Below are 53,930 nucleotides of genomic sequence, written 5' to 3'. Positions count from 1 at the left end.
TCAGCAACTTTGCGAGAGCCTAAGAAACTTAGTGAGACCCTGACTCAAAATAAAAAATAAAAAGGGCTGGGGATGTAGCTCAGTGGTTAAGTGCTCCTGAGTTCAAACCTGATATCAAACAACAACAATGAAAACAAAACATAATTATTATTTGGAGCTAAATGCAATTGAGAATGAGCAGGTGCAGAAATAATTCCTTGCTCTCCCCTGTCTAAATGTGGGGCATGAATTTCCATTGGAGGAAGCCTTCCACCACTCATACCAAACATTCCTTACAAAAATAACCCTGTCTTCCATTACTTCCCCCATGTACTTCCAGTCACATCCCCACAACTTATCCCTTGAAGCTGAAACCCTATTTTTTTCTGTTGAAGGGGCACCTAAACCTGAGTCTATCTGCTTCTTTGAGTTTCTTTGCCTTTTCATCCTCTCAATAGAGTCTTTTAATGAAAATAAAAATGAGTTTCACTTCTCTTTTGTGAACTCCCTTGCACATAAATATTAATAAAAACTGTGTGACTTTTCTCCTGCTAATAGGAGAAAAAGAATTGTAAGTTTAATTCACAGCCCCCAGGTACAGACCCTATCAGGATAAAGAAAAAGTTTTTCCTCTTTGACATCTTGTGGGAGCACGATAATTAAGATGGTACAAGGTCTGGAAAGCATATTTTATAAAGGCTGGTTGAGGGGGATGTGACGTTAAGTCTATGGAAGAAAACACTACTGGTTTGGAGGATAAATGAGAGGGCTGTTAAAGAAAGGAAGAATAAAGGAAGGCAATTAGCATTTACTAAGCATACACTGAGCTCCTGACTCTGTGCTAGGAGTCAGAATAGTCAATCTTCAAGGAAACTGAAGCTCAGAAAAATTAAGCAGATTACCCAAATCACATAGTTAGAAAGTGATGAAATTTGGCTTCAAAAAGGTCTTCTGGTCATTTCCTTCCTAGCTACACATACCCAAAAGAATTGAACACTGGTACTCAATCAAACTTATACATGCATATTCATAGCATTATTCACATTAGCCAAAATTTGGAAATCACCCTAATGTTCATCAATGGATGAATGTTTGAAGAAATTGTGTTGTGCAAATATAGTGGAATGTTATAAAGCTTTAAAAATAGAATGAAATACTGGGGCTGGGGCTGGGCTCAGCAGTAGTACATTTGCCTGGCATGTGTGAGGCACTGGGTTCGATTCCCAGCACCACATATAAATAAAGGTCTATCAACAACTAAAAAATTAAAAAAAAAACTAACAAACTTAAAAAAAATGAATGAAAAACTGACATTTGTTACAATTTGGATGAACTGTAAAAACACTAAGCTAATTGAAAAACGACAGAAAAAAGGTCACGTGCTGTATAATACCATTTATATGAAACTTTCAGAATAGATAAATCCAATAGAGACAGAAAACAGACTGGTGGTTGTCAAGGATTATGGAGAGAGAAGAATGGGGAGCGATTGTTTAATGGGTCTGGGGTTTGAAAACAGTAGATGATGATAACGGTTGTGCAATATTGTCAATGTACTAAATATCGTTGAATTGTTCACATTAAAATGGTTAGTTTTGCTGGATGGTGTGCCTCCTACTGCAATTTCAGCAACTCAGAAGGCTAAGGCAGGAGTATTGCAAGTTGGAGGTCAGCCTGGGCAACTTAGTAAGACCCTGTCTCAAAATAAAAAAATAAATAAATAAAAAGGGCTGGGGATGTAGTTCAATGGTAAAGTAACCTTGGGTCCAATCTCCAGTATCACAATAGGAAAAAAGAGCTAATTTTCTATCATCCGAATTTTTTGAAAAATAAGTTGTTCTTGCTCCGAGTATACTGTTTTCTTCATTAAGACCAGGTGCTTCCCTGGGGCAGTAGAAGGAGGAAGGTAAAATTTGGTTTAGTAAAAAAAAGAACTTTCATATTGTTATACAGTAGTGTAATAAGCTGACTTGTGTTGTATACTAACACTAGAAGTATTCCAGTACAGCGTAGACAACTGTTTATAATATTGTAGAATGAGCCTCTAAGTTTCCTTTTAATGATTAGATTCCACAATTCTATCCTCTTTTATAGTTTATGACTTAGAGCAGAATTCAAGCATAACACAAGAAAATATGTAATGTCAAATACTGGTCTTTGTGATAGAGCCTACAAATAATACAGGGCAATTTATAAGAGAAATGACAAACTTTGGTAAATGTGCATTTTAAAAATATTATAGCTTTATAGAATATTAAAAACAAACTATGAAAGAAACCAAACTGCAGATGCATTAAAGTGTGGCATGTGTTTATAACGTTGCTTTTGCAAATGCTGTTTTATTTACTTATTGTAGAACTTTTAAAATAAGTCATTTAAAAACAAAGCTCCTTTTAACAAAGTTTACACAAGTGGTCATGGGATTAGCTGGTGGTGGCAGTAACTGAGGAGGCTTAAAGTAGTCTTGCAGCAAGCTAAGGTAGTGATTTGCCCAGAGGGAGGGCCATAATTCTATAGGGCTTAGTCTACTGGATGTGATGGATAAGCTCAGGCCATAGCTGCACACAAGTCAGAATATAGTCCTTCCAGGTAAGGAGGACTCTAAGGTACAACCCTCCTTGTTTGGCTGAAAGGTAGTGCTCTGAGGAGATGTAAATGAAAGGGAATACACATTTTGAAATGTGTGCATGTTTCTTCTCTCCTTCAGTACTGGGGATTGATCCAGGAGAGTGCTCTACCACTAAGCTACATCTTCAGCCCTTTTTATTTTTTTTCAGACAGGGTCTTGCTAAGGTTGCCAAGGCTGGCTTTAGAACTTGAGATCCTCCTGCCTCAGCCTCCCAAATCACTGGGATTACAGGTGTGTGCCGCCATGATGGCTATTTTAGCTCTTATTTTAATTAAATTTCCAAATTTAACAAAGCCTGGATTCTGAAGTTGGTTCTGAGTTCAAATTTTAGTTCTACCACTTACCAAATTAACAAATCATTTTTTTGGCTTCATTTTTTTCATCTGTCAGGGAAAATAATGGTACCTATCTTATACGGTGGTTGTGCACATAAAAAGATCTTAGCATCACCTCTGGTACATGTAGGCACTCACACACAGTATTAGCTAATATTATAATGTGCTGCTTGAAGAAATTTTTAGATGGAAAAAATTTTTTAAGAATGTGAATTAAAATGAAAAAAAAATCCTCTTGGAACAAAGGAATTCCAGACATTTGCTTATTCACAAATAATCTTTTAGGTCCAGCTGCCTTGAAGCAACCCAAGTCTACCTAAACATAAACCACAATATATTATATAGTTGTTGCCTACTCTCGCGTGATTGGGAAATCCACGTGAGAGGCTCAAAAACAGGTGTGGCCTGTGGGCTAACGGACTCCCCCAGAGGGCTTTGCGGTTATACTTTTCCAGAGGCCTTAGGGACAGAAGTCTGAAGCTGTCATAGGCCTTCATTTTCTGGCAGATCTTGAGGTGCGGATTAACTGGGACTCCCCCATTAGCATTTCTCCTCTTCGGATTCTTTTCCTTTAACTGTCTGTGGCCCCTCTTCAGTGTCCAAGTTGGTTTTAAGTTTCTGTTTAAACCTTGAGCTTCAAGTACAGGGCCTGTGAATAATTTTTCAGTCACTAATGTCTGAAGTTCAGTGGGCACAGAGATTTGTGGCCCTGATCTTTATTTTCTTTCCCAGCCCTGGCACCTCACTGAATTCCGCCCCTCTCCTGTTCCTCAATTTTCCCATTTTTGTTTTAAATCTTTTGCCATGCCTCTTTACATTCCCACCTTTTTTCGTACTTTGATCAAGCAGGATGCCCCCTCTCGCGCCCCCCCATCATTTCTCACGCCCAGTCCCTGTCGTGTGCCCCTCCCCTGTTCTTCAACCTCCTTGTAACAGCAGGGTGGGTAACGCTGTCACAGGGTGATGCTTCTGCTCCGCTGGCATGCACGTCAACTTCAGAAGCCACCGAATTCTCACGCCCTAGCTCCCTTCCCCTATATTTCCTGAAAGTCTCGCTGTCCCCTCTGGCCCTTTGTTCTCGCATCCTTCCCGACTACTGCCGCCTCTTGATCCCTACTTGCTTCCGCCTCTTATTTCGCGCCTTCTTTTTTAGGCTTGGAGGGGGCGGAGTTGGAATGGCTGCGCCACCGTTGCCGAGGCAACGCCTTGGTTACTTCCGTCGGTGTCAATGCTTCCGGGTTGGCGTTGCAGTGGCGTTTCCGACTGTGGGAGCCTCGGCTTCCCAGTCGTCTGATGAGCCGGAGCAGGTGAGGGGGAGCTCCTGGACTTCCAGGCTGGGGAGCGGGGCTGGGCCGCGCCAGGCCGCGCGGGGCCGGGCTGGCCTGGTTCCCGGCCTGGGAGGGGCTTAACGGTCCTTTGGTCTCTCTCTCCCCTCAGCCGAGTCCCTTCCCTGTCTTTCACTCTTCTGGCATCGGTGGTTTTACTTCTTCGATTGAACCCTGCTTCCTCGACCCCCCTGGGAGGCCGCCTCCTTCAGGCGCCTCCCTTCTCTCCACGAACTCGCTCTGACAGCTGAGGAACTGGCAAGATCCTGCTACCCAGAGGGTGAATGGGTATCTTTCCTGGAATAATCCTAATTTTTCTAAGGGTGAAGTTTGCAACGGCGGCCGTGATTGTAAGCGGAGTAAGCAAACACCTCCATTGTATTAGTGTGAGGGATGCTGTTGAAAGATGGTCCCCTTCAGTTTCTACCTCCTGCCACTCCTGAGGTCAAGGCATTGAAGGCATCTATTAAAATGCAGTTCAGTTACTTGATTGGGATGACAACTTGTCAACATGAATTAATATCTTAGACTCGGTAACATCAGGGAAATTTATAGTTTTCTGTTGGTGATTCTTTGACTCCCCCCCCCCTTCCACTCCTCAGGCTAGAGTGGTAGTGAACTCTTCCTTCATCTTCATTCCGTACACCATTAAGTACCTTTTGTCCCCATTTCAGAACTTTATCTCTAAGCTCACTGCCTGTAAGCATCTTTCTCTTCTTTACTTCACACCATCCTAAGACAGTGTCCCTGCTTCTGCTGTTTGTAATCCACTGTGCTTGCTGCAGCCCTAGTAGGTTTACTAAAAATATGGGTTTTTCTCAAGTCGCTTTCCTGTTAAAAAAACTTAATTGTCCTCTCCACACCTTGGTTTTTAAGCCTTTAAATACAACCTGCTCCTTCCACTTGTTTCAGCCAACAAGTGAATTCTTTAATTCCAGATGGAACTTTCATTTCCTTCTCAGAACAAACCATATTGATGTCTACCTCCACATGCTATGTTTTTTTCCCCACATGTGTGTCTCTGTTCATCTTGTCCCCTCTCCCACCCTTTCCATTTTCTGCCCCATCCGGATTCAACCTGCACTCTGTCAAGGCCCAACTTAAGTTCTGTCACCTCCATAAGCTTTTTCAAATTATTTAAACCTTGTGGATTGTCTCCTTTTCCATGTTCCTCTTGCTTTTATAAGATTGTATTACATAGTGTAGCACTTAATTTTTCTCTAATCAAGTTTTTTTTCCTACCAGATTCTAAGCTCTTAAAAGGCAAGTACTCTATTTAATACAACTTTTATCCCTGCCCCATCTCCTTGATTATTCAAGAAAGATACATTAAGTGGTAAATATTGCCTTGGTGTTAGAACAAATTTCTGTTTTATTAAAAAAATGTGATGATTATACATTTAGTATGACTTCAAAAAATATATGTTGGCTCCCCATTGTTACCTTCTCAGTCTTAGATTCTCCATTATCTTCTTTTTCTTAAAGGAGAAAGCAGGAAAGTCACCCAGAGTTTCCTGATCAGATCTTTGGAGTATCGTAGGGCTATGTAACTTGTATTCTGGGACATGTTTATTGGTACTTGTTAGGTTATCAGATTTTCCTTAGATCTTTATAATACATATATGCAGATTTAAACACAATTTTCATTGGCTTCTTTATATAATAAAATATTTAGAATATTATGTTTCTATTTTAATTAAGATATGACTTCTGTCTTTTTACACATATCTGGGGTTAGCCTCATCTGTCAAAATAATTTAAGAGGATTGGGGGTATATTTTACACAAGTAATTCTCTACAAGAAAAGAAAGGGAAGAAGATTTTTCGGTAGAAAATATCCGGTGATTAGGGCAGCATCATGTACAGGGTGTGTAGCATTGGCCAGGTGCAGAAGTTACCTCTCTGTTTTCCCCTGTAATTTTTTTTTTTTGTAGCAAGGATTCAACCCAGGGATGCTTACCCACTGAGCCTCACCCCCCCCTATTTTTAGACGAGATTTTTTTTGATGGACCAAATATCTTTATGTTTGTTTATTTATTTTTTTATGTGGTGCTGAGGATCAAACCCAGGGCCTCACACATGTGAAGCAAGCTCCCTACCACTGAGCTACAACCTCAGCCCTCCCCAGCCCTTTTTTATTTTTTATTTTGAGACAGGGTCTTAATGAGTTGCTAAGGGCCTCTCTCAGTCACTGAGGCCAACTTTGAATTTGTGATCCTCCTGCCTCAGTCTCCCAAGCCTTTGGGATTATAGACATGTGCCATTGTGCCTGGCTGTAATCTTTTATATATAGGCTGCATATATAGCTAAATGATGTCACACTGAGAAAACAACTATTTAATGTGTTTATATGAAATTCTGCACAAGCTCTTCTGAGAGTTATAAAAAGTACCATGAGGTATGGTATCTGCCTTCGTGATCTTACCTAATTAAGAGAAGAAATAACATGGGGCAACTAGAAGATAAACCCAATGCTACTCATTATTTTTATGTCTGGATTTAAGATGTAAATGAAGTTTCAACAAGTATTTGTAGGATAGGTGTGACATAACATGTGTCCATATATACAGCCTTATGTGAAAAGACTCAGAGATATCAGCTGACAGTTTAATGATTTCCATAGTGTGATAGGGCTCCCTAAAAAACACCTTAAATTTTCAACTATCGTAATTAAAGTATAATATACAGAATTAAGAAAATGATCAGGAATATTTAGCTTGAGAAAGATAAGATACAGGAGAACATGATTGTTATCTTTAAATATTTGAAGGATTCCCCCAGGAAAAAAGAATACATTTGTTCAATATTGCCTCCAAAGACTCAGTGAAAATGATTTGAGAAAGAAAAACTTTTGTCCTACTATGAGGAAGTACTGTCTAAAATCAGATCTAATCAAAGATGTTACTGTATTTCTTCATAAGATAGCATGGGAGTCAAAGAGATTTTACTGTCATATATGGATGGGGAGGTGCTGGTAGAGGCAGTGTAGGAACTGGCCACACTTGGATTTCATGAACCAATAAAATTTAAATCTAAGCATGGGGAGAGGCCATAAATACAGGGCAGTCAAGCTTATTTTACCACATAAAGACACTAAACAATATCAACTACCAATTAATATTTTGTACAAGAAAGGTGATATTTTAATGTTCCAGGAGTAAGAAGAATTTGATCTGTTTAATAGTAGTCTTTGAGGTTAAATAAATTTGGCAGGAAAAAACCCCTAGATACCCTTATTTGTGAAAACTAGGGAACTCCTGGGCTAACTGGCTTAAGATTTGGTTCATTCTATGGCTCTGCTCCTACCTTATTGAAAGGATGGGTAGCAGGTAGTAAAGTTCTGAGAGAGGTTTTTTCTGTAATAAGAAGAGTTAAAAGAAATTGTGAAGATGGTTTTGGGAAGAAGCATAGCAGCTGTCTGAAACATTTAAGACTATTCTTAGGACTCTCTAAATTGGTCAATAGTGAATTTTTTCCCCACAAACTGAGACCATATATGTCATGTTTTACTATCAATTCTAATCTTAAAATGCAGGCATAGATAAAAATGTTGATATGGTAGTGCTTAGTATTTTAGATTTATTTCAAACTGCAGCTGATATTTCAAATATCTAACCCTACTTTGCTCATTAGAATTCCTTTCAATAACTTTCCTCTAATAGGGTTATCTACTCTAGAATCTGTGGTATCCTTGAAGTTTCCATAATTTTTGTGGACTGTAACTAAAACATTCATCTGTATGTTTGCTATCTTACCTGGAAAATTATTCTTTGCTTAGTTACAAAGAATTTCTTATGTGGAAAGAAAGCAAAACCTTATCTCCTCTAAAAAGGGACGGTGACTCAAAGGTGCTAACCCTAGATTGGCATTGGATGGGGGTGGCCAGCAATTATTAAATGTTAAAATGTAGAATTGGATACATATATAATAATGATAATAATTAGCTAATAGTTATTGAGATATGTGCCAGGTACTTTTCTAGGTTTTTAACATATATGATTTTTACAACAACCCTATGATATAGTTTTTGTTATTCACATTTTATAGTTTAGAAGATGGAGGCACAGAAAGGTTGAATAATCTCCTCAAAGTCACAGAAATAGGGGAGTCAGGATTTTAGGTAACCTGATTTTAGAGTCTTTCTTCCTGACTGTAAACCACTTGAAGCTGCTTTTGAAATTCAGAAGTATACACACTATATAGCTCCGAAAAACGAGTATTTAAAGGAAATCTGAGAGTCACAGCTAAGAAAGATATTACTGTGAGCTAAACCAGAACTTTGCAGGTGATATCCAGAGCAGTACTTCTTAGGTGTAGAAACGTTAGCATTATTTGGGAGCTTGCAAATTCTCATGGCCAGACCCAGACCACCAAACAGAAACTGTCGGGGAGAGGCCCAGCGGTCCATGTTTTAATACACTTTCTAGATGATTCTGGTACATGCTAAAATTTGAACACTACTGGTCTAGATGCCAGAGCTGGGGAAAAAATCAAATCCAAGAGAGAGGAGCTAAGAATGGCACAAATAGAGAAGAAAGCTGAAAAGATTGAAGATGACAGGTCTGACAGGTGGGATGGAGAAAGAGGGGGGCTGGAAAAAGAACATATTATTAAAGAACTAGAGTATAAAAGAACAGAGTTTGTACGAATGTTTTAAAAGGCCAGGAGGAGGGAAAGAATAGGCCCACTAGAAGGATATATGTTCAATGTCAGAAGAGAGAGAGAGCTGTATTGCTGTCATTCCTCTGGGAGCCAGAAGGAAGATGAAGAGGCTTAGCTCAGCCTGGTCCTAGTCAGGGAAGCTAGTTGTATGTAGCTAGAAGTATCTCTTGGACAAACTCAGACCCTAAAGTTTAGTGGAGAGATGAAAGGACTGAGAACATGAGAGGGTAGTGAGCCCGTGCTTTGTACCTGAATCAAGCTAACTAAATACCATGAACTGCTTTTATGAGATGCCTCAGCCTATATAATTTGAATTCTAGTTTCCTTCACTTGTTAATTGTTTAGTTGAATGTTTAAGTTGGGTATGCTGGATGGACTAAAGTCTCTCTTTGGGTGGGGATGAATAATTACACTAAAGAAAGTAGAGAGAATGAGGACATAGGTTGATCTTTGAGTGAATTACACACCTATCCCAATAAAGAACAAATTCATGATTATCCTGCACATAAAATAAGATCTGCCATTTAGCGTCATTTACTTGGTGGGGTTTTCCCTTTACAATAGTTTTATCTGAGTTTTGTTGATCTAATACACATGATCAAATGCTAACAAGTACTCCTCACGTTTGTGCCTTGTTCTGATTTGTCTTTATTTTTAGCACCAGAAAAGTGCCACTGTAAGCCATGAGATGTCTGGTCTGAATTGGAAACCCTTTGTATATGGCGGCCTTGCCTCTATTGTTGCTGAGTTTGGTAAGAATGTGAAAAAATGACAAGTTTGCATTTTATGCTATAGATAGTGGTATACGGTGACAGTTATTTATTTTTCTGGTAAAAACTAGAGAAAAATAAAAAGCTTTCCCTCTTTGTTTTAAAAATTGTTGTCTCAAAGCCCTCAATAAATATTTCTGAGGAAGTACTACTAATGGTATGGCAAATGAAGTTAAGAAAACTCAAACTTTGGGAAGCTTTTTTGATAGTTTAATGTTTTGCTAATTTTCTAGGCTTAAACAATATATATGAACATATAGAAGGAGTTGGATATGATAGGTGTTTCTGCAAGTACCCTAGCTTTTCTTTCAAACTGGTATTCTAATTGAGAAGAAAATGAACAAGATTGAAAAATATTCTTCTCTGTTTAATTTTAGTTTTGAAATATTTTTAGATTTTAATTTTTCTTTTTTTCTTTCTGTCTTTCTTTTGGATTGAACCCAGGGACACTTGACTACTAAGCTGCATCCCCAGTCTTTTTTAGGGTCTCGACAAGTTTCCATGGCTGGCCTTGAACTTGTGATTCTCATGCTTCAGCCTCCAGAGTAGCTGGGATTAAAAGGATGTGCCACCATGCCCAGTCTAGACTGTGATTTTTAATCTTCCATATTTCCCCTTTCCTCTACCATTCATAAGTGACTATGGTCCACCAGTCCTTGCTGGCTTTCTTAGTAGATGCTGTGATGTCCAAGTCAAAAGTGAACAGAATTATATAATCACCTTGTTAGATTTAGATCTTTAAATATTCCTTGAAAATGTATTTTGTCAATATAATGTGACATTAAAAAAAGGTTTGGTTGAAGAAATTTCTCCCCTAAGCCCTCTGCTGGTATTAGTTCAGAATTACCTAAGAAACCAGGATGAGTAGAACATAATAGGACTTTACCATTATCTTTTATAATATTGAGGAGCTGTTTATTTCTTATAACCATATAAAAGAAAAAACTAACAAAAATTTGTAGTTGTTTATAAGAGCACCTGAAGTAGTAAGACCATGCTTTCCTGTGTTTGTAAAAATTTGAGATAATATGAGGGAAAGCTAGAGAGACTTGAAGTGGGAGGGGGTGGGAAAAAGAGACTGATAAGTGGCATATCCATGGTACAGATGAAATTAAAGCAACAGTTATTTTTTACAGTGTCAAATGTACTACGTGTCAAATTGTGTTGCATAGATATAATATAGTACATTTCACTTTACCACATATAACTCTTGTCCTCTGGCAATGGCATTCTAGTAGAGATCTTTTGTATGTTGTTGTTGCTATTACTATTATTTTGCAGTGCTGGGGATGGAACTAAGAGCATTGTGCATGCTAAGCAAGTGCTGTACCACTGAGTTATACACCCAGCCCTTGTATGTATTACAAAAAAACTCTGTCTTATGTTTCAGATATTGTCATTGCCTTATATTTAGCCAAAACTTAACTGTGACTTGTTGGAGACACTTATAAGTGAGTGTGTTCCTTTGTAGGAACTTTCCCTGTGGACCTTACCAAAACACGACTTCAAGTCCAAGGCCAAAGCATCGATGTCCGTTTCAAAGAGATAAAATATAGAGGGATGTTTCATGCCCTGTTCCGAATCTATAAAGAAGAAGGTGTATTGGCTCTGTATTCAGGGTAAGGTTGGATTCCTTCCTTACATCATGAGCAGAAATGCTTTTTAAAGAGGCCAAGGCTGGATGTGGTAGCACATGTCTCTAATCCCAGTGGCTTGGGAGGCTAAAGCAGGAGCATCACACATTCAAAGCCAGTCTCAGCAACTTAGCAAGACCCTGTCTCAAAATTAAAAAAAAAAAATTAAAAAGGGCTGGGATATGGCTCAGTGGTCAAGCCCCTCTGGGCACAATTCCTGGTGCCATAAGCAAAGAAACAAATAAATAAATAGGCCAAGTATTTCAACTCTATAGAAGTTTGTGCCCTTTGTATTCACCATTCAACTTGTAATTCTGTGTTGATGGGCCTGTTTATATCTCATCTGCTTTCAAGATGTGAGCTTTGGATTTTGTGTTTTTCCAGCTGTAAGTAATATATGTTAAAATGGACATATAATTGCAGATAGGCTTTCTCCTGGTTTCTTGAGACTCATCCATAGCTGTTATTAATAGCAGCACCAATTAACCACATATATTCTTGTGATACTTTTCCTGAGTTGGCAAATGCTGACTTTCTTTAAAATTTTCCTTTTTAAGAAAATATTATTCTGGTAGCTTAAACAAAAATGCAAAATGAGAGAGGGAGACTTATCTCTTTTGGTCACCTTTTGATTAGCCATCAGTTTGAGATTTTTTTTTGGCTAGTTTGTAGCTTATCTGCTAAACAGTATCCTAGGCCATTCTAAATTTAGGCTATCAGTTTATTGCTCAGAATGGAAATTAGTTTTATTATTAACCTATGTTAGCTTTATCTTAAAAATAATTTTCTTGGAGAAAAAAATCAAGTCATTCTTCTGAAGCAGGTGATTCATGGATCATCTGTTTTAACTTGTTCTTTCTCAGCATGGATAATCACAAGATTTTTTCTGATAACAAGCAATAAAACCAGAAATATTCATATTTAGTCATAATTTTTTATTCCTAACCATTTAAGCTGTTGCTATTTATACCTCCTAAAGTGCAGTTCTACAATTTGGAGAATCTCAAAGGAGGTATGAGTGAAAATGTCTCCAGTTTATGAGCAGAACTTAAATAGGCTGAGATTTTGGTTTTAGTACCTCCTTGTTGATAAGATTAAAGATGTATCTGCAAGTATTAGGAAGTATAGGTGGATTTAAAAAAATCTTTATAGTGGATAATAGTATATAATTCTTTTTATACATTTCTGGATTGTTTTCTTAAAGATTTTTGCATCTGAGTTCATGAGAGATATTGGTCTGTAGTTTTTATTTTCTGTACATTTTTGACTGGTTTTGGTATTAGGGTAATACTAACCAAAAGGAGTTGACCAGCATTCCCTTTTCTATTTTCTGGAAGAGATTGTGTAAGATTGGTGTTAATTCTTTAAATGTTTGGTAGAATTCCCTGGTAAAATTATCTGGTCCTGGAGATTTCTTCTTTTGGGAACTTTTAAGTTATGGATTCAAATTCTTTAATGTGGTCTTAGTTTGGCCTGTTATAACAAGGTACCATAGATTATAAACAACAGAAAATTTTTTCCATAGTTCTTGAGGTTGAGTTCTGGTGAATTCTCTCTTCTAGGCTGCCAACTTCTTGTATCTTTATTTGGCAGAAAGAGCTAGTGCTCTCTGGGGTCCTTTTTATAAGGGCAATAATCCCATTGCTTCACTCTTGTGACCTAATTACTTCCCAAAGGTCCTGTTTCCTCATACTACCATGTTGAGTTTAGGATTTTAACATGTGGCTTTTGTTGGAGGGATGATACAAACATTTAGTCCATTGAAATGGTTATAATACTTACTCAGATTTCAATTTTATATTAAATAAGCTTTGGCAATTTGTGGTTTTCAAAGAATTAATCCATTTCTTTTAAGTTGTTGAATTTATGAGCGTGAAGTTATCCTTGGAATGGTTGCAGGATTTATAGAACTATTAATTTTATTCCTGATATTGGGGATTTGTATCTTCTATATCTTTCTGCTACAAATTTATTAATTTTATGTATTTTTTCAAAGAGCCAACGTTTTATTTCATTGATTTTTCTGTTTTCATTCTTCTCTCTGTCTCTCTTTCTTTCTCTCTCTCTCCTTTTTCTTTCTTTCCCTCCCGCTCCCCACCTTCCTTTCTTTCTCACAAGGGATTAAGCCCAGGGTGTTTAAAGACTGAGCTATGTCCCTGGCCCTTTTTATTCTATTTTATGTTTTTATTCTTGAGACAGGGTCTCGCTAAGTTGTTTCAGGCTTTGATAGGTTTCTGAGGCTGGCTTCAGACTTGTGATCTTCCTGACTCAGACTCCCAAGCCACTGGGTTATAGGTGTATGCCACTGTGCTCAGCTGTATTTTCAGTTTCAATGATTTATGTTTTTTTTAAATTTTCTTCATTCTGCTAGTGTTAGGTTAATTTTCTTCTTCCATTTTTAGTTTCTTGAGGTAGAAACTTAAATTATTGATTTGAGACTTTCCCTGCTTTCTGATGTAAGTATTTTGTGTTATAAATTTCCCTCAGTAATGATTTGAGCTGCCTCCCATATATTTTAATAGATTGAATTTTGATTTTCAGTCAGGTCTGTTTTAAAAATTTCCTTTGAGACTTTCTCTAACCAATAAATTATTTAGAAGTGTGTTGTTTAATTTCCAAGTGTTTGAATATTTCCTTAATGATTTCTAGTTTGATTCTATTATTGTCAGAATACACTTTATATGATTTTAGTTTTTTAAATTTGTTGAGGTTTGTTATATGATCTAGAATGTTTACTGCCTTGGTCAATGTCTCATGGGTGCTTGAAAAAATACATATTCTGTTGTTTTGAGTTGAAATGAGATGGGTAACAGAAATGAGTTGGCTGATATGTATAATCTGCAAATGCATGTTGAGTAAAATTAACTTTTCTTTGTTTTGGGAAGGATTGCTCCTGCATTACTAAGACAGGCATCATATGGCACCATTAAAATCGGGATTTACCAAAGCTTGAAGCGATTATTTGTAGAACGTTTAGAAGGTCAGTATACTCAACTCTCTTTTGAGGTGATCCTCAGAGGGATTATTGAAATCATACTTAGTGTGAAATGTTCATAACATGATGCCTCAGAATGGAGAACTATCACTTCAAGGACAAAATGATTTGGGATAAATCCTTGCAAAGGTGATATATGTGTTAGAGGGACCAGCCATTCAAATTTGTCCTTTTAAAAAAAAAATAATAATAATAATAAAAAATTCTGGTCATCTCTGAGGAAGCATGGAACAATTATGTCCAGATATTGATGCTATCCTCATCAATAAGAGGATTTCATAAGACATTTCAAGGTGCCAATTTTGATAAGCTTTTGCTAGTTAAATTTTAGGCTATTGTTTTCTAGATTGTGATGTACTTATGGCCACCTTACTCACATTCAGAATTATTGTATGTCTCTCTATTTGCTGCTGCATCATTTCCAGCCTGATATGTACTAAATGGTTATTTTACCACAGGCCAGGGGCAGTTGGATGGTTGGGAACAGCTGGAGAGACTTTCGGTTAGTAATGTCCTTTGAATCACTTTTTTGTCCTAAACCAACTTTTTGTGGAACCTCCTCTTTGGGGGATCCTGAAGGATTTCCTTCCACCTCTTCCTAAAATAATTTCCTTTCATAGATACTTCACTTGGGTTTATTTAGTTTCTAGTCATAGGCTCTTCATGGTGGGAAGGAGGGATGAAGAAGAATTTTTTGCTGTAGAATGATGTTCTGTGGTTTCTATTCCTTTTTTCAGTTAAGAAATTTAATTCTGAATTATTGCTTTTGGGACTAGGGGTATAGGTCAGTAATACAGTGCTTGCCTAGCATGCATGAGGCCCTGGGTTTGACTCCCAGCACTATAAAAATTAAAATAAAATGAGTAAATATATAAATTATTTCTTACATTTGACTACAGATCTTTTCTGTAGACAAATAGAAGCTTGTAGTGATTTAAGACCAGTCCAAATCAATGTTTAGATAAATTTTTCTCTATTACATGTAAGATTTTATCTTTTTTACAATCATTTCCTGAATGTTTTGCATTGATGACTGTCCATAAGAAGACTTAGAAAACATATACTTTAATTTGAAATGATTGAAGGGGAAAAACCACATTCTAAATTCATGTGGGTTATGATAATTATGTAGAAGAATAGGTAGGGCATGTTTCAGTGTCCTTTTAGAAATACTGATTTTTTTGTAGAAATAATTTATATTTTATAATTTTATGTTTGGTATTGATTTGGGATCTAGAAATATTTGAGTTTCTTTATTTTCATAAACTTTGTAGTTCGTTTCTAAAGTCATTTCTCTAAGATTCTCTTCCTCTGATAGTTCAGTATTCTCTTTTCAGAACTTAGTGCCTAATAAAAGCGGACCCTTTTTTAAATCCTTTTTACAGATGAAACTCTTCTAATTAATATGATCTGTGGGGTGGTGTCAGGAGTGATATCTTCCACTATAGCCAATCCCACCGATGTTCTAAAGGTAAGAGAGATGTCTGTAGTATGCTTTGAAAAGAGTACAAGCTTAAGACAAATTTGGGTCCATATTCCCACTCTGTCCATTGCTAGCTGTAAAACGTTGGATAATCACCTAATTGCATTAAACCTCACTCAGTTTCCTCATTTGTAAAATGAAGATACTGCAGTGGTTAGGCATTGTTAAGAATTCAATATAACATATGTCAACTGCCTGAAATTGTACTTGGTAGCAGATGCTCAATAAATAGTAGTCTATTTATTATGATATGCATTACCCATTGGTCTTTAAACAGGGGCATACAACCCCCTCTAGGATATTTTCAAGGACTGTGTAGTTTTAAAGAAATCAATATCCAGATCTCTTACTTCCATTTGTATTCTTTCCTAAAACTGGTCTGAGAATGAATCTGCATTTCTAATAGCACTTTTCCCATTTTACAAAAGAAAGGCATATCCCTCCTTACCCATTCCAAATCTTCATATGGTGTGGTGTAATCTGAGATATCAAACAAAGGGATGAATTGAGATAACAGTTTTTTAGAGAAGCCTCTTTTACTAACTATGTGGGTTATCTGTTTCTGTCTTTCCCTGTCTTTTCTGTATTTCTCTTAAAGGTGAGATTTGACTTTTAAAAATGCTATATTTGGGCCTGTTTTGGGATATACTGAATTTGGAACCACAATGATATTATGGTTTAGTGGTACTAATTTGTTAAGAATATAATTGGATTTTATCACATCATATAAAGAAACATTTAATATCAATCTAAAGCTCAAAATGGTAAATATTTTCTATTTATTAATTTATTTAAATTTATGATTAAACACTAAATATATGATTGAAATATGTAACAGGATCCCAAGTTTTTGGTTTTGATGCTGGGAATTGAACTCAAGGGCTGTACCACTGAGCTATATCCCTGGTATTTTTTTTTCTTTTTTACTTTTGAGACAAAGTCTTGCTTAGTTGCCCAGGCTGACCTTGAAATTGTGATCCTTCTGCCTCAGCTTCCCAAGTAGCTGGAAGTACCAGTGTGTGTCCAGTAAGAATTTCAAGTTTTAAGAAATTATTTTAGGGGGAATGTGAGGAAAAAGTAAAAAGACACATGCTTTATTTATTTTAGCATTGGCGAATCCACAAGTGAAGTACAAATTATTGCAATTCAGAGAATTTGAGCTGAGAGGGTGACTTGTAAAACAGCACACACGAAAGAAACCACTGGTAGTTGGCAGAAAAGAGATATGAAATCATTTTTCTGCTTTAAAATGAGACTAATTTAGCTTTAAAATGTTTATATCACCTTAGATTTATAGAAAAAGTATGAAGAGAATTGACTATATCCTAGAACTCTAGAATATTTATAATATACTTGTAAGAATGTGCTTTTCAAGAAAAGTATACTTAACTCCCTGAAACTACCTTTCTTATCCATCTGGATCTTAGACTTAATCACCTAAGTGATTTGCTTCAATTTCCTATTCCTCTGATCTCTCTTGCAAAATTACAACTGTTGACCAATGCTGCAGTCTGCATTTTCCTTTCTTATACCTTGATAGGACTGAGTATTACCAGTATTGTTTGTGGGCTAAATCTGACTACTGTCTGGGGTGAAGTCACAATTTTAGATTGTGACCTTGCCTATGTGATTTATAACATGATTGAAATGTTCAGTCCTTTCACTTATTCTGGGACAGTTCTTTTTCCGGTCTTCAAGGGCATTTTAAATCTTCAAGCCTTACTTTTATTTCATCATTCCTCTTTCTTTCAGCAGACAACTCTACCTCCTATGGCCTCACTTTCTACCTTTTCTTGCCTTTCTACCCATCACTTATAAATCTATTTACATTTATACCTGTCTGTACCTTGTCTCTACTATAGATGTTCTCAAAATGTGGTTCTCCAGATGTGCAACATCAGCACTACTGGGAGCTCATTAGAAATGCAAATTCTTTTTTAAAAAATTTTTTAGATGTTGATGGACCTTTATTTTATTCATTTATTTATATGGGTGCTGAGAATTGAACCCAGTGCCTCACACATGCTGGGCAAGTGCTCTACCACTGAGCCACAACTCCAGCCCTAGAAATGCAAATTCTTGAGCCCCACTCCATAATTACTGAATCAGAAAGGATGGAATGGGGCCCAGCAGTCTGTTTATGATGAGCCCTCCAGGTTATTCTGATATACTTTCAAGCTTAGAAACCATGACTTTACATTTACTTCTGTTTCATCAAGGATCATTCTGTATCATTTAATCTCTCTTTTTTTGCAGTGCTATGGATTGAACCCAGGGCTTCATGCATGTTAGGGAGACAGGCATTCTACTACTACACGGTATCCCCAGCCCATTTATCCACTTTCTTATCTTTATTGGTTGGCTCCCTTTGAATGATAAATATGTTCAAGTCTTTCCTAAAGTACATTTTTTTGACCCTCTGACCTCCTTAAGACACCACCTTCTCTTTTCTGTTCTGCTTCTTGCTTGAAACTACTTTCCACATATCTGGGTGCAGTGGGGCATACCTGTAATCCTGGCAACTTGGGAGGCTGAGGCAGGAGAATCACAAGTTCAAGGTCAACACTTTAATGAGACCCTCAGTAATTTAGTGAGACACTGTCTCAAAATTAAAAAAGGACTGGGAATAATACAGTTCAGTGATAAAGCACCTCTGGATTTAACTTCCAATACCAAAAAGAAACTACTCCCCAGGTTCAAGTAGTATAGTCTATATCATCCATTCCATTTTAGTTCCCAACCTATTTTGATTAATTTCTCTGGGAATTTCTGCTTTGATTTTGACTTTTCTCATAGGTTTCATACATTTTGGTTTCATATGTAGGCTTATTTTTCCTATATGCACCTAAAATGTTTCTCTTCTCTATGCAAGTTTATATCATTTCTCCTCTATAATCTTTCTCTAGTTGGTCTTTTTCATTTTCTAAGATTTTAGCTCTCTGGGGCTGGGTTGTGGCTCAGTGGTAGAGCGCTTGCCTAGCTTGTGCAAGGCCCTGGGTTCGATCCTCAGCACCACATAAAAATAAAGATATAAAAAATACTTTAGCTCTCACTATAACAAAGAAATTCAAAATGCATGGCCTCAAATACATATGAGTTTATTTCTCCCTCACGTAACCATCTAGAGGACAACAGTTTATGCTGGTGGGTAGTCCTATGGTGCAATCAATCATCCAGGACCCAGGTTCATCCAATTTTGTTGCATTGCCATCATCTAGAGCATGGTTGGCAAACTATTTGTGGGCTAAATCTGACTACTACTGTCTGTGTAAATAAGTTTTGTTGGAACACAGCCACCCCATTTGTTTCTGTATGTCTATGGTTGCTTTTGCTTTAGAACTGCTTAGTCAGGATGGAGGCCATAGGCCCTACAGAGCCTAATTTATGTACTATATGGCCCTTTTCAGAAAAAAGTTTGCTAACCCCTGTCCTATGGTATTTTTTAATGTATTTAGTTGAAGTTGGGCCATAATCACATCTTTTTTCCAGCCCATGGGAAGACAGAAAGTTAAGGGAAAGCAATTTCTTTGTGTTTTGTCAAAATAAAATCAGATTAAGTTAGAAAAAATTTTAAAGTTCATTGATATACAGTAAGAGAGAGTACATACTTTCATCCAGGAAACTTTAAACCAAATGGTAAGAATGTCACCTTACAGCAATTACAGCACAGTTTGTGATGCATAAAAGGGGAAGTGTACTCATCTCTAATTTTCCACAGGGGGATTGGTTCCAGGACCCCAATCCTCTGGGCTATCTGAAATCCTTGAATGCTCAAGTCTGTTATATAAAATTGTGTAGTATTTGCATCTAACCTCCTCACATCCTTCTGTGTATTTCAAATCAACTTTAGATTAATTATAAGTCTAATATAATATAAATGCTATGTAAATAGTTATGATACTGTATTGTTCCAGGAATAATGACAAGGAAAAAGTCTTGGGGCTGGGGATGTGGCTCAAGCAGTATCGCGCTCTGGCATGCATGTGGCCTGGGTTCGATCCTCAGCACCACATACAAAGATGTTTTGTCCGTCAAAAACTAAAAAAAAATAAATATTAAAAAATTCTCTCTCTCTCTCTCTCTCTCTCTCTCTCTCTCTTAAAAAAAGAAAAAGAAAAAGAAAAATCTATACATGTTCAGTACAGATGCAATTGTTTTCTGAATATTTTTGATCAGTGGTTAGTTGAGTCTGTGCATATGGAAGGCCAACCGTATTTTCACCTTTTTTATTCTAATACTGGGGATTTAACATCTATAATCCTTTTTTATTTTGAGACAAGGTCTCACTAAGTTGCCTTAGCCTTCCAAGTTGTTAGGATCATAGGCACGTTCCATTGAGCCCAGTTATTTTGACTTTTTTTTGTTTGATTGGCTATTATACATTACCATTCTTTTTAAGGCAAGTAGAGCTGTTAAGCTGATTTGTCTATAATTGATTGATTTCATTTCACTGATTCATGCTGATAAGGATGTAAAGCTTATGTTTTTTATGATTATAGATGGTGCTTTGGGGAAATCAAGATAACTTAAGTTTTGGGTGGTGTATGGTTGGCCTTCAGGGTAAAGCTCAACTGTGGCCTCCATTTTTATCTTAAATCTTTATGTAGTTTTTAAAAAAATTTTATTTTCTTTCTTTTTTAAATTAATTAATTTATTTTTCATTATATAGTTTTTTTAAAAGAAATTTTCATTTTTAAATATTTTTATTGGGCTGGGGATGTGGCTCAAGCGGTAGTGCGCTTGTCTGGCATGCGTGCGGCCTGGGTTCGATCCTTAGCACTACATACAAACAAAGATGTTGTGTCCGCCGAAAACTAAAAAATAAATATTAAAAAAAATTCTCTCTTCAAAATAAATAAATAAATAAATAAATATTTTAATTTATAGATGGATACAATACCTTTATTTTATTTATTTATGTGTTGCAGAGGATCAAACCCAGTGCCTCATGCTTGCTAGGCAAGTGCTCTAACACTGAAGTATAACTCCAGCCCTTTATGTAATTTTTGATAAAAAATTTTAAACATGCACAGAAGTAGAGAAAAATGTAATATAGTGAACATCTTTGTATGCATCACCTGCATTCACTTACCTTACTCTACTCTAGACCTACTGAGGAATCACCTCCTTGAAGAAGTCTTCTACTTCCCATAGGGTAGTATTGATCTGTCTTTGTGATAGTTTGCATCTTGATTTAATTTGGTTTAGGATTTTATTTCAAATCTCTTTTAATGGCAGTTGGCTTTCTGCATCAAAGCATGCCACCATTATATGATTTAGCAAGTACATTTATTGAAACCTAGAATGCTAGAGTCATGCTTCATGAAAATCAGACCTACGTTTGGGCCATGTATTTTGTGACTGACTACTATGATTCTATGTATGCAGAGTCTGTGGGAAATTGTACCAAATCTTTTACATGGTTTTTTAATGCTGTATTTTCTTTCTTGCAGCTTTCAAATGCCACTTGGCAGAATATAGTATCATGCTTTTTACAAGTAAAATTCAATTTAAGGTCTTTTAAGACTAAAATTATATTTTTAAAACACATTTTTGCTTTTTATAATTATATAAGTAATGCATGTTCAATGTAGAGAGAAATGGAAGGCATAAGAAATAAAAAAGAGAAAACAATACTCACTTGTAGCCTTACCATTGAGCTAGGTAATGAGGAACAGCAAGAAAAACTGCTCAGGGAGTAGCTGGACTGCTGTGTGACTGAAGGGGGAGTTCTGGTAGCTATGCAGAAAAGCTCTCGCCAGTGGAATCACCCCCTGGTCACACAGATGGTAGAAAAATGGCTTGACCGCTACCGGCAGATCCGGCCTTGTACATCCCTATCTGATGGAGAGGAAGATGAAGATGATGAAGATGAATGAAGAAAAACTTATGGAGCAGAAGACCAAGGCATCAGAATCTGTGATGACCCCCAAGTTAGCTTAGTGCTCCAAGCAGAGTGTATAGCATGAAACGAACCAAATCTGGCAGGATCTGCTCAGAAGTATTTTTCTGATCCACACCCGGTGGAGATAATTAATGCATCTGCTGCATGAGGAGACAAGAGAACTGGTTGAACTACAGTTTGTATAAAACAAAAAACAAAAAAAAACTAATTTTATTAAGACAGAACTTTTTTCTTTCAAATTGTAAATCTGTCTATAAGTGTAATGCATGTGGTTGTGTAAGAAATTGTGTAATAGGAAAAGTTGTACCAGTGTCTTCATATTGAGAAAACTTTTTTCCAGCATGGGCACTTACAAAAAAGCACATGGCAGACCACTCTTATTCCTTTGAGATGTTCTCTTCATTAGAATCTGGCATTCTATTTTCACCTTAAAAGATCCATTTTACATTTAGTCTGAGATCTGAAAACTTTGTACAAATTGTCCACAGCAAAACATAAAAATAAATAAGCTTATATTTTATTAAAAAAATATTTGGGTACATATGTTCGTCCAATCTCCTTGCTGTGTTTATGAATATTTTTAAGTTCACATGTTTTAATAAAAATGATATACATACTGCTTTGCAATCCTTTTTCTAAATTAGCAATTAATTTTAACATTTTTCATTATCAACAGATATTATTCTACAAGAAAAGTTATGGCTCCATAGTATTCCTTTAAATGGCTATACTTGAATACATAATTTATGTAACTGATCTGTTATTGTTATTCTTTGGGGATATTTAGGTTGTTTTTAACTTTTTACTAAACCAACCATATTTTAAAAATTATTGTCTACCCTTACTGAATGCATGTTCTTTTCCCCCACATTTTCTCCCAACTCCAGAAATGTTGTACTTACCATGGGGAATATGAGGCTAATGAAAATAATCTTTATGAAATATACTTTGACATAAATTGTATTTCTTTGGCTGGAACTTAACTCATTAATTTCATCATAACAGCAGAGCTCTTTCTGAGAATTCCCAAATACTTTTTTCTTAATTTTAAATGAGTGAAACATCTTATTTTGGTTCTCTTTGTCAAAACAATGGTCACATCTTGTATTCTAGATTCGAATGCAGGCTCAAGGAAGCTTGTTCCAAGGAAGCATGATTGGCAGCTTCATTGATATATACCAACAAGAAGGCACCAGGGGTTTGTGGAGGGTGAGTACTCTTTTCCTAATATTGTTCTATACTCTCAGTTCCTAGAATTTGCAAGCAATACTTTTTTATATAAGGACATAAAATTGTAAATTATAACCTCCCCCAAACAAAGTAAGAAGCTCCTGGGATGTGAAGGGGGTGGTTGGGGTTGTGTCTCAGCGGTCGACTGCTCGCCTAGTACATGCGAGCCCTGGGTTTGATCTTCAGCACCAAATAAAAATAAATAAATAAAATATAAAGGTATTGTATCCAACTACAACTAAAAAATATTTTTTAAAAAGAAGCTCCTCATCACCAATGAAAGGACCAATATTTATCAGTGATCTTTATTTCTGCTTAATGTTTGAGGGTTGTATATATGGGGAAAGGTATTGCATTATTTTTGGTTTGTTTAAATTCACAGTGAATTTAGTTCTTCAAAGTATTTTTTACTAGTTTTGTAGTGACACACAATCTTTGTCTATGATGGCCTCTGTAGTGCTTATGTTTAAAAAACCTTTTTAACCTTATAAAAAGTACAATGTACTGTAAAATATTGAGAAGATACAGAAAAGCAAAAACAAAAATTACAGCGGTAGTCCCACCACCTAGCAATAATAACTGTTAACAATTTGTCATATTATCTTCCAGCTTTCTATTCTTTTTTTAATTTTTTTTAAACTTTATTTTTTTATGTGGTGCTGAGGATTGAACCCAGTGCCTCACACATGCTAGGCAAGCACTCTACCACTGAGCCACAACCCCAGCCCCAGCCTTCTATTCTTTACTGTTTGTTGTCATTATTGCTATAACTTTTTAATCTGTGTTAATTACTAGATATTGTAATAGTAAATAAGAATACTTATACTATGCAGAGAGAATGTATGGGAAACCCATTAATGACTTCTAAATAAAAATGAGAGCTTTGCTAATATTCTTCCTTTATATTTTCCACAACTACTTGTTATTAAAAATTCAAACATAGACATTGAAAGAATTGAACTTTGAATGCTACTTATGCATGATCTCATGACCTGGACTAAATGACTGGTAGAATTTGAACATATTAGTTTTATTTGTGTGTGTGTGTGTGTGTGTGTGTGTGTGTGTGTATATGCTTTTAGCCCCTTTATCGAATATAAGATAGTTGTAATTTTGTGGATTGGTTTCTGTGTCCTCTATTCTATACCATTGGTCCACCCACCTGTTTTGGTACCAGTACCATGCTGTTTTTGTTACTATTGCTTTGTAGTACAGTTTGAAATCTGGTATCGCTACACCTCCTGATTCACACTTCCTGCTTAGAATTGCTTTTGCTATTCTGGGTCTTTTATTTTTCCATATGAATTTCATGATTGCTTTATCTATTTCTACAAGAAATGTCGTTGGGATTTTGATTGGCATTGCATTGAACCTATAGAGAACTTTTGGTAATATCGCCATTTTGATGATGTTAGTTCTGCCTATCCATGAACAGGGTATATTTTTCCATCTTCTAAGATCTTCTTCTATTTCTCTCTTTAGGGTTCTGTAGTTTTCATTGTATAAATCTTTCACCTCTTTTGTTAGGTTGATTCCCAAGTATTTTATTTTTTTTGAGGATATTGTGAATGGGGTGGTTTTCCTCATTTCCAATTCAGAAGATTTGTCGCTGATATACAGGAATGCCTTAGATTTATGCGTGTTGATTTTATATCCTGCCACTTTGCTGAATTCATTTATTAGCTCTAGTAGTTTCTTTGTAGACCCTTTTGTGTCTTCTAGGTATAGGATCATATCATCCACAAATAGTGATAATTTAAGTTCTTCTTTTCCTATCTTAATGCCTTTATTTTCTTTTGTCTGTCTAATTGCTCTGGCCAGTATTTCGAGAACTATATTGAATAGAAGCGATGAGAGAGGGCATCCCTGTCTTATTCCAGATTTTAGAGGGAATGCCTTCAGTTTTTTTCCATTTAGAATGATGCCAGATGCTGTGTTTTTCATGTTGCATCATAGCGAGAGGTGCATAAAGTTAGGTTGTCCCATGATTAATAGTGCTAAGTTTGATAACTTGGTAAAATGATGTTCACTAGGTCTTGCTGTTATAAAAGATAATTTTTCCCTTTGCTATTAGCAAGTAATCTATGAGGGGATCTTCTAGCAACATTTATATAATACTTCATAACTGGACATACTTTTATGATCCAGGCCAGTTGGATGATTCTGGCACATAACAAAGAAGCAAAGTACATTGTGTTGTGTATTCTTTTGAGATAGACATAATCTTTCATGTTATGATCAAAGCATCCATTAATGATCCTTAAAGTTTGCTCTTTGATCACAGCATGGTGTACTTTCTTGATTAGTCTACCTTAAAACCAGAAAATAAAACTAACTAGAACTTTTTCATAAACTGATTCCAGGTGACAAAGACAAAGCAATAAGTAGAATGGGGGATATTGTCAAGGGAGCATAGATATTTTTATTTTTAATTGTGGTAAAATCTACATAAAATTGATCCCTTAACCATTTGTATGTGTATAGTTCAGTAGTGTTAAATACATTCACATTGTTGTGCAGTCAGTCTTCAGAACTCTATTTTACAAAACTACAACTCTGTAGTTTTGTAAAATAGATGTAAAATAGAAACTCCATGTTTCCCTTACCCCAACCCCCTGGCAACCCCTATTCTACTCTCTTTCTATGAGTTTAACTAGTCTAGATACCTCATATAAATAGAATTATATAATATTTGTCCTTTTGTGAGGTTTCACTTAGCATAATGTCATTAAGGTTCATCCAAATGGTAGCATGTATCAGCATTTCCTTCCTTTTTTAAGACTGAATAATCCCATTGTATGTATATACCACATTTTGTTTATCTATTCAACCATTCATGAACACTTAGGTGGCTTCACCTTTTGGCTATTGTGAATAATACTGCTATGTAAATGGGTATACAAATATATCTTTGAGACCCTGCAGTCAATCTAAAAAATATTTTTATAATTGTAGATGGGCAGAATGCCTTCATTTTATTTGTTTATTTTCATGTGGTGCTAAGGATCTAACCAAGTACTTCACACATGCTAGGCAAACTCTCTGCCACTGAGCTACAGCCCCAGCCCCTGCAGTCAATTCTTTTGGTTATATATCCAGAAGTGGTAAATCTTTATTTAGTTTCCTTAGGAACTGAATATAGCTAATTTTATGATCCAGGCTAATTACATGATCAAGGCATGCAATGTAGAGAAGCAAAAAACATTATATCATGTATCCTTTTTGATGCAGACATATTTTAAACACAGGAATATTTTCTTTTCAACAAGGAACTATGCTTATGATTTTCTTCAAATATATGGTTTATTTTCCTGCTTTGATTGTAACATGGGTACCAGAAACATTTCATTTTCTTCCTAATTCCATTGTAAGAAAAAATAGCAGGAGTATAATAACAAAGTATAACCAGGACTTCAGTCAGAGTTGGAGAGCCAGTTGTATGATGAGGGCTGTGGTTTGAACTACAAAGCACTAGCCACTTTGAAAGAGGACAGTTTCTTCTTAGCTCTAGCTGCCATGTATTGATGGTAAGCCCAGTGTGGCCAAGTTTTCTAGCCTTTCAAGAAAATCTAGAAATGTGCATTTCTATGTAAAGTATACTAATTTTTCATATATTCACAACTTCTGAATTTTTATAAATATTCTGTGGGCCACACAAAACATGTCTGTGGCCTGAATTCTACCTGTGGGTCCCAGTTTGGGGCCTAACTGTTTACAAGTAGTCTTCTGGAAAAAACATCATCCTATTTAACAGTGAAGCAGGTGAAAGAGTCACAGAGGAAGGCACTGTTTGGCCAGATTATCAGAATCAAGCATTTCAGCATAGTTATATCACTTCTACTTTATAAATTGAGTTTGGGAATTTAGAAGTGATTGAACATTTTAATATTAGAGTTATTCCAGAAAGCAGTTATCCTCCTGGTATGTTATTTTCAATTTTTAAAATTCATTTATATATTTTCATTAATTCCCCAGCTTTATTGAGGTATGATTGATAAAAAAGTATTCATATTTAAGGGGTGTAATTTTCAATTTTAATGATAAACAATTATAAAGGTAAAATATTTAATTGTGAAAATGTGAAAAATATGGTATTTGCCGGTAAATAGATGGAGTTGGAGACTATTACGCTAAGTGAAATAAGCCAATCAAAAAACCCCTAAGTCTGAATTTTCTCTCTGATATATGGATGCTAACACATGATACGGGGGAGGGGAAAGAAGAATCGAAGTTTATTGGATTAGACAAATGGGAATGAAGGGAAGGGAGGGGGCATGGGAATAGGAAATACAGTGGAATGAATCAGACATAACTTTCCAATGTTCATATATGAATACACAACCAGTGTAGCTCCACAACATTGTTAATCACAAGAATGGGATTCTAATTAGGATAAGTTGTACTCCATGTATGTGTAATATATAAAAATACACTCTACTGTCATGTATTATCTAAAAAAAATAACATATATAAAAGGTATAAAAATGATAGTTAATTTATCTGTTTTCCTAACCCCAGATGTGTTTTCTTCTAATCCTTTCTAAAATTTGGTATATGTGTATATACGTATACCTTTTCCCCTAAAGTTAGAATATTACTATATATAATTTCATGTCTTGCCTTCTTTAACATTATATCATAAGCATATTCTTGTATCCTTAATATTCTTTCAAATATGTGACTTTTAATGCTCTAGCAACCCTCTGTTATCTTGTGAGCTATGAAAGGAATATTGTGTTAGTGAGTAGATCACTGATACTGTTCCCACAGAACTTGTAAGGACTTGAAAGGGGAAGTTTTGCTTTTCCTAGGCCTTTTTCCATAGCTGCTTCATACCTTTACTGTTACCCTACTGTGTGTGCATTCTGTACATCCTAAAATTCTATGAGTTAAACTCAGAAGTTCTACTTTTCCTCACTGACTTTTGTTTCATGGTTTTATTTTTCATAGCAGCTTTTGCCTTTAAAGTATACAATGTAATGGCTTCTAGTATATTTTTGTATTTGTGCAATGGTTACCACTGTCTTAATTTCAGAACATTTTCATTATCAAAAAGAAACCCCTGGGGCTAGGGTTGTGGCTCAGTGGTAGAGCGCTTGCCTAGCCTATATGAGGCACTAGACTCGATTCTCAGCACCATATATAAATAAAGGTCCATCAACAACTAATAAAATATTAAAAAAAAACCCCTACCCTTTAGTTTTCATTTTCTATTTCTCCCAGCCTTCCCAGCCCTATCCAACTACTACTCTATTCTCTGTCCATATAGATTTGTCTATTGTAGATATTTCTTATAAATGGAAGCATATCATATATAGTCTTTTGTGACTGGCATTAACATACTGTTTTCGAGGTTCATGTGTGTTGTAGCATGTATCAGTACATTTTTTTCTTTGCAATGCTTGGGATGGAACCCAGGGCCTTGTGTGTGCTATGCAGGTGCCTTACCACTGAGCTATATCCCAGTACTAGTACTTTATTTCTTTTTATGGCTGAATAATAATTCTACATTTTTGGTTTATACTTTCATCAATTTATGAATGTTTAGGTTGTTTTCTACTTTTTGGCTATTGTGCCTAATGTCACTATGAACATTGGCTATACATTTTTGCATGAATATATATATATATATATATATATATACATATATATATTAATTTTTCTTGGGTATGAACGTAGTTATGAAATTGCTGAATCATATGGTAATTTTGTATTTGACATTCTGAGGAAATGTCAATTGTTTCCACAGTGGCTGTCTCATTTTGTGTTCCCACCCCAGCAGTGTATAAGTGTTCCACTTTTTCCACATCTTAACCAACACTTGCTATTTTACTTAAAAAAAATAATTATAGTCATCTTAGTTGCTGTGAAGTAGCATGTCATTATGATTTTGATTTGCATTTCCCTAATGACTAATGATGTTAAGCAACTTTTCATTTGCTTTTTGGTCATTCACATATTTTCTTTGGGGTAAGTGTCTTTAGATCTTTTGTCCATTTAAAAAATTGGATTATTTTTCTTTTTATCATGTGTTTTAAACTTTTTTTTTTTTTATTCTGGGTACTCGTTCCTTATCAGATACATGATTTGCAAGCATTTTGTCTGATTGTGTGGGTTTCCTGTTCACTCTCTTGGTGGTGTCTTTTAAATCGCATTTTTTTTTAAAGACAGAGTGAGAGAGAGAGAGAGAGAGAGAGAGAGAGAGAGAGAGAGAGAGAGAGAGAGAATTTTAATATTTATTTTTTAGTTTTCGGCAGACACAACATCTTTGTTTATATGTGGTGCTGAAGATCGAACCAGGGCCGCACGCATGCCAGGCAAGCGCGCTACCGCTTGAGCCACATCCCAGCCCCATAAATCGCAAAATTTTTAATGATGAAATCTGATTTATCTATTTTTGTCTCACGCTTTAGGTGTCATATCAGTGAATTTATTTTTAGTACAGCAAGTAAGTTGGGAATATATAAGTTTTAGTCACTGATTTGAAAGAATGATCTCTGTATTTCAGACTTGGCATTTTTCCCCTATACTTTTCAACTATTGACCTATTTTATTCACTTGGAGATTTATGTCACTCTCTTTATTTCCTTAGTGTCTAATGTTAACTTGTGTTTTGTAGGGTGTGGTCCCAACTGCTCAGCGTGCTGCCATTGTTGTGGGAGTAGAGCTACCAGTCTATGATATTACCAAGAAGCACCTGATATTGTCAGGAATGATGGGAGATACAATTTTAACTCACTTTGTGTAAGTAGGAAAGGTTGTACTTATTTTATACTTTTGGCAATTTGAGCACACAAAGCCTCAGTCACTGACATTCACAGGTGAAATTAATAACTGTTAAATATGACCATAATACATTTGTCTCTCTTATTTCCAGCACTTCAAGACTTCTGCACATTTTGCATTTCAGAGAGATCCCAGATGCTATGGGCACTTGAGTACTGCAGAGCAGTGTGTAATACAGCAGCCTACAAGATGTTTATAAGATTTGCATATATTCAAATATAGACTCTATATGCTAAACTCATCTATTATTTTCCTTGGTTTATTTTATATCAGAAAGCAAACTTTTCTCAATGAGACTAAGATAAAAAGGTGAAGTTTTGTGGAGCCTCTGAATCTAAACCACAGTTTTTGGCTAAAGACTGTTGCTGATCTCATTTTATATTTTTTTAGTCTTCCAACCTTTATGATGTTTTGTAATTTAAATGTATTTGGCATATTTTGCTGTGGTTTGAAAATTATATGTAACTAATAAATAATGAGTTACACTTCCTGCTTGGAGGTGTTGTTAAGCATATAAACTGTCTACTTTGAAAAAGGGGGCAAGTGTCAGATTGAAAAACTGATGGGACAACCTTGAATGATGTTTGTTTAGAAAAGATTTCCTTTTTTCTTTAGATTGTAATGAAAGGGCAAATGTCAGGTTTTATCTGATAGGTCTGAGTTATTGTACCTTTATGTTTGGCTTAATTTCTCTTTAAGTGAACAGGAGATGGAAGTGGGGACAATCTATTTTCTTAAAGTTTTCATCTTTAGTTCCAGCTTTACATGTGGCCTGGCTGGGGCTCTGGCGTCCAATCCAGTTGATGTGGTGCGAACTCGCATGATGAACCAGAGGGCAATCGTGGGACATGTGGACCTCTATAAAGGAACTTTGGATGGTATTTTAAAGGTATGCAAAATGTAGGTTTGGGTTACATTTTTGGTTTTCTTTGATATCTCAGATCTTTTTTCAGTTCTTATTCTTAGTGGCTACATATCATTCTGAAGATAAAAGAACCATTATGTATATTATGTAGCCTCTCTAAGTCATTTCCAGGTAGAAAATCTGTCTTTTTGGCCACCTGCTGATGCTCAGTGGTCCTTAATATCATTATTCCAATTTCAGTGCTTGAGAATACAGGATTCTTTTATTAGTAGTACCATGTAGAATTATTGATAGAAAAGACTTAACATATCTCACATTTACCCACTTCAGATAAAACAGAGATTCTGTAATACAAATTCTGGTACTGAAAATAGCCCAGAAACCTGGTGCTTGATTTAAGTTCAAGATTGTTTTATTGTTCATATTTTGCTTTGAAAGTTTCTGCTGTTATGTTTTTATAAAGTTTAATATTATATAAATGTATTATATATATTTATTAGTAAAATCATTGCTATAGAAACAAACCTGGGGCTAAAATGTGGTGCTGCCATATTATTTCTCTGTTGTTATCAGATTCATTGAGCAATTATTATATATTAGGCACAGAGAAATAGCTATTACAAATGTACTGTAGGTATATAAAGAAATAATTGATAAAGCCTGGTAAATGATAAACTCAGAGTTATGTGGGAGACAATTACAGTCCAATTTGGAAATTTGAAATAGAATCTCTGTAGATGGTGGTAAATTACATAATAACAACTCCCGTCTGTTTAGTACTTCATTGTGTGTCAGGAGCTGTCCTAATGAGACTTACATGTATTCCTTCATTTAATCCTCATCATTACCACATGAGGTAGATACTGAAGCACTGAGGGATTAAGTAACCTCAGGGTTCCACAGCTAATAAGTGGGAGTGCTGGGATAAACTTAGACCATTTGCCTTCCAACCGACCTTAGCTTCTACATTATGATGCCTTCCTCATAGTGGTAGCTAAATTTTGGCTAGGCTATAAAGGGTATTGAATGTTATGCTGATATGCTTGTACTTTTTTTAACTTGATAGAAAAATATTTAAAGCTTTTTAATCAGGTCACATTTACATTTCACTTTTTAATGTTTTTATTAATGTGTTAGAGTTATACATAGTAGTAGAGTTCATTTTGATTTATTCATACATGCATAGAATATAATTTTCTCCATTTCAATCCCTGGTACTTCTGCTCATATTTGCATTTTAAATAGATGAATTGACTTTAAAGAGGTGGGATCTAAGACAGTGGCTCTCAGTCTTTGATGCAAATTTAATCACTTGGTTTTCATAGGTACTGCATTTACCTTAGAACAATCAACTCAGGACCTGAGGTGTAAGACACAAGCATCAGTATTCTTAAAACTTCGCAGGCTGTTGTAATATTCATCCAAGGCTGAAGACTACTAATCTAAGGGAATAAGCATGAAGCAGTGGGTCTTTAAAAGTTTTACATGCCTCACAATCTGCAAGGCTTGTTAAAATGCAGTTATCTGGGCACTATCTCTAGATGCTGATTCAGTTGGTCAGCAATAGGACCTGAGAAGCTGTTCTTCTAACAAGTTCCCAGGCAACACTGATAATACTAGCCTGGCAACCACACTTTCAGAACTGCTGACCTAGAGATATGGAAGCTGACTGGAAGGTTTTTATACTAATGTGAGCTAGAAGTGATAAAGGCCTTAACTTTAAAATGGTAGTGGGAATGTAGAAGGTGGTACAGAATTGAAAATAATGTAGTTGATAAAGTCAACAAAATTTGTTTGAGAAGTGTGGGAGAAAGGATATATCAAAGATGACTTTCAGATTTTTGGATTTGATGACCAGATGGCAATATTCATTGGCAGAGGCATCGTAGGAAGGGGAATAGGTTTTGTGGGAAACATCATAGTTGTGGATACTTAGTTTGATGTGCTCACGAGGAACACCCAGTGCATATGTATGGATATACTAGCCCTAAGATGGGAAATTTCATGGATGTAGATAAGACCTTGTGGGATCATTAGCATATAGGTGGTTCATAACCAAGGAGAGCAGGTAGAGGTGTTCACAACCTTTTTGCCTTCCTAGCACACTGCAGCAGTATATAGTTCTTTCCAGTAATAATGATTCACTGAGGCAGTGATTCTCAGACCCTGGGGAATTTACTTTGGCAAAAGTCTCCCTTGGTATTTCTGACATGTTCACCTCTCCATTTGACAGTCGTTGGAATAGAGAGGAGTGGACTAAGGAAAGAACACTGGGGAACATCAATTTTTAAGAACTTAGTAGGTGATGACCCCAGGAAAGATAGTTTAAAAGATATGAGGAAACTTCAGAGAGAGTGATGTCATAGAAGCCAAAGGAGTAATGAGTTTCAGGAAGGAATGAGTCATGAGTTATTTAATGTCATATGCAATAGAGAGATATAGGATGATGAGGATTACCAAATATCTGTTGGATTTAATATTATCTAAGTAAGGTTTCATGGATTGGTGTTTGAACTGTGTGTTGAACTGTGTGGATTACAGTGTGTTGAGGAATATGTTTAATCATTCATTCATTCAGTGAAAACAGTTTGTGTATCACATGATAGACAGTGTTCTAGGTTGGTATAGATATGTTGGTGAACAAAATGACACTTAAATTCTAATAGGAGGAGATAAACACATAGGAAGTGAGGATAAGTAGATAGGTATAAAGCACTCTTTCGAGAAGGTTGGCTAAGAGCTCATAGAAGGTAAAATAATATAATAATAGCATTTATTGGATGCTTATTATGTGCCAGGCACTCTATATAGAGTATATGCTTTAACAAATCCTATGGAGAAGATATTATCTTTCCCTCTTTATAAATGAGGAAACTTTCATTCATAGTAGCTAAGCTTGGCCAGTAACTTGCCTAAGATACACAGCTAATGAGTGGCAGATCTGAGATTGACTCTAGGGTCTAATTCCAAAGTTTATTTACAACAACTATGCTGTGTTGTATCTGCAGAAATATATTTTTATATTGGTAGTACCGTTAAGTGTGTGCTCACTCATTCATGTACTTGCTATGAAAGTTCTTTAAAGTGATTTTGTTTTATGTTTTATGTCATCATTATATATGATGTACCTTCCATATTATTTTGCATTTCCTCTTTTAGAGTCCTAAAACACTTTGGTAAGGAGTCATGCATTCATCTCTGACATAGTGAAGAATGGCTGCAAATCTCATCCTGTCACCCCTGTCTAAAGTTCATTAGTGAGTCAAATGTGGTGGTATATACCTATAATCCCAGTGACTTGAGAGGCTGACTCCAGGCTCTCTATGATCCCTTTTCTCTCCTATAGCCTTATTTATATCACCTTTATTTTATATTCCAGGTGCACTAAAAATTTCTAGCCCTAGGTTTTCTTTTTCCCTTCACATGTTCACCCATGCCATATACCACCCCAAATACATCTTTCACTTGGCTAGTTCCTAGTCATAATTCAGATCTCATTACTTTTTCAAAAAAGGTCTTCCCTGACCATTAAACTAGGTTATATATTCAAGAGTTTCTTGTAGTTCCTCTCTCATAGCATTTATTAATATTTTTTTAAATTTACATATCATTAAATTAACCCATTTAGTATTTAGTATACTTAGCATTTTAGCATATCACAACGAGATATGTCAACTTTACAACATTTTTATAACCTCAAAAAGAATCCCTATAATATCCTTTAGCTTTCATCCCTTATCCCCCATCCATCTAGTTCTAAGCAGCCACTAACCTACTTTCTATCTCTATAGATTTTCCTCATCTAGATATTTCATGTAAATGGAATCATACAATATATAAATTTTTGACTGCTTCTTTCACTTACCATAAATGTTTTCAACATATTACATGTTATAATATGTATCAGCACTTTATTCCTTCTTATTGCTGAATAGTGTTGTGTTTTTCTGTTTATTCATATTTGTAATTGCTTTTAGGGTCTTCTGTCATGGTGGAGTATAAATTCCATGAAGGCAGAGCTGTATGCATCTTGTTTATTACTTTTCCACAGCAAATTATTAAATGAACTAAAATATGTATCTTCATAAAGTATTCTGTGTTCTTATTTTCACACATCTGTCTCAAACAAGAAAGTATCTTCCACTTCTCAAGTTTTGAAGGTGTTCACTATTTTGCAGATTTATAAGGATTTAGATGGTTGACAGAATTGTTAGAGACCATCAGCATTTGTTTCCCACAAATATTCGTTAGAAACTTAAATGGGGCAGACATGGTGGGGATGAAATGGTAAACAAGACAAACATAGTTCCTGCACTCTTGGAGATTGTATTTTAGTTAAGGGAGACAGACAATAAATACACATGTACACACAAATGGTATAATTTTAGATAGAAGTAAATATTAGAAAGAAAATAGAGCACATTAAAATATTCACTGGGTGCTTGGGAACTACTTCAGCTTAGATGGTCAAGAAAAACTTGTGAGGAGGTAACAAACTGACATGTGAATGATGAGGAGTTGGTGGCCATGTGTAGAACCTTGAGAAAAGCATTTCATAAACAAGGAGCAGGTTACAAAGGATCTGAGTTGGGAATGAGCTTGATATGTTCAAGAATTAGAAAGTAGGCTTGTGTGGCTGAGTATGGTGAGTGAAAAAGAAAGTAGTAGGAAGTGAAACTGGTGAGAGAGGCAGAGGCTAAATCATGTAAGTTCTTGTGTGTCATTGCAGAGAATTTGCAACTAGAATGAAATCCACAAGAAAGCTATCTGAGATCTTTAAATGGAAAAGTGACATGATCTGATTTATAACTCTTAAAGATTGTTCTGGTTTCTAGATAGAGATTTTAGACCAGTTAGGTATTCCAGGTAAGAGAAGATGGGATTATAATGTATCTCTGAGGTCCCTTGTCATTTGTTGACGATTCTAGGTTATCTTCATCTAAGCTTTTGTTTTGAGTGATTTTCAAATTTTTCAGCATCAGTTTTAGCCTGAGACCTTCAGAATTTTCTAAAGATCCATCGATGTCAATATTACCATTGTGTTTCCATAAATAGTACCCTTATTATATTATTCTTTGTTTCTTCCAAAATTGATTAGTAAGGATAATTATTCTAGTGTTCTTAAACTGTAAGGGGAGATAGGGATATTTGTAAATCTGGCTTCTCATATTGTCTTATCCAAATACATCCACTTTTTATATAGTGTTAAATTTCACTTCACCAATTCAAAGGAAAAATAATATTTTTCAATATCTAACACAATGCCTATTTACTTAATAGATACTTGTCTGAGATATATATATATATATATATATATATATATATATATATATATATCTCAGACAAGTATCTATTAAATAACAGTAAAAGACTATAAAAGTTTCTGCTGGCAAAATTCAGTACATACCAACAGTTTATGAGCTTGAGTATACATAATTTATCATTTAGATCTTATAACCACTTGGTCTATACAGAGACCACCCCCCCCCGCACCATATTGTTCAAAGCAGGAAACTGAAACAAAGCAGTTTACATTGTTCCTCCTGTAATCCTGAAAGCATTCATATGAAATAGACCATGGGGTCACACAGAATTTACAATGATGGAACAGTGAGTTGTCCAACTCCCCATGGACTTACACCTTGTCTTACTTTTCTTCATAGCTTTTATTCCTACTTATCATATATATCAATTTGTGTATTTGCTTGTCAGCCCCACTAGAGAATATGTACTCAGTGAGGGGAGGGACTTTGTAAGTTATGTACTTCAGTGCTTTAAAACAACAAAATATTGCTACTTTGTAGTTTTTGTGGATCAGGAATTGGGAAGTAGTTTAGCTAAGTGATTCTAATTTAGGGTCTCAGAGGAGATTGTAGTCCACATGTCACTTAGGACTGCAGTCATCTAAAGGTTTGGCTGGAGCTAAGATATCTACTTCAAAGACTGCTCATGTGGGCTGTTGACTGGAAGTGTTATTTCCTTACTGTGTAGGCCTTTCTTCATGCCACAGTGGCTGCTTTCCTTCAGAGTGAATGATTTAAGATCATAATAAGGCAGATGCCTTATATATATATGAATATTTTTGTGATACTATATTGAACCCAAAAGCACTCTTATCACTGAGCTACACTCCCCAGCGCTTTTATTTTATTTTTATTTTTAAAAAAATATTTATTCTTAAGTTTTAGATGGACACAATATCTTTATTTTACATTTATGTGGTGCTGAGGATCGAACCCAGTGCCTCATGTATGCTAGGCAAGCACTCTACCATTGAACCACAACCCCAGCCCCCCTTTTTATTTTTATTTTGAAATAAGGTCTCACCAAGTTGCCTAGGCTGCCCTTGAATTTATGATCTTCTGTTCAGTCCCCTAAGTATCTAGGATTACAGACATGAGCCTCTGTACCTGGCTCTAAAATATCTTAAAACCTAGCAAGGGAAGTGACATGTGTAAACTACTGTCATATTCTATTGGTGACAGAGCAGTCCTGATACATTATGGGTGAGGGCTTCACAAGGGTGTGAATAACCTGAAGGTAAGTTTTATTAAGGGCCATCTTGGAGGCTGGCTACCACAGGCACTATTTGTGTACTATTCTATTTCCAGCATCAAGAACAGTGCCTTGCATATGGTAGGTGCTTAGTAAATATTTGTTGAATAAGTGGGTAGATGTCTTTAGACTACTTATTAATTCAAAGTGTATTTTTAGAAAAAAAATTCATAGAGCCTTAAGTTGCTGGGGTGGGGATGGAAAATGATTGTCACATGTAAAGAGAAAGGGAATTTACTGTTTTTTGTTATATCTTTCCTTCAGATGTGGAAACATGAAGGCTTTTTTGCCCTCTATAAAGGATTTTGGCCAAACTGGCTTCGACTTGGACCATGGAACATCATTGTATCCTTTTCGAACATGAGAAAGCAGGTATTTCAAGATCCCAGATAATTCTAGGCTATGGGAAGGAAAATTTGATTATGAAAGTAAATAAGAAACTCAAGCATCCTAATGAAGACTATTGAAACTAAATATAGAGAACAAAATATAGGAACTAAATATAGAGAACTAAATATAGGAACTAAATATAGAGAAATAGCTTTTAATTGGAGGCTAATACAAACTAAAAGGGGTTGGAAATATCTACCAAACTTTCTTGTTTTCCTATTCAAATCAAAATGACTACAAACACAGCCAATCTGGAAGGGGCTATGAAGTTTTTAGAGGCCCTGATGGGAGATGCCCACAGGAAAGTTCATGCTGAAGTGGTCTGGGTTTCCTACTCCTAACTATAGGACTAAAATAGCTGGGAAATAATAACAGGACAGAAAACATTCATAGAGTGAAGAAATCCACAAGAAATTTCCTTGTGGGTGAATTGCCCTCCTTTAGCTGTGCAGAGCCATGTATTGGGCACTGTGTGTGGTGCTTTGTGAATAGTCATGAGCACCACAGGGTTGAAAAGTAATTCCCTCCCTATGGGGTCTGTAGGCTGACAGAGATATTATCTCTTTCCTGAACTCTTTGAAATTCCTGTAATCACCTAATGTGTATAACAATTATTCTAGCATGAAATTATAAATTGTCCTTGATGTTCTTGGGTATTGTGTATGTTCTCTTTGTCCCTAAGTATATTAGGATTTTAATCTGTTTAATTCCTAAATGCCAGCAATCATAGTGGGCACATGGTAGGAACTCAGTACATTTTTTATTTGACAGGTATTGTTTTAAAAAAGACTGTTAAGCCAATGCATCTTAGAATAGCACAGACTAAGTACCTTAATTTAAGAGAATGCAATGCACAATTTTAAAACTGGATTTGGCTTTCATTATCAACTGAGAGATCTTCCATGACTTATTCCTCAGTTTTTTATTACATATGAGCAACTCAAGAGGCTTCAAATCTAAGAACTGAATATGTGTGAGCCTGGCTTTGCCAGCCTTTCTATTCTTTTTCTTTTTCCTTTTTCGTGTTATAATGTATTTTGACAAAGTTGTGTTTACTGAACCAATGGTCTCCCAAAGGCCTCCTGATGGAAGAAAAAAAGGATGGTTCAAAGTTGTTTATGTGTTTGTATTATCATGTTAACTTTTCCCTGAGAGGAGTGTTAACATTGAGACTCTGGCCCCAGATTGGTATCTTCTGTGAAGATGGATACTGATGGGTGACATTAAAAATGGCCTTCTTTTCAAATGTTGGTTAAATGTAGTTGCTTAGCCCCAGGTTTGGGCTAGAGCAGAAGGCATAGGCCAAGACGGTTACTGCTATGAATGTTATAGACCTTGGTTCTCATTAAAGTATTTATTGGCAAAATCACTTTGACTTTGTCTTTATTTAGTATTTTCTATACTATTTTATGCCAACTCTTTTTTTATATCTTTATTTATTTTTATGTGGTGCTGAGGATTGAACCCAGTGCCTCACATATGTGAGGCAAGCCCCCTTTATGCCAACTCTTTAAGTTACATTCTCCAGAAAGTGATAAAAAGAAGATGAATATGAAATTGAGACTGTACTCTTTTTTTAATATTTATTTTTTAGTTGTAGTTGGACACAATACCTTTATTTTACTCACATATTTTTATGTGGTGCTGAGGATCAAACCCAGGGTCTCGCATGTGCAAGATGAGCGCTCTACCGCTAAGCCACTACCCCAGCCCCAAGAGACTGCACTCTTAAAGCACACATTTATGGGAATAGAATAAGTGTTTTGTGCTTTCCCACTGCTATTCATTGTCATAATGCCACTCACTGCTAAACACCAGGCAAGTAGCTATTTCCTAATCATGAATGAGGAAGCAAGTGGCTCATTTGGAAGTTCCTACAGATAAAATGCTAAAAGAGGCATTAAAAGGGAAAAAGTTCTGGCTACTGTCTTGTAATACAACATTGCCTGGCATAGTGCAGTCACTCAAACATTGGTGGAATGAATAGTATAGGTCTTCATTTTTATTGTTCATTCTTTTTTTTTTAATCTTTGTAGTTGTAGACCGACAGCATGCCTTTATTTTATTTGTTTCATTTTAATGTGGTGCTGGGGATCGAACCCAGTGCCTCACACATGCTAGGCAAGCATTCTACCACCGAGCTCCAGCCCCAGCCCTGTGGTTTTTAAGCTCACATTATGGTGGGAGAACAGATGTGTAAATAAGTAATTACAATAAATTCTGAGTACCATATGAGTGATGAACAAAGTTCTATAGGAGCACGGAAGAGAAACAGCCACAGGGGATTTGCCACAGGTTCATAATCGAGGTGACATTTGAGTTGAGTCAAATGAAGATTAGATCTTACCGTGTTGATGAGGCATTATACATTTTGACAAATGTTTAACATGTTTCTACAATTAGAAAATCATATAGAATGATTTAACTGCTGTCAAAATCCTCTGTCTCTCCTCTTCATGCTTCCCTCCTTCCTAGCCCCTGGCAGCCACTGAATATTTTTATTGTCTTAATGGTTTTATCTTTTCCAAAGTGTCATATAGTTGGAATCATATTGTGCCTTTTTCAAACTGGCTTCTTTCACTAAGTAATATGTATTTAATTTTCCTCCATGTCTTTTCATGTTTTGATAGCTCATTTCTTTTTGGTGCTGAATAATATTCCATTGTCTGTATATACCATGACATATTTATGTGTTCATCTACAGAAGGACATCATGGTTGTTTCCAAGTTCTGGCAATTATGAATAAAGATGCTCTAATCTTTTGTGTACGTGTTTTTGTGTGGATATAAGTTTTCAGGTCACTTAGGTAAATACCAAGGAGCACAATTGGTGGATGTTATGATAAAAGTGTGTTTGTTTTATAAGAAACTGCCAAACTGTCTTCCAAAGTGGCTATATAATTTTGTATTCCCAGCAGCAGTGAACAGGAATTCCTGTGGATCTACCTCCTTCCTAGCCTTCAGTGTTGTCATTTTTTTGGGTTATAGCCCTTCTAGGAGATGAATGGTAGCATCTTGTTTATTTATTTTTATTTTTGATACTGGGAATTGAACCCAGAGGCATTTTACCACTGAGCTACATCTCAGCCCTTTTTAGTTGCCCTTTTATTTTTTATTTTGAGACAAGTTCTGGCTAACTTACTGAGGCTGGCCTCAAACTTTTGATTCTTCTGCCTCAGCCTTCCCAGTCACTGGATTACAGGTGTGTGCTGCAGTACCTGGCTGTGTTTTTTTTTTTTTTTTTTTTTTTTTTTGGTACTGGGGATTAAACCTGGGGCACTTAACTACTTCCCCAGCCCTTTTTAAATATTTTATTTAGAGACAGGGTCTTGCTAAGTTGCTTAGGGCCTCACTAAGTTGCTGATGCTGGTTTTGAACTTGCGATCCTCCTGACTCAGCTTCATGAGCTGAGCCATTGGGATTATAGGCATTTGCTGTTTATATTTATTTTTAAACACTTACTACATCTGTTAGATAACCAACTCAACCCCAGATAAGCAGAAAGAAGGTAATTTTTTTCACATTGGCTGAAAAAAAAAAGTGTTCATATTGTTAGAAATGACTCTCATTCACATTAACTTAAATGTTCTTCCTTAAGAGAAACCTTCCAGGGGCTGAGCTCTAGGTTTCTGTCACTTGCTGATGAAAACAGTGTGAAAGGGCTGGGATTGTGGCTCAGTGATAGAGTGCTTGCCTAGCACATGTGAGGCATTGGGTTCAATCCTCAGCGCCACATAAAAATAAATAAATAAATAGATAGATATAAAGGTGTTATAAAAAAGAAATCTTGCAGTGAATTTATCTACCCAATCTAAATAATTTTTCACACTATAATTTTTATATCGGATCACAATTTATATTGCATTTGTGTGATTATTTGATTAACATCAGTCTGTAAACTTCATAAGGAGAGAGATTATGTCAGTTTTGTTGACTGCTGAATTTTCAGTACCCAGAACAGTTATATACACTCAGTAAATGTTTGTCAAATGAATAAATGAATTGATCTGTAGCCAAAGAATCAGATAAAATGCATTAAAATATAAAGGTTCAGCAAATACTATGGGATTTAAACTGAATTAAAATTTGAATTACTAGATAGAATATTATATGATAAAGTTTACTTCAAGCCTGAGCCACTTGAAGGGCAGTATCGTCTTGGCTTTAAGTATTGTCTCTGTGCTAATGACTTCCAAGTGTCCATCCCCAGCCCATGCCTCTCCCTGTATTCTCCATTCCATTGCTTACTCCATATCTCTGTTAGCGTCTGACAGGAACTACAGACTTAACAGGTACAAAACAAAATTCTTGACTTGCCCCATACAAAAACCCTTTTAGTGGCTCAGACCTTGAAGTAATCCTTTATTCTCACAACTCACATCCTGTACCCCAGCAAGATATATTTAAAGGGGCTGGGGATGTGGCTCAAGCGGTAGCGCGCTCGCCTGGCATGCGTGCGCCCGGGTTCGATCCTCGGCACCACATACCAACAAAGATGTTGTGTCCGCCGAGAACTAAAAAATAAATATTAAAAATTCTCTCTCTCTCTCCTCTCTCTCCTCTCTCACTCTCTCTTTAAAAAAAAAAGATATATTTAAAGGGCTGAAATGATGATCAAAATATGTAGGTTACAAGTTGAAAAAATCTTCACCCCCTGCTCCCCCAATGTTTTGAGTGGCTGGAGCATAAGATGACTCAGAAAATAATAACTAAGCCAGGAAGAGTGGTGTATACCTATAGTCCCAGCTGTTCAGGAGGAGGCAGAAGCAGGAAGATTGCTTGAGCCCCCGGGGTTGGAGGCCAGTCTGGGCAATATAGTGAGACCCTATTTCAAGGGGGAAAAAAAAAACCCTAATATTCACATGACTTTTTATTTGCCAGGTACTGTTTTAATTGTATTATTTATAAAACTGTCCAAATCCTTATAACTATCCCTTTAGAAAAGTACTGTTCTCATTTTTCAGATGAGATGATGAGGCTCAGAAAGGTGGAAATGATTTGCCCCTAGAAAGTGGCAGAGCCAGCATACTAACCCAGGTAATCTGGCTCATGAACCCATGCCTGTAGTTATTATAGAGGTGTACTGACTTAACCTTGTCTAGAGTGAAGAATTTATGGCAGTTGAGCACTAAAAAGTATTGATTTCATTAATTCTCCTATCTTTATAGCACCCTTCTACCCCACCCTTCTTCCTCCTGTCTATGCGAGCACAGTTCACCAAGGGTAGCATAGTGGGGTTCAGAAAGAAGGTTCTTGCTCTCACAGATGGCACAGCAAAGCAAAATGAACTTGTTTCTGTTGTATATTAGACCATTTGTTGAAGAACTTAGAATTATTGAATTTATAATTCAAACTAGAATTATTGAACTTAGAATTCAAACACTAGTTTGAAATTTAGTTATTTGGACATTGGGCTAGACTACTTGCTGTCTGTATTTTGTATTTTGTTATGCTTACAAATAATTTTACAGGACAAGTGATTAAGCTACTAAGAACCTGATTGTAAATAATGTATATATATTTGGTACTAGAGATTTAACCCAGGGGTACTTTATCACTGAGCTACATCCCTATCCCTTTTTGTGTTTTTATTTTTGAGACAGGGTGTCACTAAGGCCTAGGGCCTCATAAAGTTGTTGAGGCTGGCTTTGAACTTGTGAAATTCCTGTCTCAGCCTCCCAAGCCACTGGGATTAAAGGTGTGTGCCACTGTGCCCAGCCTGATTATAAATAATTCTTTATTTACTAAAGTATATCATTTAATGGAATTTTTAAAAAGCCTAGTCCTCAGATATTATATGTAAGTTAAAGTAATAAAATTGCCTCCCCCCCATATTTTCATGTCTTCTTAGTTAGAATGGCAATTCCACAATAATCTTAATTTCTAAATTTTCACTGTAAAGGATATTTGTCCTCTCTTTATTTACAATGTCTTAGCTGTGCTTACCCATTTAAACACTTTTCATGCATTCTTCCCTTTCCTGTTTAAAAAAAAAAAAAGCAACACAGGCTGGGGTTGTGGCTCAGTGGTAGAGTGCTTGGCTAGCACACATGAGGCACTAGGTTCAAACCTCAGCACCACATAAAGATAAAGATATTATGTCCACCTATAACTAAAAAATAAATATTAAAAAAAACAACACATTATTATATTAAGATTACTAAGGGACCTGGAAATCTTAAAGTAGTGGTTAGGATTTTGGATAAGAAATGCTTGAATTAGGAGCTGGGGTTATGGCTCAGCAGTAGATTGCTCACCTCACATGTGCAAGGCCCTGGGTTCAATCCTCAGCATCACATAAAAATTTTTTTAATTAATTAATTAAAGATATTGTGTCCAACTACAAGTACAAAAAAAAAATAAATAAAAGAAATGATTGAATTATGAGTCTGAGTCTGGTTTTTATATTTGAAATTAACTTGTGGCCATTCAGCTATAATTTATTGGTTACTCTGTCTTTTTTTAACTACCTCTGAGATGATATGACATCCATTTGCTTTTCTATAGGAAATGTTTTTATAGTTGTTGAATGCCTCAATGAACAAATTTGCAAAAATACTACAGGTGATAAAATCACATTGAACAGTTTTGTAAGATAGCATGGCATTTTATTGGACCAATGACTATGTTATCTTTTTGTGTTAATCAGCTTTTAGTGCCCTAATGTCAACACAATTGAGACAGAGCTGGAACTGATATGGATCTATTATGATAAATGAGAAATAAGATTAAATCATGGGATTGTTGGACAACATATACCAATAAGAACAAACCTAAACAGATGCAGAGACCTCATCAGTCTCTTGGCCCCACATGCTCTTAGTCCCTCCAGTGCTGAGGAGCAAATAAATCCTGCCTGCCCTGTGCTGTAAAAGGGGTTTTGAAAAAAAAAAAAAAACAGGAACTGCTTTGTGCATTAAAACAGAGTCTTAGACTCTTAGCAGCTGCATCGGTCGTTTCTAGGATTCCTCATGAGAGGGCTCTTTGAGCCCAGTGGCTGATTATGGTCCTAACAGCTTGTAAATCCAGTGAACATATGGCTGGGTAGTAGCATGTTAAGCTCTCATGTACTTTACCCAGCCATGGTTATCCATTAGGTGAGAGCACATCTTTCCCTGTGAGCAAACTGAGAGACTATGGCTTTAAGGCTTCAGTTGCATCAAGAACTATATCCTGGCCCTTGTATAAATGTTTTATTCCCATGCCCTCTTAGCATTATATGGTATTGCACAAAGTAACTGCCTGAGAAAAATTTAAGAGTCAAAACACTGAAATATCACACTGTGCTATTGATGATGGAGTTGCACCCTGAGATGCTTTCTTAAACTACTGTGCTCTATCAGTCCAGACTTCTGAATTTGCAGGAGGAAGATTAATCCTAGTGGTGGAACATATCAAAAGGTTTCCTTTTGTTAACAACAACAACAACAACAGGAACAACAAAAGTTAACTCCCTTGGTATGGTTTATGCTTTCAGGAATTCATGTGCCTTATTTCTTTGATACTCATATCAATGTGGTCTGTTCATTTATGGTTCACTTATGACTCCTCTTAGCAGATCTCCCAGGGAAACATAAATGCTCCTTGATCTAGTAATACTGCTTTGGAAAACTTATCCTTAGAGAATCAAAGAGAGACATGTCGGATTTATACACAGAGTGTTTTTAGTGATATTATAACAATGAAAAATTGGAAATACCCTAAATTAAACACAACTATAGGAAAATGGGTAAAATATTACATACTTGTACACTTATTGTTTAGGATTTTAAGGAAAAAGAAAGGGCTAATGTTTTTCTGAGCACTGACAATGTGCTATAATTTACTAGGCAATTCACACATATTATCTAAGTTAATCCTCACTATAACAACATAAGGTAGGCATTATTACCCAATTATCAGTTGAGGAATCTAGTTCTGAGAATTTAAACAACTGAATCATGATTTGAACATTTGTCTGTTGGACTTCAAAGCCTGTGATTTTTCTCTTGCACATACTGACCCTCAGGGAGAGCAGAATTTTGTTATTTGGATTGAATCTAGTATTGATCACCTAACCTTGTGTTTCTGCTATTCTCCTGTAGCTTTAGAGAAATCTTTAAAATTTTATTTTAATTGACAGATAACAATTGTACATATTCATGGGGTACAATATGATGTTTTGATATATATTTACAATGTGGAATGCTTAAATCAGGCTAATTAAGTAAATTACACTCAGCTTTGCTTGTGTTATATTAGCAAGATCTAGCCTTTACAGCAAGGCCAGGAACTAAACTTTGAACCACCAATAAGGAGGGCATTGGTTTGAACTTGCTTTCAATTTTGTCCCAAATCCAGTCATTATTTGTATTTCTGTCTAGTTTCCAATAACTCATAAACCAATCCAAGAGTGTGTTAGCAAAACTGTTATTTGCTGGATGCTCAGCACTTCAAGGGATATTGGGTTCCATCATCTACTCAAGAGCCAAAATCTTCAGTTGTAGGAGCATAAAGCTTTTTTGGTGAGAGCAAGCATGTTCTCCTCTGGGCTAGAGTGGTAAACAGAACAACTGCAAAAGAATTTACCAAAGGAGGACTAATGTGTAAGAAACCCACCATTAGATAGTGAAGTTAAGGAGTGTGGAAATTTCAAGAGTACAGAAACTCAGAGTCTTGAGTATTTTCCTCTGAATGGCTGATGAAAGAAAGCTGGGAGTTTATCTAAAATTAGAGGGGAATTAAGAAAACCCAAGTGCTAAGCATCATGATGTGGTGACATCTTTTTGAGAGAATGATGGCTAGGTTCTATACAGTTTCTGAATATCATAATTCGAGTATTTAATGAAAAATTTCAAGGGCCTCTTGAAATTAGCACATTAGGTTATCATTTTAGAGATATTGGAGGATTAACCTTCCAGGGTTGCTTCAACACCAAATCCCAAATATATTAGTCTACATCATTTTAGTTTCTTGTTGCCCTCTTTTGTTCTCAACTCACTAACTTTCTGAGGAGATAATTCAGTTTAAGGCCTTGTGAACTAAACTTTCTAAGAATCCACTGTGGAGACCAGGAGGTTGAGGAATGAATTACAGGGAACTTAGGAAGGCAGAGTGTGGTTTCTGGGTTTCTCCTCATTCTGTCCTTAAATTTTCCAGCCACTGCTTCCCAGAGGTAGCCTGAGCAAAATTCCCAGCTGCCAATTGTCATTTTTAAACCCCACAGAAAAAAGAATGAGGTACCTGCTCCTCAGCTGGCCTCCTCTACCATTTTGGTGGCATCTTCTTGTGTGACTGAGTTTCTTAGGAAAATGAAACTTTGGGAGTAACTGGATGAAAGTGTATCTCTGGGGGTCAAAGTGGGTCCAGGCTGGAAAGCTTGGCTGTGTCTGCCTTGGTATCTACCTCTTTTCCCTCTTTTCCTTTCCAGTGTCTCAGAATTTGTGTTTGAGCATTGTTATCAGTAAGTATCTATAAGTTATATATGAGACAACTGGGGGAAAGGAGCACCAGAGAGTTAAGGTGGTGGTGGATTGGGTGACATAGTAGCAGAAATAATCACAAAATAGGTTGTTTCCCAAATAATACAATGTGAACTCCATGAAGTGTGGGGAAAGACAAGCTTTAGACTCTAATTCAAGTTTCTATGTTTTATGCAAACTCACTATGTAAAATCCCTGATTTATATTAAAGAAGGCAGGAGGTACAAGAACTCCTCACTTACCAACTAAAAAAAAACCCCTTATTTCTGTAGTTCTGTGCTGTCTAGTATGGGAGCCATTAGCCACATAGAGCTGTTAAGCATTTGAAGTATGATTAGTTTGAATTCAGATGATCTGTAAGAGTAAAATACACATTAGATTTCAAAGACTTAGTGTGAAAAAAGTAGTAATTTTTAATATTGATTACATGTTGAAGTGATAATACTTTGGATATACTGCATTAAATAAAACATTAACAAAAATGTTTAAGGAGATGGAAATGTTAATTACTCTGATTTGATCATTACATATAAACGTGTATTGAAATATCACACTCTACTCCATAAACATGTACAATTAGAGTAACAATTAAAAATTAAAGCTTGAGATGTTAAAGAACATTAACATTAATTATGCCAGTTTCCTTTTTAACATGGCTACTAGAACATTAAAAACTGTTATGTGGCTTGCATTATATTTCTGTTGGACAGTATTGCTCTGGTATGTTCAAAAATAAGATTTGTTATACAAATAGCTTTGTAGCAGTACATTTCTTGCTTTAAATAAGTATACTATACAGGAGACAGGCCTGTTTCAAAAGAAGGACAGGGAGAAATGGAGATTTGCAGATGGAAAAACTGGTTATAGAAGAAAATCAGGACCCTTTCCCAGTTGCCTCTCATTCTGGGGGGTGAAGGGATGTAGAAGGTGGGGTGGTCAGTCATCTGAGGCAACTTTTATCATTCCCTTAGCTCCACGTGATCTCTTAGCTGGGGTCCAGAATCAGGAGAGGAAGGGCACTTTGAAACTTCTCCTTCCTTACCATCTTAGCCATCAAGCTCTGAGTTGGAGACAGTGATGATGTGACAGGAATTTTCCCTGGGCCTCTCTGAACCACCATTCCTGGTTGTGAGAAGGCGGAGGAGTGAGGTGAGCCCCTTCTTCACTCCCAGGGCCATGTGGTAGAGCTGCAGCCGCACCTCCTTCTGCCAATAGGCGTAGATGAGTGGGTTGAGCAGGGAGTTGCCTACACCGAGCAGCCACAGGTACTGTTCCAGCACTTTGTAGAGGTAGCACTCCTGGCAGGCAACCTGCACAATGCTTGTGACAAGAAAGGGGGACCAGGACAGAGTGAAGCTCCCGATGAGAACAGACACAGTGCGGACAGCCTTGAAGTCACTTGCATACCGCGGGGGCCGGTAAGCTCCTGCCAAAGCTCCTGCATGCTCCATCTTTTGAATCTGCTGTCTATGCATGGAGGCAATCTTGAGCATGTCACAGTAGAAGAAGACAAAGAGGAGCATGGCTGGGAAGAAGCCAGCACAGGAGAGGGTCAGCACAAACCTTGGATGAAACACAGCAAAGAAGGTGCAGGGCCCTTGGTAGGTGGTTTGCTGGAATATGGAGACTCCGAGTGGGAGGAAGCCAACAAGGTAAGACAATAACCATAGCCCAGCAATGCAGGCCCCAGCCACAAGCCCACTCATGATCTGAAAGTAGCGGAGGGGCTGCTTAATGGCAAGGTACCTGTCAAAGGCAATCAACATGACTGTGAGAACAGAGGCAGCTGCAGAAGAAGTGACAAATGCCATCCGAAGGCTGCACAGGGTCTTCTGTGTGGTCTGAGCAGAGCTGGAGAACTGATCTGCAACTAGGCCAGAGATAGCCACGCCGATCAAAGTGTCAGCCACAGCTAGATTCAAGGTGAAGCATAGACCAACACCATCATTCTTGTGGATTGACAGCAGCACAGCCACAGCCACTAGTGCATTAGTAGCAATGATAAGGAAGGCCAGAATAGCAAGGATCACTCCAAATGAGAAAGATGACTCCATGTCTTGATGTGGCTTGACTTCCACTTACCAAGGCATGCTGGCTTTCCAGCTCAAATTCTCATGGCTCAGAGGAGGAGGATCTGTGGGCTCAGAGCCATAACACAATTCTGGTCATCACTGGCAGTTCAGACTGGTAGCTTGCCAATCTTTGGGATCTTGATGTCATTAAAAATCATTCACTCTCTCTCTCTTTGAGTCCTCAGCCTTCTGCCTCTCCAGCTTTCTGAAAGTAGCAATCCCTGTGCAGACCTCCCCCTGAGCCCTGAGATAGTCCCTCCCCCTCCAACAACCAAGTTACTAGACAACAACCAAGTACCTGGCACATGCTGTCTCTCCAGGCCCTCTCCCTTCATTGATGCTTCAAAGGCTTTGGAAGGATGGGTGCATTCATCAGGTCTCTTCTCTGACAGGAGATATAATTGACTCTAATCACACTTTTTCTTCCTCCATAGCTTGTTATTAAATTTCCACTTCTTTTATTCCTAAGGCTCAAGTGCCAGCTTAATAACTAATCTCAGCTTAATTAAGCATTTGCTTAATAAATAATTCTCAGTTACTATTATGACTGCCTTTAATCAAGCAAGATGATCATAATCAGTTGAAGTGGGCTGATTACTGTTTGAGGGGCCTAGCATCCTTCAGGAGTGTTACCACACTTTGAAACTGTTTCTTATCTTTTGCTTTCTAGTACCTCAGATGCTAATTCATTCAAATAGAGCATGCTGTTCCCATGTATCTTGCTCCTTGGAACTCAATTCGTTGAGAACTCAGGACAGGAAATAGAAGGCAAAGAATTGTTAATATTGTCATTCGGTTTAGAACAGAGCCCATTCCTTTCATCTCAAGCTGCTGTCTCTTTGGTCTATTCATTGGGAACTGTTTCACACCATGGCAGACTGAGTAGTGACTGGAAGGTTTGCCTTTCTTCATCCTGTAGGTCTGAGTTTATCTGTGAAAATCAAGGTGGGCTTCATTCAATAAAGAGTATGCTCAGTTTTTGATAGTGGAATTTTCCAGGGGAAAAGCTTGTGGGGATTAGGCCAAAGGGCGGCAGTGTTGCTGAAGCAGGTGAGATGGGTACAGGGAAGGTGGCTGTGTAAGTCACTCCAATTTAGGTTGTATATTCATTTGCTTGGGTACATTTGAACTAACCTTTTGCCTGCTACTCTCATCTTGGATACCAAGAAGAGAGGGGTGGGGATAAGAGTGGTTAGAAGCTTATTTACTCAGTTCAGGTGAAAGCACAAATGGGAAAGGTTAGTGTTTTAAGTGAGAGAGTGGAGAGCAAGGTACAGAGGTGGAGGCAAATATTATATTCCAGGATGTTTGACAGTCTGAAAGGGCCTTTGGTGACGTCTGTTCTACAAAGGCTCAGAAAAGCTGTGTCATGAGAACTTGATATTCCATTTGCCAGTGTGGGAACAGTTCTTACTCTTTTGGTACATGCATTTAGGAGGTTGATTTCAGTGTTGATGAGCTTTCTCCAGATCCCAACTGTGCTCCAATCTTATAAATTCAAATTGAGTTTTGGATTTGGAACATACTTAATACAGTATGTTTTTTCTTTGACTTCCAAAAATAAATAAGGAAATTTTATTTAAAAAAAACAAAAAACAAGAGACTCCTCCAGCACCAAGCAGCATGCAGTACTCATGGCTCTCTATGAGGAGGTGAGCATGTTGGGCTTCCAGGAGTTCAATCAGGCTGTGGAGTAGCACCTCGGCAAGACCATTTTCACTTATTACTTTAGGGGTAATAAGGACACCAAAGGGAAAAGCTGGTGTCCAAACTGCATGCAAGTGGAACCAGTTGTTTGAGGGGCTGAAGCATATTAGTGAAGGATGTGTGTTCATCCACTGCCAAGTAGGAGAAAAATCTTATTGGGAAGATCCAAATAATGACTTCAGGAAACAACTGAAAGTAACTGCAGTGTCTACACTAATTAAATATGGAACACCTCAAAAACTTGTAGAATCTGAGTGTCTTTAGACTAATCTTGTGGAGATGCTGTTCTCTGAAGATTAAAATTTAATGATGGCAATTGTGTCTTGATTTCCTAGTTTGCTCTAATATAAAAGAAACTACATATTTGAATTCATTTTGGCAATAAGTAAATGATCATGTGAAAATTATGTTATATTTAAATAATAAAGAATGCTTTTTAAAATAAAAAATAACAAATTTGGGAGGCCTACCCTCAAGTTTCAGATATAGTAGGTCTGGGGTGGGTCTATGAAACTGAATTCCTAACATATTTCTATCTTCTGTTGCTGCTGGCTAAGGGACCACACTTTGAGAACCACTGCTCTGGTGCCATGGTTCTTAACCTTGGCTGTGCATTAGGATCACTTGTCAGCTCCAAAGCATACTGTTTAGGTCACATAGTAAGAAATTCCAATATAAATTTGTCTGGGGTGTGACCTGTACATCTGGAGTTTTATGAGGCAATTCTGATATTTAGTTGGGGTTAAGAACCACTGTCCAGTAGCAAAAACACAGACTCTGGGGTCAAAATGCATTGGGTCCATATCTCTGTGCATTTGGTTGGGCAGATGAGTTTATCTTTCTGATATACCTTTGGTTTTCTCATGTGTATTGTGGGAATAATAATACCTAAATCACAGGATTGAGGATGGCAAAATGAAGTATCATGGATGTGACAAGGCTTCATAAACTGTAGAATGTTATACAGATATTATTACTATCTTTAGCCTTTGTTAATCAAGTTAATATACTGTTAATCAAAGTGTATCTGAATGTTAATCAAAATATTAATCAAAGTGTATATTAGTGATTACACAATCAAATCATGTACCAGAAGCAGTGGTATGACAGGAGAGCTTCGTACAAATGTAGAAACTCAGGCCTTGAACAAGATCTGAAGCAGATTCTGAGTTTTAACAAGATCTTCAAATGATCTGTGCACACACTAAAGTTGTACTTGCTCTCTCCTATTTGCAGGTTCCTGCTTATATTAGTTCCCTTTTGCTGCTGTAACACACTACCACAAACTTAATGGCTTATAACAATACAAATGTATTATCTTGCTGAGGGCCATTGCCAAGTAGGAATGATTATGTAGGTGAAATACAAATTATAGCTAGTTCTCCAGGAGGTATATCAGTAATTTCACCTGGAGATAGAATAGCACAGTTGTTAATAATACCCAGCCTACATAATAAGTTCTCTAGTCGTAATGTAGAAAGAGGTTCCAGGGGATTAGGCTCCACAGGTGTAGATTGGGCTATGTTGTCTTTAAATTTAGATTCTCACCCAATGCTAAAACTAAATATTCAGGCTCATGAGTTTAATGGACTGCTGGACACAGGTGCTGACCTTAGCATCATATCTCTTCAAGAATGGCCAAAACATTGGCCATTACAACAAGCCACTCAAACGCTTCGAGGCCTAGGAGTGGCGACTAATCCCCATAGAAGTGCTATGGTATTAGATTGTAAGGATCCTAAAGGATGTGAAGGAACTATACAGCCATATGTTTTGGATCACCTTCCTATTAATTTATGGGGACGAGATGTGCTAGATCAACTAGGTTTGATGTTAACAAATAACATCAATCCTAATGCATTCACTACTAGGGCTAGACAAGGTATTAGGAAAGAAAAAAGATTAGGAAAACAAGAACAAGGTATAGCAGCACCAATTCAAATAGATCAAGGAACAGACAGACATGGGTTGGATTTTCAGAAGGGGTCACTGAGACAATCAAAATTACTTGGAAATCAGAAAGACCAGTGTGGGTTCCTCAGTGGCCCCTGACTAAAGAAAAGATACAAGTAGCCCATGATCTGGTCAAACAACAATTAGCGGAAGGACATTTACAACCTTCCGTATCTCCCCATAATACTCCCATTTTTGTCATCAAAAAGAAATCGGGTAAATGGAGATTATTGCAAGATTTAAGAGCCATTAATAATGAGATGGTTATTATGGGACCTGCTCAATCAGGGATTCCTCAATTGTCTGCTTTACCAAAAACGTGGCATGTTTTAGCTATAGACATTAAAGATTGCTTTTTTTCGATTCCAATTCATCCCGAGGATAGTCCACGTTTTGCATTTACTATCCCTGCATTAAATCATGAAGGTCCTGATCAGAGATATGAATGAAAAGTGCTCCCTCAAGGGATGGCTAACAGTCCAACTATGTGTCAAATCTATGTTAATAAAGCAATCCAGCCACTTAAAAATCAAAATCCTGAACTAAAAATATTTCACTATATGGATGATGTATTACTAGCACATAAAGATAAAAACACATTGCTGGAATGTTATGCCACACTTACAAACTTGTTAAAAAATTATAATCTAGAGATAGGAATAGACAAAGTACAATTAAATTTTCCAATTAATTATTTAGGAGTTCTATTATCCTCAACCATGGTCCGTCCACCTAAAATTCAAATACGAGTAGATCAACTCAAATCACTTAATGACTTTCAAAAGTTATTGGGAGATATAAATTGGATAAGGCCTTATCTAGGCATACCAACAGGAGAGTTGGGACCTTTATTTGATATTCTAAAAGGTCCATCAGATCCAAATTCACCCTGACTGTTAACTCCTAAAGCTAGAAAGGCATTAAAAATTATTGAGACATATATGGAAAATATGCATCTAGATAGAATTGATATGTTTGCCTTTATTATTTATTGTACTACCAACAAAAAATATTCCTACAGGAGTATTTTGGCAGGAAGGTCCATTATTGTGGATACATTTGTCTTATTCTCCTAACACTATTCTTACTAGGTATCCTGAGGCTGTAGGACAATTAATACTCAAATGAATAAAAACAGCAAAGGGAGTATTTGGAATTTCTCCCAATAAAATTATTACTCCATATACTATGAAT

The 53,930-nt window shown here is 36.5% G+C and overlaps 2 protein-coding genes and 1 pseudogene across 6 annotated transcripts; 2 read left to right on the top strand and 1 right to left on the bottom strand.

The window, feature by feature from the left end:
• The first annotated feature begins 4,118 nt into the window (after window positions 1-4,118).
• Window positions 4,119-38,893, top strand: Slc25a14 (solute carrier family 25 member 14). Of its 5 annotated transcripts, none has more exons than XM_026380191.2 (11): window positions 4,201-4,250; window positions 4,381-4,618; window positions 9,589-9,682; window positions 11,172-11,319; window positions 14,220-14,314; window positions 15,715-15,800; window positions 22,831-22,926; window positions 29,567-29,691; window positions 30,487-30,622; window positions 37,418-37,498; window positions 38,462-38,893. In XM_026380191.2, the coding sequence occupies exons 2-11, from the start codon at window positions 4,553-4,555 to the stop codon at window positions 38,501-38,503; spliced, it is 969 nt and encodes a 322-aa protein (XP_026235976.1). In that variant the 5' UTR covers window positions 4,201-4,250; window positions 4,381-4,552; the 3' UTR covers window positions 38,504-38,893. The 5 variants fall into 5 exon arrangements, with proteins under 5 accessions (XP_026235973.1, XP_026235976.1, XP_026235974.1 ...); XM_026380189.2 differs by having other exon boundaries at window positions 4,381-4,627; XM_026380188.2 differs by lacking the exon at window positions 4,381-4,618 and having other exon boundaries at window positions 4,119-4,250.
• A 9,157-nt stretch (window positions 38,894-48,050) lies between these two features.
• Gpr119 (G protein-coupled receptor 119) lies at window positions 48,051-49,058 on the bottom strand. The gene has a single exon (XM_026380194.2). The coding sequence runs from the start codon at window positions 49,056-49,058 to the stop codon at window positions 48,051-48,053; it is 1,008 nt and encodes a 335-aa protein (XP_026235979.2).
• A 1,652-nt stretch (window positions 49,059-50,710) lies between these two features.
• On the top strand, window positions 50,711-51,083 carry LOC113175844 (thioredoxin domain-containing protein 17 pseudogene; annotated as a pseudogene).
• Window positions 51,084-53,930: the final 2,847 nt, after the last annotated feature.

Source organism: Urocitellus parryii, chromosome X (assembly GCF_045843805.1).
Source record: "Urocitellus parryii isolate mUroPar1 chromosome X, mUroPar1.hap1, whole genome shotgun sequence".
NCBI lineage: Eukaryota > Metazoa > Chordata > Mammalia > Rodentia > Sciuridae > Urocitellus > Urocitellus parryii.
Note: the sequence above shows the minus strand (reverse complement) of the source record. Positions and strands in the feature narration are given on the sequence as shown.

Excerpts from the sequence above, each read along its gene's own strand:
- Gpr119 (XM_026380194.2), bottom strand. The coding sequence starts at position 49,058 with ATGGAGTCATCTTTCTCATTTGGAGTGATCCTTGCTATTCTGGCCTTC.
- Slc25a14 (XM_026380188.2), top strand. The coding sequence starts at position 4,119 with ATGGCTGCGCCACCGTTGCCGAGGCAACGCCTTGGTTACTTCCGTCGG. Across the intron at positions 14,315-15,714 it reads ATTTGTAGAACGTTTAGAAG|ATGAAACTCTTCTAATTAAT; the intron begins GTCAGTATACTC and ends TCCTTTTTACAG. Across the intron at positions 22,927-29,566 it reads GCACCAGGGGTTTGTGGAGG|GGTGTGGTCCCAACTGCTCA; the intron begins GTGAGTACTCTT and ends TGTGTTTTGTAG.